Source organism: Triticum urartu, chromosome 6 (assembly GCF_003073215.2).
Source record: "Triticum urartu cultivar G1812 chromosome 6, Tu2.1, whole genome shotgun sequence".
NCBI lineage: Eukaryota > Viridiplantae > Streptophyta > Magnoliopsida > Poales > Poaceae > Triticum > Triticum urartu.
Window position 1 is genome coordinate 479,305,141 of NC_053027.1, and position 72,089 is coordinate 479,377,229.

The 72,089-nt window shown below is 44.6% G+C and overlaps 3 protein-coding genes and 1 long non-coding RNA gene across 10 annotated transcripts; 2 read left to right on the forward strand and 2 right to left on the reverse strand.

Moving 5' to 3' along the window:
• Window positions 1-25,383: 25,383 nt before the first annotated feature.
• LOC125514380 lies at window positions 25,384-26,475 on the forward strand. The gene has a single exon (XM_048679689.1). It carries the CDS (start codon window positions 25,476-25,478, stop codon window positions 26,139-26,141), a length of 666 nt encoding a protein of 221 aa, XP_048535646.1. The 5' UTR covers window positions 25,384-25,475; the 3' UTR covers window positions 26,142-26,475.
• Window positions 26,476-30,751: 4,276 nt separating this feature from the next.
• Window positions 30,752-31,437, reverse strand: LOC125514381 (arabinogalactan protein 23-like). The gene has a single exon (XM_048679690.1). It carries the CDS (start codon window positions 31,420-31,422, stop codon window positions 31,072-31,074), a length of 351 nt encoding a protein of 116 aa, XP_048535647.1. The 5' UTR covers window positions 31,423-31,437; the 3' UTR covers window positions 30,752-31,071.
• A 19,647-nt stretch (window positions 31,438-51,084) lies between these two features.
• Window positions 51,085-55,111, reverse strand: LOC125514382 (E3 ubiquitin-protein ligase makorin-like). 7 transcript variants are annotated; one of them, XR_007286380.1, is made up of 7 exons: window positions 54,890-55,111; window positions 53,882-53,969; window positions 52,997-53,775; window positions 52,679-52,748; window positions 51,915-52,029; window positions 51,754-51,787; window positions 51,085-51,600 (listed from the first exon to the last, which is right to left on the reverse strand). XR_007286380.1 is itself a non-coding variant. In XM_048679693.1 (7 exons), exons 1-6 carry the CDS (start codon window positions 54,898-54,900, stop codon window positions 51,754-51,756), a joined length of 1,080 nt encoding a protein of 359 aa, XP_048535650.1. In that variant the 5' UTR covers window positions 54,901-55,111; the 3' UTR covers window positions 51,085-51,600. The 7 variants fall into 7 exon arrangements, 4 of the variants coding, with proteins under 4 accessions (XP_048535650.1, XP_048535651.1, XP_048535649.1 ...); XR_007286382.1 differs by having other exon boundaries at window positions 51,085-51,607; XR_007286381.1 differs by having other exon boundaries at window positions 51,721-51,787.
• A 1,296-nt stretch (window positions 55,112-56,407) lies between these two features.
• Window positions 56,408-58,236, forward strand: LOC125512441. The gene is made up of 5 exons (XR_007285390.1): window positions 56,408-56,457; window positions 56,681-56,831; window positions 56,929-57,007; window positions 57,387-57,673; window positions 58,170-58,236. It is a non-coding gene; the product is annotated as an uncharacterized LOC125512441 (long non-coding RNA).
• The last annotated feature ends 13,853 nt before the right edge of the window (window positions 58,237-72,089 follow it).

The following is a 72,089-nucleotide window of genomic DNA, read 5'->3' on the forward strand; positions in this document are numbered from 1 at the left end:
TCCATAATCCATCAAAAGAATTCACCCAAAACTTGAAAACTTCACAACACAAAACTTGAAATAGAAAACTCGTGAGCTCCGTTAGCGAAAGAAAACAAAAAACCACTTCAAGGTACTGTAATGACCTCACTATTTATTTATATTGGTGTCAAACCTACTGTATTCCAATTTCTCTATGGATTATAAACTATTTTACTAACCATGGATTCATCAAAATAAGCAAACAACACACGAAAAACAGAATCTGTCAAAAACAGAACAGTCTGTAGTAATCTGTAGCTAGCGCAATATCTGGAACCCCAAAAATTCTAAAATAAATTGATGTACGTGAGGAATTTATCTATTAATAATCTTCAAAAATAATTAACTAAATAGCACTCTTCAAATAAAAATGACAGCAGTTCTCGTGAGCGCTAAAGTTTCTGTTTTTTATAGCAAGTTCAACAAGACTTTCCCCAAGTCTTCCCAATGGTTCTACTTGGCACAAACACTAATTAAACACAAAAAACACAACCAAAACAGATGCTAAATAATTTATTTATTACTAAACAGGAGCAAAAAGCAAGGAATAAAAATAAAATTGGGTTGCCTCCCAACAAGCGCTATCGTTTAACGCCCCTAGCTAGGCATAAAAGCGAGGATAGATCTAGGTATTGCCATCTTTGGTAGGCAATTCATAAGTGGCTCTCATGATAGTTTCATATGGAAATTTTATTTTTTTTCTTGGAAAGTGTCCCATTCCCTTTTTAATGGAAATTGAAATCTAATATTCCCTTCCTTCGTATCAATAATCGCACCAACCATTCTAAGGAAAGGTCTACCAAGAATAATAGGGCAAGAAGGATTGCGATCTATATCAAGAACAATGAAATCTACGGGCACATAATTTTTATTTGCAACAATAAGAACATCATTAATCCTTCCCATAGGTTTCTTAATAGTAGAATTCGCAAGATGCAAGTTTAGAGAGCAATCATCAAAATTACGGAAATCTAGCAAATCACACAAAGTCTTGGGAATAGTAGAGACACTAGCACCCAAATCACACAAAGCATAAAACTCATGATCTTTAATTTTAATTTTAATAGTTGGTTCCCACTCATCATAGAGTTTTCCAGGGATAGAAACTTTCAACTCAAGTTTTTCTTCATAAGATTGCATCAAGGCATCAACAATATGTTCGGTAAAGGCTTTATTTTGACTATAAGCATGTGGAGAATTTAGCACGGATTGCAACAAGGAAATACAATCAATTAAAGAGCAACTTTCATAATTAAATTCCTTGAAATCCAATATAGTGGGTTTAGCAACATCTAGATTTTTATTTCTTTCAATCCCACTTTCATCAATTTCATCATAAAGATCTAAATACTCCGAATTTTTAGAACGCCTTCTAGGTAAAGGAAGATCATATTCAGTTTCATCAAGATTCATATTGCAAAACAAATATTTAATAGGAAACACATCAATAACTTTTAGATCTTCATCTTGATTTTTATAGGAATTAGAAGAACACGCTTTAATAAAGGCATCTTTCGAAGCACGCATCCTAGCGGTTCTTTCCTTGCACTCATCAATGGAAATTCTCATGGCTTTGAGAGACTCATTAATATCATGCTTAGGAGGAAAAGATCTAAGCTTTAAAGAATCAATCTCAAGAGAAATTATATCAACGTTCCTAGCCAAATCATCAACTTTAAGCAATTTCTCTTCAAGCAAAGCATTAAAATTCTTTTGTGAATTCATAAACTCTTTAACACTATTCTCAAATTCAGAGGGCATCTTATTATAATTTCCATAAGAGTTTTTGTAAGAATTCCCATAATTATTAGAAGGATTACTAGGATCTGGCCTAGGATTATAATTCCCTCTATAAGCGTTGTTACCAAAATTATTCCTACCAACAAAATTCACCTCCATAGATTCATTGTTATTCTCAATCAAAGTAGACAAAGGCATATCATTAGGATCAGAAGAAACACTCTTGGTAGCAAATAATTTCATAAGTTCATCCATCTTTCCACTCAAAACATTGATTTCTTCTATCGCATGCACTTTTTTATTAGAAGATCTTTCAGTATGCCATTGAGAATAATTAACCATAATATTATCTAGGAGTTTAGTAGCATCTCCTAAAGTGATTTCCATAAAAGTGCCTCCCGCGGCCGAATCTAAAAGATTTCTAGAAGCAAAATTCAATCCGGCATAAAAATTTTGTATAATCATCCACAAATTCAAACCATGAGTAGGGAAATTACGTATCATTAATTTCATTCTCTCCCAAGCTTGTGCAACATGTTCATGATCAAGTTGCTTAAAGTTCATAATATCGTTTCTAAGAGAGATGATCTTAGCGGGAGGGAAATACTTAGAGATAAAAGCATCTTTGCACTTGTTCCAAGAATCAATACTATTTTTAGGCAAAGACAAAAACCAAGCTTTAGCACGATCTCTAAGCGAAAAAGGGAATAACTTCAATTTAACGACATCATTATCGACATCTTTTTCTTTTGCATATCACATAAATCAACGAAGCTATTCAGATGAGTAGTGGCATCTTCACTAGGAAGGCCGGCGAATTGATCTTTCATAACAAGATTCAACAAAGCAGTATTGATTTCACAAGATTCAGTATTGGCAAGAGGAGCAATCGGAGTGCTAAGGAAATCATTATTATTGGTATTGGTGAAGTCACACAATTTGGTAGTATCTTGAGCCATCGCGACAAACAAGCAATCCAACACACGAGCAAACAAAAAGGCAAGCGGAAAAAAGAGAGGCAGGATAGAGAGAGAGGGCGAATAAAACGGCAAGGGTGAAGTGGGGGAGAGGAAAATGAGAGGCAAATGGCAAATAATGTAATGCGAGAGATAGGGATTGTGATGGGTACTTGGTATGTTGACTTTTTGCGTAGACTCCCCGGCAACGGCGCCAGAAATCCTTCTTGCTACCTCTTGAGCTTGCGTTGGATTTCCCCAGAGAGGAAGGGATGATGCAGCAGAGTAGCGTAAGTATTTCCCTCAGTTTTTGAGAACCAAGGTATCAATCCAGTAGGAGGCCACGCTCAAGTCCCTCCTACCTGCACAAAACAATAGCTACTCGCAACCAACACGATTAGGGGTTGTCAATCCCTTCACGGTCACTTACGAGAGTGAGATCTGATAGATATAATATTTTTTGGTATTTTGGTATAAAGATGCAAAGTGAAAAGTAAAAGTCAAAGTAAAAAGCAAAACAATATTAAAGTGATGGAGATTGATATGATGAGAATAGACCCGAGGGCCATAGGTTTCACTAGTGGCTTCTCTCAAGAGCATAAGTATTCTACGGTGGGTGAACAAATTAATGTTGAGCAATTGACAGAATTGAGCATAGTTATGAGAATATCTAGGCATGATCATGTATATAGGCATCACGTCCGTGACAAGTAGACCGAAACGATTCTGCATCTACTACTATTACTCCACTCATCGACCGCTATCCAGCATGCATCTAGAGTATTAAGTTAAAAATAGAGTAACGCCTTAAGCAAGATGACATGATGTAGAGACATAAATTCATGCAATATGAAATAAACCCCATCTTGTTATCCTCGATGGCAACGATGCAATACGTGCCTTGATACCCCTTCTGTCACTGGGAAAGGACACCGCAAGATCGAACCCAAAGCTAAGCACTTCTCCCATGGCAAGAACTACCAATCTAGTTGGCCAAACCAAACGGATAATTCGAAGAGACTTGCAAAGATAACCAATCATACATAAAAGAATTCAGAGAAGATTCAAATATTATTCATAGATAGACTTGATCATAAACCCACAATTCATCGGTCTCAACAAACGCACCGCAAAAAGAAGATTACATCGAATAGATCTCCACAAGAGAGGGGGAGAACTTTGTATTGAGATCCAAAAAAGAGAGAAGAAGCCATCTAGCTACTAACTATGGACCCGAAGGTCTGAGGTAAACTACTCACACTTCATCGGAGAGGCTATGATGATGTAGAAGCCCTCCGTGATGACGGCCCTCTCCGGCGGAGCTCCGGAACAGGTCCCAAGATGGGATCTCGTGGATACAGAAAGTTGCGGCGGTGGAATTAGGTTTTTGGCTCCTCATCCGATCGTTTGGGGGTACGTAGGTATATATAGGAGGAATGGGTACATCGGTGGAGCACCGAGGGGCCCACGAGGCAGGGGCGTGCCCTAGGGGGGCGCCCCCCACCCTCGTGACCGCCTCTCTGATGCCTTGGCGTAGGGTCCAAGTCTCCGGGATCACGTTCGGTGAGAAAATCACGTTCCTGAAGGTTTCATTCCGTTTGGACTCCGTTTGATATCCCGTTTCTTCAAAACACTGAAATAGGCAAAAAAACAGCAATTCTGGGTTGGGCCTCTGGTTAATAGGTTAGTCCCAAAAATAATATAAAAGTGGAAAATAAATCCCAATATAGTCCAAAACAGTAGATAATATAGCATGGAGCAATCAAAAATTATAGATACGTTGGAGACGTATCATGCCCATGGCTCACACTAGAGCTACCACATCAGTATCACAGCTTCAGTGCCACCTCCAGTTGCCACTCCACCAGCTCCAAAAACTTCTACAAATGCTTTCGTCCTTGGAGTCCTCTCAACACCACCTCCAGAAGAGTAAGCCTAGAGAGACGCATAGCACTATGCATTTCAAACTTTTTGGTAACTTGTTGCCAAAGGGGGAGAAATGTATAGATCATATGCTTCGAGAGAGAGTGTTTTTGCTTCTTTTGTCTCTTTTGTTATTTGGTTGATACTCTTGTGTGTGCTTGTTTGATACTTTATGTCTATGTGTGTAAGATACTTGTATGATCATGTGTTTGATCATATTCTACCTTAATGCTTACTTGGATGATGTTATCTTTTATATCTCTTGTATGATCATTCACTTTGCTTGGTGATGAGTGCATGTTTTTACTTTCTATCATTTTGAGCGCTCCACCAAGATGTATGTGACATGGAAGAGTAACCCATGATCCTAATTGATCATGCATTTGCATTCAAAAGCAAATTTTTAATAACGCACAAATTTAGGGGGAGCTCTTGCTTATCACATACTTCTCAAAGCGACGATGCATTTAAATCTTATTATCTTTTGTCAAAGCTTTGATCTATATGTTGTCATCAATTACCAAAAAGGGGGAGATTGAAAGTGCAACTATCCATGGGTGGTTTTGGTAATTCCTAACAACATATAGCTCATTGAACTAATGCTATTTCAAGATGATCATTTCAGAAAGTTTAATGATTGGCATGGCATGGACTAGGAATGTGGACCCCTCAAAATGCTAAGGACACATATTGGCTCAAGCTCAAGAATCTACATTTTCATTTTAGTGATCCAAGATCACATTAAGTCCATAGGAAAAGCCAATACTATTAAAAGGGGATGAGGTGTTGCTTAATGGCTTGTTTGCTCAAAATGCTTAGTGATATGCTCCAAAAGCTTTCAACCACTTTCTCATATCCACATATATCCCAAACCAAAATTCAAACTCGGCCCCATCGATTCTATCTATCCGGCGCCACCGAGTTCATTTGACATAGCCACTGCCAGAAACCTTAGTCATTTCGGTCTCACCGAGATGGGATTGCAAGCTCTCGGTTTCCCTTCGTAATGTTTCGGTCCAACCAAGATGAGTGATCGGTCCCACCGAGTTCGCAATGCAAACTCTCTGTTTCCCTTTCGTAACGTTTCGGCTAACCGAAATGAGCGATTCGGTCCCATCAAGTTTGCCTGACCAACTCTCTATTTTCCTATTACAGAAATCGGTCTCACCGAGTTTATGTGATCGGTCTCACCGAGATTACGTTATGCCCTAACCCTAATGAAATTGGTCCCACCGGGTTGACATGTCGATCCCACTGAAATTCCTAACGTTCACATTTTGAACTAAATCGGTCTAACCGAGTTTTATGATTCGGTCCCATCGAGTTTGGTAAATTGTGTGTAACGGTTAGATTTAATGTGGAGGCTATAAATACCCCTCCACCCACTCTTCATTCATGGAGAGAGCCATCAGAACGTGCCCACACTTCTAGCATACATTTTCTAAGAGAGAACCACCTACTCATGTGTTGAGACCAAGATATTCCATTCCAGGCACAAGAATCTTGATCTCTAGCCTTCCCCAAGTTGCTTTCCACTCAAATCATCTTTCTACCAAATCCAAATCTATGAAAGAGCAAGGAGTTCATTATCAACACACCATTTATTACGTTTTGGAGAGTGGTGTCTCCTAAATTGGTTAGGTGTCACTTGGGAGCCTCCGACAAGATTGTGGATTTGAACCAAGGAGTTTGCAAGGGCAAGGAGATCACCTACTTCGTGAAGATCTACCCTAGTGTAAGTGCATCTAGTACCCCTTAGTGATTTTGGTGTATTGAAGACTTATAGGTTAAGGGACTAATGCGTGTGTGAGTGTACACAGGTCTATAAGTCTATGAGGAGTTTGATATTTACAGGAAAAGTCGGCCCCTAAAAATGAATATCTTTGACTGAAGATTTTGGTATTTCTGAAGACTTTCATGAAGACTTTGAAAGTGAAGAAATTGGTGTGTCCGTGAAGACTTGATATTCATGCGAGAAATATGAAGCTTGAAGACTTTCGTTTTCATAGTTTTGTTTTTCTCTTTCTTGAGTCATAGGAAACACCGTACTGTTAAAGGGGGTCGAGGAAATACTAAGGAAAAATTTCCATGTGATGCTCAACTCAAAATCCTACACCTACCAATCCCTTCGAGTGAAGCCATTGGAAATCTCATACGGTTCACTCAATTTCTTCAGTGACAGAGACGAAGTTCTTCTGGTCTCTGAGGAATTTGTCCTGACTGAGGAGTTAGGAATTCGCCAGTGCGGATTGCCTACACAGTGAGGAATATGATAGCCCTGAGGATTTTGCTACTCAAAATTCCGACTGTTGCTGTGCTATGCGCCAGCTGTTCCAAAATATCTATCCACCTAACGGTCATATCATTGAAGGGCATTTATGTCTTATCATGTCGGGCTGCTCCCTAGGCTATAAATAGCCGCCCCCTACAACCACTAGCTGGTTGGCTGCTCCGAGAGAAACTGACACTTGTCATTTGAGAGCAACCCATCCTCCGAGGACTTTGAGCGAAAATCATCAAGTGAGGAAAAACCAAAAACCCAAACCCAAACACCTACAAACCCCAAGTGATTGAGCATCACTGAAGAGATTGATCCTGAGTGGATCCGACGCTTGTTACCTTTGAAGACTGTGCTTCTTCCAGACAGTTAGGCGTCATGGTCTAGAGCATCCAAGAGGAATTGTGGATCACCGAGTGACCAAGTTTGTGAAGGTTTGGAAGTCGCCTGGAGACTTACCACGAGTGATTGGACGAGGTCTATGTGACCTTAGTTCAAGGAGAATACGGTGAGGACTGGGTGTCTTGGACTAAGTGTCCTTGACTGGGTGTCCGGGATTGTGTGTCCTCGAGTTTAAATACTCAGCCGCTCCAACCAGACGTACAACTGAGACAGCAGTTGGAACTGGTCTACCAAATCATTGTATTCACCGAGCTTACTGGTTCTATTTCCTCAACTCTTTCATTTCCTCATAACTATGTTGTATGTTTGTTCATATCTGTGTTTGAAGACTCTGACTGAAGACTTTCTCAATTTCCTCAGTTCAGTTTCTTCAGTCTGTTTGTCTTCATCCTATGTTATCATGTGATTACGCTTTCTGTACTCTGTGCCTGTCTTCATTTCATCATGATGAATATGCTTGTATTCTGTTATGTTTATCTTTGAGTACTTATTCCGCTGCTAGTAGTTCTTCGCTAAGGAATTTCCTCACCGGCAAATTCCTCAGTGAAGAATTTCATAAAAATTGCCTATTCACCCCCCCTCTAGTCGATATAACGCACTTTCAATTGGTATCAGAGCAAGGTACTCCCTTGTTCTGTGTGATTTTGGTTTAACCGCCTGGAGTTTTAGTTATGTCGACCGCAGGTATGATCAAGGTCTCTGCTGGGTGTCCTACCTTCGATGGGACGGACTACCCCTACTGGAAGAATAAGATGCGGATGCATCTTGAAGCAATTGATAACGATCTCTGGTATGTTGTGGAAAATGGTGTTCCCTCAGTCACACTTTCTCTGAATGTTGCCGATGTGAAGAGATTCAAGCAACTCGACTCTCAAGCGAAGAATATCATATGTGGCCATCTGAGCAAAGGACAGTATGGCAGAGTGAGTGCTTTGGAAACAGCGAAGCTTATCTGGGACAGGTTGTCCAAAGTGAATGAAGGAGTCTCGACTCAGACTCTCGAGTTGATGTTCTTCGCAATCTCTTCAACCGCTTAAAAGACTCAACAATGAAAATGTTCAACAAACCTTTGATCGCCTCACTGACATCTCAAATGAGCTTCAAGCACTTGGTGCCACTGACATCACCGACCATGAGGTGGTGAAGAAATTGCTGAGATCGCTTGATTCCTTATTTGACACTCTGGCATTGATGATACAAGAACGTGATGATTACAAGTCACTTGATCCCGCTGATATTCTCGAGAGGCTAAATACTCATGACTTCCAACTTGCTGAAAAGAGAGATCTCTATGGTTCAAGCTATGGCAGAACACGTGCACTGAAGGCCAAGGCAGTATCTGAGTCCGAAGATGAAGACTCTAGTAGCAGACTTGGTGATCCTGAAGAAGTGAGCCATGATCTGGCTCTGCTCGTGAAGAAGTTCCAAAAGTTCTCAAGACGTGGTCGCCTTGGAAGATCCTCAAGGAGCAATGATTCCTCATCCAGTGACTACAAGAAGAGACTCTATCACAAGTGCAAGAAACCTGGACATTTCATTCAAGATTGTCCTTAGTGGGAAAAGGAATCAAAGAAGAAGAAATACAAGGATTACAGTTCTGATGATGCAAAGAAAAAGAAGAAATCCACAAAATCCTCAAAGCCTTCATATCACAAAAAGAGCAGCTCCAAGAAGGCCAGGGCATTCATTGGCAAGGAAATGGACTCTGAGGCTGAATCTGAAGAAAATGAGGAAGAGGAGTCATCTGAGGAGTCTGAATCCGGAGTGGCAAGCCTAGCTCTCGCTACTGCATTCGTCAGCAAGTCTATCTTCAACACTGAAGAAAATGACCTCACCAACAAGGCTGACAAAGGCGATGATGACTACGCTCCCACCTATTGCTTCATGGCAAAGGGTGCCAAGGTACTCAAATATACCTCCTCTGAATCAAGTGAGAATGAATCTGATGAAAACCTTAAGCCCAACTATTCTAAACTTGCTAAGATAGCTATAAAACAACAAAGGGCTTTAGAAAAGGTTCAAAACATGCTAAATAAAAGTGATGATATGTTGGGTGAAGAAATGGATTGCACTGAAACTTTGACTGAAAATCTTCAGAGACTTCAGTCAAGCTTGACAAACTTCAAAGTCATCATAACACTCTCTTATCGGATCATGAGAAGCTTTCTTATGAATTTCTTCAAAGAAAGCAAGACCTTGAGAAGCTAAGAGTGAGTTATGAAGATCTTCAGAAGGATCGCGATTCATTACTTGCTCAACAAATCAGCGCATCTTAGGAAGAATTTGTTCCTCCATGCTTGAAGTGCATTGAACGTGAATCTGCTAATTCTTCACCTGAATGTTCAAATGCTGCTAATGTTTCAAATTCTTCACATGCCTCTGCTATCACTAATTCCTCATCTGAGGACATTGCTAGTATCACTGACGATGTAGGGCTGAAGGAATTGTACACGACAGGCATGTACACAAGCCTCAAAGGGCATCAGGCTCTTTGTGATGTGCTTAAAAAGCAGATCCTCAACAGGAACCCTGGGAAAGAGGGTATCTCCTTTGAGAGGAAACTCAATGCTGATGGTACATATTGGAAGGCTGAGCAGTACCCCAAAACTACATGGGTTGCTGCAAAGGGACCTCTAGTTGATCCATCTAACTTATCTGGATTTGCATGTGAATCTCCTCATTCTGATGATGAGTCAATTGACTCCAACTATAAGCTATTCAAAAATCAGAATGGTGAAGTATTTGCTAGATATATTGGCACTAACTGCAGGAACGGCTCCCCTATGAAGAAAATCTGGGTTCCCAAAAGATGTCTTGATAATCTTCAGGTGAATGTCATCATGACGCCACCTGTGAAGAATAGGAACCCCAGATCAAATTCCTCATATGGATCAAAGTCCTCATATGAACATCATCGTGCTAACCCGTCTGTTTCACAGGGAAGATCTAAGGATTATGGATATGTGCATTATTCTTCAAATCATTATGTCCATAAGTCCTCGAAGAATTTCTCTGCATACTCTTATGCTTACTCTAACCCCTCTTATGTGAAACGAAATGGGCTGGCTTCTATGCCATCCTTTTCGTATGGAGCTCGCAGAATGATGAACTCTTTGCCACCCCTTCAGATGTGGGTGGTGAAGAAAAAGAACTAATCTCTTCTGCAGGGTCAGGTCTCCAGACGCACATAATCGTCTGAAGAATTTGCTGGAGACCTGAGCATGCCTGATAGGACTCAGGCTAACCATGAAGAAATGAACTTTCATTTCTCACGTCCTCATATTGCTTTATCAGTTCTTTTACTTGATGAAATTGATCTGATGAATTGATGTCATATTCTTCACTGATGAAGTATATGAGTTTGTAAGCTGCACTAATTCATCTGCAGGATGATCAACCCAAAGCCACTGAGTGGGTCCTCGATAATGGATGTACAAACCACATGACTGGTGACAAGAATATATTGATGGATGCTCCATTATCTTTGTCGCATCTGAAGCATATCATCTTTGCTGACAAGGCAAAAGTCAGGTATTGGGTCTAGGTAAGGTTGCGATTACAAAGGATCGACACATGGACAAAGTCATGCTTGTTGAGTCCTTAGGATACAACCTTATGTCTGTCTCAATGCTTTGTGATCTTGATATGGTTGTTGTCTTCGGCAAGTACCGTTGTGTTGTGGTTATGGAAGCTGACAATTCCAAAGTCTTCGAAGGCTTTAGGAGAGGAGACCTGTATATTGTTGATTTCTCTACAGGACCACAACCAGCCATGTGCTTACTTGCAAAAGCTTCAGAAGGCTGGCTCTGGCATCGACGACTTGGTCATGCAGGCATGAGGAATTTGCACACGCTTGCAAAGAAGAAGCATGTCATTGGCATCGAGAATGTCAAATTCCTCAAGGATCACCTATGCGGAGCCTGTGAAGCTGGGAAGATGACCAAGGCCAAGCATCCAGCAAAGACTATCATGACCACCACTCGCCCATTTGAATTGCTTCACATGGATCTCTTTGGTCCTAATCATTATTCTGCTATTTCAAATGAAGCATCTCAATATGGCTTTGTTATTGTTGATGATTATTCTCGTTACACATGGGCACACCTTGTTACTTACAAACATGAAGTGCAGGAAGTCTTCAAATGATTTTCCTCGAGGGCTTCAACCAACTTTGGTGTGAAGATCAAGCACATCAGAAGTGACAATGGCACTGAGTTCAAGAATTCTGGTCTCGATGACTATCTTGATGAACTTGGTATCACTCATGAGTTATCTGCTCCTTACACTCCTCAGCAGAATGGCGTCGTGGAGCGCAAGAACAGGACTCTTGCTGAGATGGCTCGCACTATGCTTGATGAATACAAAATGCCTCGTCGTTTCTGGACTGAGGCAATTGATACTGTGTGCCACATCATCAACAGAGTATATCTTCACAAATTCTTCAAAAAGACTGCCTATGAACTCCTCACTGATAAGAAACCCAATGTAAGTTATTTCAAAGTCTTCGGTGCTAAATGTTGGATTAGAGATCCTCGTCACAACTCAAAATTTGCACCGAAAGCACATGAAGGGTTTATGCTTGGTTACGGAAAGGACCCGGACACCTACAGAGTCTTCAACAACGTTCTTCACAAAGTTGTTAAAACTGTAGATGTGCGGTTTGATGAAACTAATGTCTTGCAAAGAGAGCACCTACCTACTGTGATAGATGAACCATCACCCGAGGAAACTATCAAGTTCAAGGCTACTGAGGATGTCATTCCTACTGAAGAATCTGCTGAAGAATTCATTCCAGAACATGAAGAACGTCGAGCTAATGCACCTGAAGAAAATGCTGAAGAAAATGGTGCTGAAGAAAATGCTGATCAAACTCTTCAATGACAACCAGCCCATCCTCGCATTGCAAAAGAAGTGCAAGTTGAAAAGATCATCAATGACATCAAAGTGCCAGGTCCTCTCACACGCTCAAAAGCTTCACATTTGGCTAAGTTTTGTGGGCAGTATGCTTTTGTCTCTATTACAGAGCCCACTAAGATAGATGAAGCATTTCTAGAGCCTGAGTGGATTCAGGCTATGCAAGAAGAATTACATCAGTTCAAGCTCAACAATGTCTGGGAACTGGTCAAATGTCCAGATCCTCGCAAGCACAATATCATCGGCACAAAGTGGATCTACCGCAACAAGCAAGATGAAAATGGCCTTGTGGTGAGGAATAAGGCACGGCTTGTAGCTCAAGGCTACACACAGGTTGAAGGAATTGATTTCAATGAAACTTTTGCACCTGTTGCTAGACTTGAGGCTATTCGCATATTACTTGCTTATGCTAACCATCATGATATCACTCTATATCAAATGGATGTGAAAAGTGCATTCCTCAATGGTAAGCTTGAGGAAGAAGTATATGTTGCTCAACCCCCAGGTTTTGAAGATCCAAAGAATCCTGACAAAGTCTTCAGACTCAACAAGGCCCTCTATGGCCTCAAGCAGGCCCCACGGGCTTGGTATGATACCTTGAAGGAACTCTTCATGAAGAAAGGCTTCAAACCCGGTTCACTCGACCCTACTCTTTTCACTAAATCTTATGATGGTGAATTGTTTGTGTGCCAAGTATATGTTGATGATATTATCTTTGGCTGTACTGACCAACGTTATAGTGATGAATTTGCCTATATGATGAGTGAATAATATCAAATGTCTAGTATGGGAGAGTTGAAATTCTTCTTAGGTCTTCAAATTCATCAACAACACAATGGCATATTCATATCTCAGGAGAAATACCTCAAGGATGTACTGAGGAAATGCGGCATGCAAGATTGCAAAGGCGTCAAAATTCCTATGCCCACAAATGGCCATTTGTGCACTGATGAAAATGGTATTGACTTTGATCATAAGGTATACCACTCCATGATAGGTTCCTTATTATACTTATGTGCATCTAGGCCAGATATAATGCTTAGTGTTTGCATGTGTGCCCGATTTCAAGCTGCACCGAAGGAATCACACCATAAGGCTATGAAGCATATTCTTCGATATCTAGCTCACACACCAACACTTGGATTATGGTACCCCAAGGGCTCGGCTTTTGATTTTGTTGGATATTCTGACTCTGACTATGCTGGTGATCGTGTGGATTACAAGTCAACATCTGGTACATGTCATTTCCTCGGACAATCTTTGGTCTGTTGGTCCTCGAAGAAACGGAACTACGTATCACTATCTACTGCTGAAGCTGAGTACATTGCCGCTGGTTCTTGCTGTGCCCAATTGCTATGGATGGAGCAAACTCTCAAGGACTACGGCGTCAACATGAAGAATGTACCTATCTTATGTGACAATGAGAGTGCCATCAAGATTGCTCACAACCCAGTTCAGCACTCGAAGACAAAGCACATTCAGATTCGTCATCATTTTCTTCGTGATCATGTGTTGAAGGGCGACATTTCTATTGAGCATGTGAAGACTGAAGAACAACTAGTTGATATCTTCACAAAGCCCTTAGATGAGAAGAGATTTAGCAAGTTGCGGTGTGAGCTAAATATCCTAGAATCTTCGAATGTTCTGTGAAAAGGACACTCATCCTAACACTTATGCAAAATTGATGACTTAGATGTGCAACACATGAAGAAACGTTTTACTTCAATCAATGAAGAATAACACTCTTAGTGTGAAGAAATTAATGAAGAATTTGATTATCAGAACCCTACGATAATTGTACGCAGTGTCTGAAATCATCATTCTTATACGGTGGGTCACGCCACCACCCAAAGTTGAAATTCCTTAAATTATTCATACTCTTCAACTTTGCATAGTCTTCACTGGTTCCGTCGTTTTTCTTCATTGGCTATATATATATATATATATATATATATGAGTTTATGTCTTCTACAGCATTCACTTATTGCTATTTCTTCAAGTTGGTTTTCTGCTAAGTGAATGTGATCGGACCCTTCCGCTCTATGCTATACTCAACCCAATCTATTCACAAATTCTTCATGTGCGTTCTATTTGAAACTCGTTCAAAATCTTCACTGTGTCCTTGTCAGCTGAAGAAATTGCGAACGGAATTTTAAAATCTATCTTATCTAAATTTTCGGCTTTGCCGCTCAAACCGTTCCGCATCCCACGATACACTTATCCACTCACCCACGATCTAACACGATCTCCACCTCTCACTATGTGGGTGACACATGTCATGCGAATGAGAAGGGTCAGGGGCACGTTCGTCCAATTTCTTTGGGCGAGCAGTTTTTCACTGTGGCTATAAATACCCCTCCTTCCCTTCCTCACTTCTTTTACTCCGCTCGACCTCTCTCTCCAGCTCGAGCTTCTCAAACCCTAGAGCCGCCGCTACTTCATCACCGCCGGTGAGGAAGAGCTTCACTGCCTCGACCTCGTCGCCGACGTACTCGCGCCGACCGCGGACATCTTCACTCCGCTGCCGCCGTAGCCGTCTTCCTCCACCAAGTTAGGGCGTGGAAGATCTGTACAGACAAACTTCACATCTCCTCACTCCAGTTCGTCGTGTTCTTTGTCCAGGGTAAATAAAAGTTACTTTTACTACCCTCGTTGATTCGAATGATTATCTACAAAATCTTCAAAAGTGTTTTTTCTTCATATCTTCACACACTGAACACCTCACAAAAGTCATATGTTCTTGATTCGTTTCTCTAAGCATCATTTTTCTTTAAGATTCCTCAATTGTGTGGATCTTTGATCTATACAACTCTGGAACCTAAGACAAAGAACGCTTAGTGAAAATCTTCAAGACTCATCTGGTCAAATTCCTCAAACTTGTTCTTTTTGAAAAACCTTCTGAGAACGCATATGACCTCTCCAAATTCCTCGCAACTATACTCTGTTCATAGGTACACATGACAGCTGCTGAATCACTAGGTTCTCATCAACTTAACTCATTTGCAGCGTTCCTCGAAGAAAAGTTGCATACTTCTTCAGAGAATTCAATTGTTCAAATTCCTCAACTGGAGAAAATGGCTGATGGTAAAAGGCCACAGAAGGGAGGAAAGAGGCCTGAGGTAAATATAGCGTTTGAAATCCCTGATGACATATATGCTGGGTACTGCACACCTACTGAGGAAACCAAGAATGAGCGCAAAGTGCGCATTCAGAAGATAGAGAGGAGATGGGCAAGAGAATGGAGGGAGTACAGATATGTCACTCCTAAGTACATGAAGAAATTCGCACTCAATCCTCCATGCCCAAGACCTCCATTGGCACCTGGCCAAATCACTGATCCCACCAGCCTCAAGCGTGGTGAGGACTATCCTGATGAATGGGCCAAGCGCCAAGCCAAGTTGGCTAAGCAAGCCAAAGAAGCAGTGAGGAAATTCAGTGAAGACTCTGCTGCTGCTGCCTCTGCTGAGGCCTTTGCTGTCAAGCCAAAGAAGGCTATGTCAAATAAGCCTGCACGCAAGCCAAGTGCTTCACCAACAATGCCCTCAAGGCCAAGTTCCTCAGCAATGCCCTCACGGCCAGAATCCTCAAAGCTCTCACGGCCAATTCCTCATGTTGCTCCTATTCCTCCAAAGTCCTCGGCTCCTCCGCCAAAGCCTTCAGTTGTTCCGACCAAATCCTCGACACCTGTGCATCTCGCTTCATGCCAAAGGACTACCGGCATCTCCATTACCTCAGGTGTCTCAGCTAGTTCCTCAGCTGCACCAAGTTCCTCAGCTGGCCCCTCACTACTGAAGAAAAAGGCCACTGCTGGACGAGGTCCACGCCTAAGTCCTCAAAAGAAGCAAGTCGCTTTTCAAGTGCCGTCTGATGAAGACGAAGCTGATGATGATGAACTTGCAGAAATCATCAGAGACAGGCAAGTCAGGGCCGCTAGAGCCAAAGGATCAGAGGTGCCACTGCTTTTGGATCCCAAGCTGATCCTCGACTACATTGATGATTGGCACAAGGACCCCAACACTCCCTTGCCTGACTTCAAGCTGACTCCTGGCCAAATTCACATGCTGACCCACTTCATTCAAGAAGAAAAGTGGAAATTTGAGAAGGCCAGGCAGATCAAGAAAGCGCAATACAAGAAGGAGAAATTTCTGAAGAACAACGTTGTCACTATGACAACTGATGAACTTGTAAAAATCCAATCTAAAATCAAAACCCTCAGCGATGACTTCAAAGCCTACTATGCTGATTGGCAAGGAGCCAAAGTTAGATTTGTAAAGATAACTGAACAGTTCACTTCAAATGTTACTGCCCCAACGCAACAAGAAATTCCTCAGGCTGAAGCATCTGCTCAGCCTACTGAAGAAAATGCCAGCACCGCTGATGACAATCAGGCTGCTGAAGAAAATGTGAGTTCCAGGGCTGATGACTGCATTCCAGCCACTGAAGAAATTGCCAGGGCACCCACTAGTGGTCCGCCTGAAGAAACTGAAGAAATCAGGGCAACTGCATTAATTGTGCCTGAAGAAAATCAACCAGATTCCTCAGCTGCTCCTGCACCAACTTCAACTCCAATCCTTCATCTGCATCAGATGTGAAGAAGACCAAGGCTGCAGAGCGTGCTGCAGTAAAGAAAAGGAAAGCATCAGCTGCTTCAGATTCTTCAGCTCCGAAGAAAATGAAGCCTGTGACAAGTTCTTTTGCACATCCGATTGATGTTGTTCCCATATCAACCAGGCCATCAAAGGACCTTGTTCCTTTTGATGAAGAATATGTGATCCCCAGCGGATCTGATGAAGAAACTCATTCGGCTGCTTCGTCTGAACCGTTGGATGAAGAAATTGAAGTGGATGCGATCCCTTCAACACTTATCATCTCCTCGCCTATGCCTCAGTTCACAGCTGAAGAGGCTGGCGTTGAAGAAATGGAAGATGAAGATGTGGACATTGGCTGCTCCACACCCGTAATCAGTGATGAATTCTGGGAAATTCAGCATCCAAACTCTCCAATGTTCACCCCTCTACAGCAAATTCCTCAGTCCCCCACACAAACTGTTCACATGGGCTCTGAAGAAACTCATCCCACTGCATCTGTCCATGAGGAAATTCCAGCCACTAGCGCTGAAGAAACTGCTGCTGCTGAACAACCAACTACGCAGACTGCCACTGAGGAAGAACCAGAAATTCCTCAGCCTGAAGAACCTGCGATTGAGATTCCTGAGGTCGTGATGCAACTCACTGACACTCCACTGCCGAAGCCAAAGGATCCATTCTCACGCAAGCAAAAGTTCAAAGCTGATGATTTCTTTGGCGAGCACGTATTCTTCGAAGATTACAACCCATATGACTCTGCTCGCATTAGGAAGAGGCGTTTCTGGACTACTAGTCAAGCCAATTTCTATTCCTCGGTGCTGTTCAACAAGGAGAAGATTTTCTACCATGAGCATATTCCTCACGTGAATATGGAATCTCTGCCGTGCTTCGCACCAGTCCTCAGTGTTCTTCACGATGCTGGGCTGCTCAACTTTTGCTCTGACATCTGCGATTGGAATGAAGAACTGATTCTTCAATTCTATGCAACGCTGCACATCACCGGAGATGCTGAAGATGTGAATTCATGGGTGCTGGACTGGATGTCTGAAAACACTCACTGCACTGCACCAGCCTCTGAATTGCTTCGTGCTCTACCACTCAGTCCTCCCCTTGAAGAAGCTCGCTGCATCTACAGTGAACCTGATCTCACACATCATTACATGCAGGTGCTGATGAAGCCTTTGAAACCAGGTCAGGCACCACGAACCAAATTCCTTGTGAAGGAATTGTTGTACGTGCCCAGAACTGTCTATAGTATTCTTACGAGGACAATCAGTCCTATCAAAGGTCACGACTCATCTGATGAGGAAATTATTGGCATCATGAAGAATCTGGTATTCAACATCGTTCATGGCATTCCTGTCAATTATCATGATTTCTTCATGAGGACTATGGCCAATGTTGCACTGTCTCTGTTTGAGCTGAAGCCTTATGCACCTTGGATCATGAGATTCCTCAGGACAAGGTCTTCACTCAACTACAAAGCTGATTTCCAGAATCATCTCAGCTACTTGCCCCCAATTGAAGTCCTCAAGCAGACATATTCCTCAGTTGATGGAAAGGGCAAGGCACCAGCTGTAATTGATGAAGGCATTAGTCCATTGGATGGTCAGTTTCGCAAAGCTGCATCTTATTCCACCAATGATGACTCTGCCAATGCACCCAAGTCCACTCCTCAAGCCACTGCTCCACGCGTGATGACAGACCGTGAACTTCTGCTTAGTCTTCACCAGAAGGTGGATCGAAATCACAAATGGGTTAAGCGTCAGTTTGGTTCACTTCTTCACAACATGACTGCCACACACAATGCAGTGAAAAAAAACCACTACTACCTCCATCAAGTCTTCGGTCACACCTGGGCAATCCTGTCACATATGTATGGTGAAGAAGATCTGAAGAACATGGGTCTCAATGAAGATTTTGACTGGTCTGCACCTCCACCGAAGAAATTCAAGAAGGTCAAGGTTCCTTCTCTGGTGGCCAGCTCATATTCTTCATCGCGCGACACTGATGAACATGAAGATTTGGACGACACTGCAGCAGGCCCTACATCAACCAACGACCCCAACAACGCTGGCGCTCCTTCATCAACATGATTATCTTCAGGGGCGTTAGTCCTCATTTTCGATCCTTTTGGTCATTCGATGACAAAGGGGGAGAAATATGAGTTAGTCTTCAAGCGGGTCTACTATATGGGCGGTTTTTTTGCTAAGTTACAACTCTCGTTCTTCTGAAACTTTATTGGATCGAGTTGTAATCTTAAACCCGATGGTGCTCTGATACTTTTGATGCACTGTGCTCTGATACTCTTGATGCACTATTCTGCATGCTTATTCCTCGTTAATATTATCGCACACATGCTGAATTTCATCAGGCACCATATTTCATCATGCATTTCAAATTCTTCATATTATATGTTAAATGCGTGTATGAATTACAAGATATAGGGGGAGATCTCCATGATTCAACTCTTCAAGTGTGCATTGTTTCAAAAGCAAATTCCTCACTATGCACATCTTCAGGGGGAGTTCTTCTATATCTTGCAATCAAATTCCTCAATATCAGTATTTACACTTCATATGTATATCCTCGTTGAAAACTTAACCTATATTGTCATCAATCACCAAAAAGGGGGAGATTGTAAGTGCATCTAGTGCCCCTTAGTGATTTTGGTGTATTGAAGACTTATAGGTTAAGGGACTAATGCGTGTGTGAGTGTACACAGGTCTATAAGTCTATGAGGAGTTTGATATTTACAGGAAAAGTCGACCCCTAAAGATGAATATCTTTGACTGAAGATTTTGGTATTTCTGAAGACTTCCATGAAGACTTTGAAAGTGAAGAAATTGGTGTGTCCGTGAAGACTTGATATTCATGCGAGAAATATGAAGCTTCAAGACTTTCGTTTTCATAGTTTTGTTTTTCTCTTTCTTGAGTCATAGGAAACACCGTACTGTTAAAGGGGGTCGAGGAAATACTAAGGAAAAATTTCCATGTGATGCTCAACTCAAAATCCTACACCTACCAATCCCTTCGAGTGAAGCCATTGGAAATCTCATACGGTTCAGTCAATTTCTTCAGTGACAGAGACGAAGTTCTTCTGGTCTCTGAGGAATTTGTCCTGACTGAGGAGTTAGGAATTCGCCAGTGCGGATTGCCTACACAGTGAGGAACATGATAGCCCTGAGGATTTTGCTACTCAAAATTCCGATTGTTGTTGTGCTATGCGCCAGCTGTTCCAAAATATCTATCCACCTAACGGTCATATCATTGAAGGGCATTTATGTTTTATCATGTCGGGCTGACACTTGTCATTTGAGAGCAATCCGAGAGAAACTGACACTTGTCATTTGAGAGCAACCCATCCTCCGAGGACTTTGAGTGAAAATCATCAAGTGAGGAAAAACCAAAAAACCAAACCCAAACACCTACAAACCCCAAGTGATTGAGCATCACTGATGAAGGAAATATGCCCTAGAGGCAATAATAAAGTTATTATTTATTTCCTTATAATCATGATAAATGTTTATTATTCATGCTAGAATTGTATTAACCGGAAACATAATACATGTGTGAATACATAGACAAACAAAGTGTCACTAGTATGCCTCTACTTGACTAGCTCGTTAATCAAAGATGGTTATGTTTCCTAACCATAAACAATAAGTTGTTATTTGATTAACGAGGTCACATCATTAGTTGAATGATCTGATTGACATGACCCATTCCATTAGCTTAGCACCCGATCGTTTAGTATGTTGCTATTGCTTTCTTCATGACTTATACATGTTCCTATAACTATGAGATTATGCAACTCCCGTTTACCGGAGGAACACTTTGGGTACTACCAAACTTCACAACGTAACTGGGTGATTATAAAGGAGTACTACAGGTGTCTCCAAAGGTACATGTTGGGTTGGTGTATTTCGAGATTAGGTTTTGTCACTCCGATTGTCGGAGAGGTATCTCTGGGCCCTCTCGGTAATGCACATCACATAAGCCTTGCAAGCATTGCAACTAATGAGTTAGTTGCGGGATGATGTATTACAGAACGAGTAAAGAGACTTGCCGGTAACGAGATTGAACTAGGTATTGGATACCGACGATCGAATCTCGGGCAAGTAACATACCGATGACAAAGGGAACAACGTATGTTGTTATGCGGTCTGACCGATAAAGATCTTCGTAGAATATGTAGGAGCCAATATGGGCATCCAGGTCCCGCTATTGGTTATTGACCGGAGACGTGTCTCGGTCATGTCTACATTGTTCTCGAACCCGTAGGGTCCGCACGCTTAAGGTTACGATGACAGTTGTATTATGAGTTTATGCATTTTGATGTACCGAAGGTTGTTCGGAGTCCCGGATGTGATCACGGACATGACGAGGAGTCTCGAAATGGTCGAGACATAAAGATTGATATATTGCAAGCCTATATTTGGACATCGGAAGTGTTCCGGGTAAAATCGGGATTTTACCGGAGTACCGGGAGGTTACCGGAACCCCCCGGGAGCCATATGGGCCTTAATGGGCTTTAGTGGAAAGGAGAAAGGGGCAGCCCAAGGTGGCCGTGCGCCTCCCCCCTCCCCTAGTCCTATTAGGACTAGGAGAGGTGGCCGGCCCCCCTCTCTCTCTTTCCCCCTCGGGGAATCCTAGTCCAACTAGGATTGGGGGGGGAGTCCTACTCCCGGGAGGAGTAGGACTCCTCCTGCGCCCTCCTCCTGGCCGGCGGCCCCCTCCCCCTTGGCTCCTTTATATACTGAGGCAGAGGCACCCCAGAAACACACAAGTTGATCCACGTGATCTATTCCTTAGCCGTGTGCGGTGCCCCCAGCCACCATATTCCTCGATAATACTGTAGCGGAGTTTAGGCGAAGCCCTGCTGCTGTAGTGCATCAAGATCGTCACCACGCCGTCGTGCTGACGGAACTCTTCCCCGACACTTTGCTGGATCGGAGTCCGGGGATCGTCATCGTGCTGTACGTGTGCTCGAACTCGGAGGTGCCGTAGTTTCGGTGCTTGATCGGTTGGATCGTGAAGACGTACGACTACTTCCTCTACGTTGTGTCAACGCTTCTGCAGTCGGTCTGCGTGGGTACGTAGACAACACTCCCCCCTCTCGTTGCTATGCATCACCATGATCTTGCGTGTGCGTAGGATTTTTTTTGAAATTACTACGAAACCCAACAACTGAAGAGATTGATCCTGAGTGGATCCGACGCTTGTTACCTTTGAAGACTGTGCTTCTTCCAAATGGTTAGGCGTCATGGTCTAGAGCATCCAAGAGGAATTGTGGATCGCCGAGTGACCAAGTTTGTGAAGGTTTGGAAGTCGCCTAAAGACTTACCACGAGTGATTGGACGAGGTATGTGTGACCTTAGTTCAAGGAGAATACGGTGGGGACTGGGTGTCTTGGACTAAGTGTCCTTGACTGGGTGTCCGGGACTGTGTGTCCTCGAGTTTAAATACTCAGCCGCTCCAACCAGACATACAACTGAGACAGTAGTTGGAACTGGTCTACCAAATCATTGTCTTCACCGAGCTTACTGGTTCTATTTCCTCAACTCTTTCATTTCCTCATAACTGTGATGTATGTTTGTTCATATCTGTGTTTGAAGACTCTGACTGAAGACTTTTTGAATTTCCTCAGTTCAATTTCTTCAGTCTGTTTGTCTTCATCCTGTGTTATCCTGTGATTACGCTTCCTATACTCTGTGCCTGTCTTCATTTCATCATGATGACTATGCTTGTATTCTGTTATGTTTATCTTTGAGTACTTATTCTGCTGCTAGTAGTTCTTTGCTAAGGAATTTCCTCACCGGCAAATTCCTCAGTGAAGAATTTCATAAAAATCGCCTATTCACCCCCCTCTAGTCGATATAACGCACTTTCACCTAGTGAGGCAAGTCCTTCGTGGGCGATGGCCATGGTGGGATAGATAAGGTTGCTTCTTCGTGGACCCTTCGTGGGTGGAGCCCTTAGTGGACTCGTGCAATCGTTACCCTTCGTGCGTTGAAGTCTCCATCAACGTAGATGTATGATAACACCACCTATCAGAACCACGCCAAAAATCTCCGTGTCTACATTGTGTTTGCGCCCTCCAAACTCCTCCTTTTACCTTCATGTGCAATGATTTACATTCCGCTGCTACACTCTTAGAATTGCATGTGTAGGTTGATTGCTTGACTTGTGCTAAGTTGCTAAAATCTGCCAAGACTTAAAATTGGGAAAATGCTAGATTTTTATTTGGTCAACTAGTCTAATCACTCCCCCTCTAGACATACTTTTGATCCTACACCAAGTAAAAGTAGTGCTAGCTTGTGCAATTCTTCACAATTGGGTACTCCAGTATGGTGAGGATGAGTATTTCCCACCCGAGGAAACATGGGATCCGGAACCCAACGATGAAGATCACAATGATATTGTCCATGACAATATTTTTTAAGCTCGTAAGAGAGATGAATTTGCAAATCAGATGTGGGCGAATAGAGGGCTAGCAAACATTTGATGTATCACGTGTCTTGGTGTTGTAAAACAATTGATGTGTCCCTTGGTGTTGTAAAACTATTGTTGTACCGTTATATTTATGTGTTGAAACATGATTTTGAGCTGTTGAAATATGCTTTTTCTGTGCTGAAATGTGTGTTTGTGTGTTGGAATTCATTTTTATGAGCTGAAACATGATTTTGAGCTGCTGAAATATGCTTTTTATGTGTTGAATTATGCTTATTTATGTGCTGAAATATGTTATTAACTTCTGGATTGTTTATGTTGTAGATGGATGATGAGGTGCAGGAGGTTCCAAGTGTTGGTGCTCTTCCCAAGAAGGCCCCAAGGTCATGAATTGGACTCTGCCTATGTCGGCGTTGATGTTGAAAGGCCTTTCAGAGGTGGCGGCAAGAGGTGCCAAGACTGACAAAGGATTCAAAGAGGTTGAAAAATTGAAAGTTGCAAAGTGTATATCTTCTTTCGTTGGTTATGACGTGTCTATTACCCAAGTGCACAATCGTATTCGCAAGTGAAGGAATAGGTGGACAAGGCTTGTCTATTTCAAGGGTTTAAGTGGGGCACTTTGGGATGATGACAAGAAGATGGTAGTGCTAGAAGAACAACACTATTTGGGCCACACTTAGGTATGCATGTACATGTACCAGCCCTTTTTGAATGCTGAAATGAGTTATCTTAGTGCTCAAATGGTGTTAAAATGATATTGTTTTGCCGAAAATGATGGTGTTTCATAGCTAAAATGATGTCTCAGTTAATTATTTTTGTTCAAATGGTGTTGCAGGATCATCCAACAGATGCGGAATTGCTCAATTCTCCATTGGAGAACTACGACTATATGGAACTTTGCTTTGCTAATAAGCATGCCACTGGGAAGTATGCAATGGGCTCCGGTGTGCCCCTAGGATCGCCTATTGTTGTGGAAGACAAGGATAAACCGAATGTCATGGAGGGGGAAGGAACAACAAATGAGGGATTGCAACATCTTCTTGGGTCTAACTTTGTATTTCCTATTGCTAGTGCCACTCAGGACCCTTCTCCTACTTCAAATAAGAAGAGAAATAGGGCATCTGGCTTGACTGAGGAGGACTCAATTCAGTGTAGCAACATGACTGATGCTATGTGTGAGATTGCAAGTGCTATCAACAACACTTGCCATGCTGAAACACACCCTAACTTGTACAACGCTGTCATGGACCTTCTTGTGTTTGATTAAGATGAACGCTTGGCTATTTTAGATTATCTCACACAACATAAGGCAAAGGCCTTAACTTTGTGAAGATAAATGATGAAGTTTGAAAAGCATCATTCAAAGCGAATCTTGAAAGCCAATCTCGGTCTTCTTTGAGTTGTTGTTAGTTGGTACTTGATGAGACTATCCTTTTTGTAATGCCTATTATAAAATGTACTTCAAATGAGTCTATGTAATATGAATCTAGTGATACATTGCTACCAATTATGGTTATTATGTCTTATGTAATATGAATCTAGTGATGCACTGCTTCAAATTAAGGTTATCGTGTGTTATGTTAATTGTTGAATATTGTATTTATATTATCATTGTTCAGATTATGTTGGCATGGTAACATTTTATTGCTCGAATTATTTTATGAATTGTCGAAATGTTATTTCAATATTTGTCTTGGCGAAAAAAATCGTTCATGCAGCATACCTCAGATACAGGCTACCAAACACAGTCTCAGTGCAACATGTCTCGTATGATGCAGCCTACCAAACACAATCTCAGTTCAGCATGCATCAGTACATACATTGCTACAAACAACTGCAGTTGCATGTACTGAGCATGTACAGACTAAGCATGTGTTAAATGGAAACAACTATACTAGGATGGGAACAGCTATCAAACACGCCCTTAGTGGTTGCTGAGGGTTGAGCACCACTCGCATGTTACTCTTCGCTCGCTGTCATGCCAACTCGTGTACATGTTTCACTTTCTATACTTAATGAAAAGATACCAATCTCGCGTATTCGTGAAAAAAAGAAGACAAGCAAATAATAATTGGGAAGGTGCTAGGTGAAAATCGCCATACAATCAAGGAAAGCGGGCTATTTACGCTTTTGCCCTTGATAGGAAAAAAAGGTAGCCGCCGCCGCGCCGTCGCAGCACAGCGTCTCTCCTCCCACGCTCCGATGACGATCTCCCACCTCACCCGCCGCCTCCTGAGCCCCTCGACCGCCACCGCCACCGCCAAGCTCTTCCCCGGCACGAGCTTCTCGAATCCCCACGCTTATGCGCGAAACCCCCTCCTCCTCCTCGACCCCCACCGCCGCTTCTCCACGAGCCCAAACACCAGCTCCAACCCCGATGCCGCCGCCGCCCCCGCCCCCGCTCCAGAACCCACTCCCCTGGAGTCGATGAAGCACCAGGAGATCGAGGGCCCCACGGTGGAGCGCGACATGTCGCCGCTCGCCGACGAGGCGCGGGCGGAGCTCGACGCCCTCCGCCGCGCCGCGCAGCGCCTCAGCGCCTCCCTCGCGATCCTCGGCGGGACGCACCTCGCTGCAGGAGCGTGGATCGCCTCCGGGGCCGCGCCCGTCGGGGTCGAGTCGGCCGCGTTGGTGCAGGGCGTGGCGGCGTTCGCGTTCCCCTTCACGGCCGCCCTGGTGCTTCGCCGTGTCATCAAGCCCGTCGCCTTCTTCCAGAAGATGGAGGCCAACGGGAGGCTGCAGGTGCTCACGCTTTGCCTCCAGGCCACGAAGAACGTTAACCTCATGATGCTCCGGACGCGGGTGGTCGCCATCTCTTGCGCCCTCGGAGTGTCGGTCGGATCGGTAGCTACGATCTTGATGCGGTAAGCTTGTGCTAGGCTCTGCTCAGGAAGGATGATTAGTGTCAGTATTCGAGGAATAAGACTGAAACGAGATATGAGATTAGACCTTGGAACTCTGAAAACTTGGTGCTTTTGGATGTTGAAGTGTGCTTAGTTTTGGTATCTGTATGGTATTACATGGGTACCAAAGGAATCTTTATAGTGGCCGTTCAAACTGTTGCTATTACAGTGATATTCGTCTTCTCTTAGATGGATCAACCAGTTGCTGAATCTTATTATCTTGTATGCTGAACCAGCTCCATTTCTCAGTTGATAACTTGTTTATGAACTAGGTGATTATACCTGCATTTTAGATTCCAGCTGCCTAGTGAGTTGCTCTCGTATTGCTAAACTAAGTTTTGGGATCTTCATGATATGGCAAATTGGATAAGATCATCTGACATCAAACAGTTATTTCTTTATGCTGGGGTATGTAGGTGTGAGTGTACTTGCAAGTTGGTTGTCTAGTTATAGCTTTGCAGTTCGCGCCATCTGAAAAATCATGCCTTCAGAGTTCAATTTAAACTTCAAAGCTCAGTTTTGAAAATTAACCGGTTAAGTGTGGTTTGTGAGATGTCGAGGGAGGTGTTATAAGATCTCAAGGAATTTGGGAATAAGAGTGCATCGATAAAACATGGTGAAATTGGAGATGTTTTAGGATAATGCCATGCCCACATATATATTAAGTATACATATTTCTCAGTAACATTTGTTGTCTCTGTACTAGTAGTTACTCCCTCCGTCCCATAATATAAGAGCGTTTTTGACACTACTAGTGTCAAAAACGCTCTTATATTATGGGACGAAGGGAGTACATGACAATCTACATTCGTTTCTAGCAGTACCACATTTTTCTTGTTGTTTTCACTTTTGTCATATTTACTCTGTTTCCAAGGATAGTACAATTTGTTTTGCCTTCCTCGTTGACAAGTAAATTTTCAGAAAACTTAGATAGATCAGCTTTGACCATATATCTTACTTCTTTAGGTTTAGCTTGCCTTACTGCATGCTCTTAGTGACAAGGTCTGTTGGGGAATTTTAATAATTTCGTTGGTTAGATCCAGCCACACCACACTGAATTGATCTTTGTTGTTTATGAGGTGGTTATTAGAGATGAACTGTGAAGTTCCTGTCTTGTCCAGTATGACCTGGGCAATGAAATGCAGGGCTTGACTTATTCCTAATGTTCCCTATAAGCGCTATTGTAGGTGGAACAGCTTGAATTGATTGATAAGTTGTTAATTATTCTTGGCTGTCCACAGCATGAAACTTTGCTGAAATCAATGATTAAGTGTAGGTTATTGACCTGTAGTGGGATTTAATTGTTGCAGCTTTAGTTATTTTTAGTATCTCCTAATAAGTACAGTCCAGAGTTGAGGCTTCCCATTCCCCAGTCTTGACCGGATGCATTATGAGGCATGTTTAGCTTATGTGCTTCAATAATACTCCCTCTGTCCCAAAATAACTGTCTCAAGCTTAGTACAACTTTGTACTAGAGCTAGTACAAAGTTGAGACACTTATTTTGGGACGGAGGGAGTACATCACAGTCTGACCTAATGGTTATCATTTTATCAAGTAAACCGTGTATTTGTTAACACTTCTGAAGAGTGTCATTTCTTTTTGGCCTTGAAGAGCTATAGTTCAAATAGACGCAAAGAACACAGTATAGACTACAGATGCCTGAGCAAAGATACTGACTCGGCTACAGTTTGATAAAAATATATTGTACAGACCTGTTGGTACCTGACTACCTGAGAAGTTAAGATTTAATTCAGATATGTGCTCTAATATCTAAAGAAATAAAAAAAACTCGGTAAATGTATAACAAGCCATTATAAACAATATCTTTGGGAAAATAAAGCTGATAAAGCGATGGAGATACCTGGTCTTTCATGAAAGTCTATGTGTACACTATGTTGCCCTCTAATTAAGTTGTAGTGTTCCTTTGGAAAGATAAATATTCACTGGCATTATTGCCACTGATAGATAGGACTTGACAGATTCCAGAAGGCCTAGCCAAATTAGCTCTGCTCTTATCAGTTAGACAAGCACCGCCATCGCCGCTGTTCTTTCTGTCATTATTAATAGGGATTTGGAATAAACGGAGGCTGAACATCACTCACCTTCAGCATCCAAGCCCACATAGTTTTTAGATGTTACTCCCTCTGTAAAGAAATACTCCTATAAGATTGTTTAGATCACTAATATGGTGATCTAAATGATCTTATATTGCTTTACAAAGGAATTATTGTTTAATCTTTCATTCTGTCAGGGCGCTTCTGGAAACCACTGAACCAGAACCCCGAGTTATCAGCAACCCATGTAACCCTTGGGATCTAGAGTAGTTTGTTGCTATGCCAGTTGAGCTTAGGATCAAGCATATGGAAGCACTGCCATTTTCTTCTTGCATTGCGATGGGGAAATGCTCATCTTACTGGTTATCATATTTTTTAAGTTATCTTATCATATTCTTGACCTTGTAAGGCATGCCTTGGGCACTGCTTGACTAAAATTTGGCTGACTGCATTTTACCTTAGGCCGCACTTGGCATCGGTGTATTCAATATAGGAATGTATCTAGTTTACAGGTGTAACTTACCGGACGAGACTTGCCTGCTCCCCTGGCGTGTGCCCATCCGTGCTCCCGCGTACGTGGCTTGATTTGATTGAAACAAAATAAAACCCGGCCCCACCCCTTTAAAATCAGGGGGGGGGGGGATGATTATATTAGAAAGAAAAGAGGAAAAAAGACAACCGTAGGATGAGGTGGGAGCACGGATGGGAGCAGGCAAGCCGGATCCTAACTTACCGGGCTAGGAGTGATTTCCGGCCGGAATCAAAACGACTTACAGGGGTATTTAAAAAGAAAAACGACAATCCAAACATGGCCTTATGTAAAGGCCACTAGGATGATTCTCTTATCTAAAAAAAGGCAGGTTACTCCTGGCTAGATGCCAGGTGGTGGTGGCTGAGTCCATGAATTGTACTGTATCTCTTTTGCCGAACCTTGCTCTGATCTGCCATATCTGCTCAAGATGTAGATGAGCCTAGTCCATGAATCCTAGCTAGATCCCACATTTAGGTTAATCACATCATGGTACATAATGTGTTGGTTATCAGTGGTTCCGGTTCTATTCCAGCTGGTAAATCACATCATGGTAGACCTGAGACTGTATTAGCATGTATTCCTAAATGCTCTTATATTTCTTTACGGATGGAGTACTATATTTATTTCTGAATCTTGTTGGCTTTACATGGTAGCCTTCAGCTGTTCTCTTAAAGTGAGTTCCATAGATAATTCCTGTGGCCAATCCTCAGTCACATGGTGCGTGCACTCACACTAACCAGTGGAGATGACCTGGAGATATGTTTCTTATTGTCTTTGGCCCGGGACAGTATCTCATCTGCCAGAGTGGAGATGGCCTGGACTCTGGAACCATGTATCCTGATGCTTCTTCTTGTCTTCGGCTTCAGACAGTATCTCTCTCATTGTTTTCTCTCTCATTGTTTTATAATGTGGTTGGATACTGACAGCATCTCATCTTCATGTTCTTTTTTTAAAAAAAAATTGGTGTGCACCGCTTGTCTTTTATAGACTGGCACGGTCGTTTTACGACTCGTACTACTGTGTGAATCTACAGGTCACAATGTTTGTGCAGTTGGAGAATCAAAAGTGCAGGTTTTCATTCCCTCGCCTTGTTTGGAGGACTTTGAAATGTAGGAACAGGGCAAGAATTTCAAAGAGAAACTTCTATTTCCTCCACATTTTAGAGGATTTTAAGCACAAGTCAAACGCCAATACCCTATGCAGTTTTTATTTTTTTGCAATGTGGCATAAATGAGTTGCTCTAAATATGGTACTCCCCCCAATCCAACATAAGCAGCTTTGGACTAAGATTGGTTTAGGGAGTACCAACCAATAGGAATATAATCTTTATTGTTTTCTTCTTACAGAAGAAACATATGTTTTCTTGAACATAGTACAATCGAAGTCGCTCACATACACGAGCATAGGGGTGAGCGTAGAAACATATGTTTTCTGGAGAGACGCTTTCCTCCAGAAATTTATCTGTAGTTTTCCTGTGTGAAGCGTCAAACATATGTTTTTATTCAGTGAATCTGAGCTCCCCTCGGGTTATAATGTGCTTAATATTTCATTTCACCATTTTTTTCCTTCCATGTGTTCCAAGTAGACCTTGAATCCCTCTGTATAGTCCACGACGATATTACTCTCATTGATGAGAAACATTCATAAAAGAATCCACGAACCTAAAGGGCTTACAATTGCTCAGTTGAGAAATGTGGTGACCCGCATGTTCCTCTTCCTTGCAGGATTTTTGACTCAGATTTCCTAGGAGGTTCTCAGAATGCTGAACAATCCAATATGGCAGACTGACGAGCTGCGCATATTTGAATTTTTCTCTCGAAATAATACAAGTGAGGTTACAGTTTAATCTTTTTTCGATGAAAAATGTGCTTGCTCCGCAGATTTCATCACTCTATCATACACCCACGCGAAGCGCTCGGACAGGTACCGAACTCCCCCGATCGAGGTCAAGACATGTAGAAATCATTAGACCTAACAAATTCACGATGTGATTGAATCCAATCTTTAAATTAATTTAGGCCAAAGAAATGGCAAATAATAATACAATATCCATCGAGCCCTCTCTCAAAAGGAAGAACAGAACAATAATAAAGCACCAGATGAATCGGACCGGTGCAAATGGATTCGCCAAAAGGAGGAGAAACAAAATAAAATCAAGACATATAAATCAAAGCACGCGCATGCATCGATCAAAACGCACGCGCGCGCCTTGAATCAGCGTAGCGTAGAGCCATACATAGCGGATTAGTGATCTTCTTCTTCCTGCCTTCCTCCTCCTCGCAGCGAACTGACTCGGGCCGGGGCGCGCTTACTGCAGGTAGTAGGCGAAGAAGGAGAGCACGGTGGCCCCGAGCACGGCGCCGACGGCCGGGACGGCTGCGGCGGCGGAGCCAGCGACGGCGGCGCCGGGGGCCGGGGCCATGGCCGGGGCGTCGGCGGCGAGGGCCACGGTGGCGGAGGCGGCGACAAGGACGGCGCAGGCGATCTTCTTCATCTCCATCTCTTCTTGGTCGACGAGGTGGTGGTCTCGGACGAACGCGCGTACGAGAGCACCGGAGCCGGAGAAGAACGGAGGGGAGGAAGAAGTGCTCCGGCTGATGCTCTGTGGGTTGTCCTTGTTGCTTTGCCTGAGGAAGGACGGGAGGGCGGGGGCCGCCATTTATAGGGCTCATCTTGGGGAGTAGTGGCCGCCATGTGGAGGTGCCTACGTGCGTTCACGTGCATGCGAGGGCGAGGCGGGCGGGCGGCCGGGCGGTAATCTCTCGCCCGGAGGGAACGCGTCGTCGCGAGCATGGTTCGTTAAATTTGAACGAGAACGCGTCGTCCTTCTGGCTTGGTATAAGCACGCGCGCGTTTGCCCGTTCTGTACAGACAGAGAGAGAAAAAGGCGAACGCTCCGCTAGGTCCGGTCGACCGGCCCAATTTTCGGCTGGTCGCCGCGCAAGCGTTGGATCCAGCCGCATGCGCCGTCAGATCCAGGAAAAAAAATAAAGATGTCCTCAAAAAAAAGGAGAAAGGAAGAAAAAAAACCTTTCCTGCCCCTCACATCGCTCGCGCACGGCCCCACGACCTCCCACCACCTACAGCTTGCAGCACGGTGGCGTGCTCGCAGTTGCCGCTCGCATGCGCCGCTTCCCGGATGCAACACCGGTGCCCGCTGGTCCGCCCTACGCAACAAAATGTGGTATCGATCCTAACTAATTGGGCCCTGTTACAACTTTTGCTGTAAGCCATTGCTATGGTAGCACCCGGTGGCAACCGGTCCAACACGTGATGTCATTGATGCAGCATCCGAGAGACGCCGTTGTAGCATCTAGTGACCACGGTTCCAACACGTGGTGGTCGCAGACCTAGCATTCTGGGAACCGCCCGTGGTAGCATCGGGTAGTCGTCGTTGTAGCATCTGCTGACCATGGTTGTAGCAACCCACCTCGCTGCTTCCAGCAAAAATAACCTTACTGCTTCCGACACCTCTGGCGACGTCACCCCCTGGATTGCAAATCACCGTGGCTGGTTGTACCATTTGTTTTCACCAGTCGCAGTTGTCAACAACCACGTTTGTAGCATTCGGCTAGTGGTGGGTGTCGCCGCCGCGAGCTAAACGTAGCACGGCCGTGTGACGATTATAGCATCTCCACGCACCGGTCCTAGCTCCACACATATGCGGTTGCAACACCCCCTCCCTCACGTCCCAGCCCCGACGAAGCCGATTCCAGCACAAGTGCGTGCTGGTTCCAGCATGGCTGGTCGCAGCACTGCCTCACCATGCTTATAGCACGCAACATCAACGCCGGTGACGGGGTCGTGATTGCAGCGAGCGCCCATAAATCTAGTGAGGGGATGGCCCGACGAGATGGAGAAACACGAGGAGAAAGGGGGGTGCAACTTGTTCTGCAGGGGACGGGTGGGAGTGACAGATCTTCGCTAGTGGAACTGCGATATCGATGAGAAAGGATGAGATCCATGGGAGGTATATTTTCTCTGTGAAAGAGAGAGGGGCGTGAGGGGGGTGAGTAGCGAGAGAGACAAGGATATAAGGTTAGCATAGTGAGCGGTGCGTGGGGCCAAAAAAGTAGTGGATTGCGTGACGTGGCCATCGCAACATTGGGTCGGGCGGCCGTAGGGAAATGTTTCCCCAAAAAACAATATAGCTTCAAAAGGTAAAGATCAAATAGATGCAGAGAAAAAAACTTAATATAGATTCAAAAAGAAAAACTTAAAACCACCTGCGGACATCCGACACCACAAATATTTTTTGAAGCTATATTGAGTTTTTTTTATCTCTATAGACTAACCAACTGCACTTGCAAGCGTTCCATGGTCGATCACACATGTTGCACTGACGGGTGGCTTCGCCCTACTATGTTATGATACACGATAAATTATCGATTGCCTCACCAATGATCGTATTTACCACAGTGATCGTCAATGCAGAAGCCCAGCCTTAGCTCTATGAACGAGGTTCTCTGCTTTTCTCATCGGCATTTTTAATATGGGAGTTGGCGAGTACTCATTTATGGACGCACAACAAGAGGTGGCTACAGAGCAACACATGGTGAAGGTTCAAGTAAAGGACATAGTAGTTGTTGTGCTAGCCCATCCGATCAGCATCGTCCTCCCGCTTAACTACAACACCGTTGATATTTCAAGGCGGTCTAAAATGCCTCTAAAGGAGTGAAATCTGCCTTCAAATGCTTCTCACAATGTTTCTTCAAAACGCTAGAAATGGTAGCGAAGCGGATGGCCAACCGAGGCGTTTTCCAATAATGCTTCGAAAATCTTTCAAAGGGTGGTGTTTTAGCATCGCCTTAAGTACTGAAATCGCGTCGCCATCAAGCTGTCCAGGTCTTTTGCGTGCCTTCGGCGTTGCAACAGCCCCACAGGCAACCTACCTCTGCAAGCTGGAGTCGAATCTTTAATTTTGAGAAACGCATCAATCAATTAGGAGGTGCTTTCGAAAATAGCCTCAAAAGCTTTGAGGCACTCCTAAAAAATGCCCCCAAAGTTCCATACAGTCCGAGGCATTTTCTGAAAGTACCTATGAAGCTCATACACTTTGGGGTGTTTTCCAATAATGCCTCGAAAATCTTTCAAACGTTGGCGTTTTAGCATCGCCTTAAGTACTCAAACCGCGGTGCCGCCAAGCTGTCCAGGTCCTCTGTGTGCCTTCGGCGTTGCAACAACCCCACGGGCAACCTACCTCTGCAAGTTGGAGTCGAAGCTCTAATTTTGAGGTGATTTTGAGAAACGCATCAATCAATTAGGAGGTGCTTTTGAAAATAGCCTCAAAAGCTCTATCAATTTGAGGCACTCCTCGAAAATGCCCCCAAAGCTTCATGCAGTCCGAGGCATTTTCTGAAAGTACCTCTGAAACTCATACAGTCCGAGACGTTTCCCAAAAATGCCTCAAGTTAAAGATGATTTTAAGGCAAACTGTTCAAAACGCCTCCTTAAACACGAATTTGAGGCACTTAGACAAAATGCCTTACCAAAATGCCTTCGATCAGCGACTGTGTTGTTGTGCTTGGACCAATTTCGAATATGTTTTCAAGGGAAGGGCTTAGATTTGAGTCCTTTTTCTTACTTTTGCACCCTTGAAACAGTCATATTTTATGTTTTCCCGCCACTGTTGGTAGTCGTTACAAGCCATAATCTTTTCTTCTACATAGTTAGTGCAATGAGAGGTGATAAGGCAATCACGCGGGAACCAAAACGGGTTGATAAGGCAAGACAAACTCTTTAGTGAAATTTCCTGAGATTTACTCCCTTCTGCGTTGGATAAGTAACATGAAGCCAAATTTCAATTCATTTGGATATCTGAGCAGCTCTTGGCAAAAAAGACAAATCGGGTCAAAACAGTTCGTGAACAATAAACTTTTTTACAGACCCTGATTTTGTCTTTTTTGCAGAGAGCTGCTCAAATGTCCAAACGAGTTGAAATTTACAGCGAACCTCATGCATCAAATTATCTACCACACAAAAAAATTGAATTTTTCTAGTATTTGTTTTGATTTTTTTCGTCGGAGCGGGTGCAGCTGAGCCCGGGAGCCAAATTGGCCTTCTCTTCCATTTCCCATCAGGTCTTATACAATGAGAGGTGCTTAGGGAGGTGCTTAAAGAAATAAATCGGACTTTTCTTAAGCACCAGTGCTTATTTGTACAGGATAGACGCTTAACTAAGCGTCTCTCCTGTAGAAATAGGCACCGGTGCTTCAGAAAAATCCGGTTTATTTTTCTAAACATCTCTCTAAGCACCTTCCGTTGTACAAGGCCTTGGCCGCAAGAAAAAAAGGACTTCCATTCCCCATGATCTGCTTATCCAGACATTTCACTGTACCTCTTATATACAAGAAAAAAGAAACAGGTATTCCGTTGTACTTGTGCTGGTCTGGATGGATGGAACTTCTAGCTTTTGTCGTGCGGACCTGCAACACCATGTTTCTAGCTGGCAAAAACAAGTCGACCACTTGCCGTTATAGTAACACAAAAAAAAACACAAGAACTTCTTTTTGGTTGCGCAAAGCGTGCAAAAAATAAGTACGCGGAGCCAATTCAAACCCGCGGTGCAACCAGGCAACCAGCGGCGCCATGGGCAGGGGGGCCTTGGCTGGCCGAGCGCCAATCGATGGTCCGTGCTGTCGTGGGTCCGCCGACGCCACGTTCTCGCCAACGCCAATGATCTCGCGTCTCCTGCGCCGCTGCCAAAAACACCTGGCAGAAGGACACCTGGCTGTGTGTTTCCCATCAGATGCTGGCTTCTTTCTCCCTCCATCTCTTGGAGAATTTCTTTTGGTTAGAGTTGTGGATAGTAGCTCATCCGATCATTGGAGTATCTGTCTGTTCATAATTGCGTTGGTTCCATCTCACCCTGTAACATATGCTGATATGCACTGATTCCAGCCGGGAACTCTCAGGATCATGTCATACAGTGCACGTAGTAGGTAGCCGGACCTCTTTGCCCTGCAATCTTGATTTTTCTTTTTCCGGGTGCAATCTTGATGGGCTTACCTTTGCTGAAACAAAGTCTGAATGGGCTTCTTGCTCTCAGTTATTCTTTGGCAGAAAACTGATGAGCTCCTTTTTTTTCTTCGAGCAGACGGCAAGAGGGGGGGGGGGGGGGGGGGGGGGGGGGGGGGGGGGGGGGCTTATCCGCGAGGATATATCGACCGGCCAACAGGGCCTCTCTTGATGAGCTGTGAATAATTCTTTTATATATATATATTTGACACCGAAGTAAAGAGTACATGTCTATCATAGACTAAGCTGCCTTTTCATCAAGAATAAAGTTTTATAATACATACAGAGTGGCCATGTTTTGACATGGGTATGTCGAAACCTTTAGACAAAAAGGCACAAGAACTACTCTTAAGTTTGGATAACATTTCGGGGTTCAGATGGATAGTCATGCTACTTTGGATGATGTCCTCGGCTGCGACGTGGCCTATGTCGATATACGTAATTATTTCGCTAGTGAAGATGCGGCGGTTGACTAAGATCCAATCGATCGAAATCCGTAGCAAGGGGAACGAAGTGTTTTCTCCTCCCTCCCTCTCCAGTGAAACCCTAGGAGCTAGGGCGACGGTGCCGCAAGATCATGACCCCCTCTCCCTCCGTCCGTCGCTTCAGCAGTGGTAGGGCGCCTGGAACCCGCTCTTTCAAACCGATGGTGTTAGCCTGGTAGGGTGAGATTAGTTTAGATTTGGTCCCCCGGTCGTTGGTGGCGAGGCGATGGCGCCACCGTCGGCATGAAGTAAGTCCTCTCAGCCTCATTCTCGTTGTGATGGTGCTTCATGGTATCGGTGGGAGGCATGTGGATAGTGGTGTGTCCCCAGATCTACTTATTCATATTGTTCTTTTTTCTTTTTCTGCAGGTTTGTCTCGGTGGCGTTGTCATGCAAAGCAGATGACGCTAATGTGCATATTGGTCCCCTGGTTCCAGTTTCGACCGATGAAGGTTCGTTAGTTTCAACCTCGCCGGGGAGCGTGTGAGAGTTGTGTTCACTGGTTGTCTTGTCGGACTTGGGGCGTTATGCGGGCCCTCTCTGCGTTTTCTTCTCCGAGGCAACAATTTTCTATATAGATTGTTGTCGCCAACATTATATGGTCTCATCGACGACTTCCCGACTTCTAAAAGCTCTTGGGTTAAACAAGTTTGCTTCGTTCAGAAGGAGGCCTAGAACGGCAACAAGCTTTGCTCACACATGGTTATGTTTGCTTTTGTGTGCGGGATAAGTCATAAGAATAATCTACATTTTGGTTTCGTGTGGGCTTTACAAGTCGTTTCCATGAAGAACTTATTAAATTGGGCCGCATAGGCGGAGTTGGAGGAGTATTTCCCACCAGTGTTCCAGTGCAAGGCTATGGTGCTCGGCCTCAATTGTCATAGAGTCACCGTGATGATAGACACCAAGTAAATCAAATAATGCACTTGCGCTAATCTGTTTAACTTTTTCACCAGCCAAATCTAGCTGTCCTTGTGCAACTCATTGAAGATTGACTTACTCTTACGTGTCGGAATATCGAAGAGTTGCAGGCAAAAATATCAAAGAGGGATGCTTCTGGACCAGGTGTCATGCCAAAACAATGACATTTTACTGTCTCCAATGATGATGGATGTGGATACTCTGAATAAGTTCCACTGCATTGCATGGGGGCTGAGACCCCACCACAGCCTGTCAGGTCGGTCCACAAAAGCCATGGCCATTGCAGCCCAAGAGCTCTCCCGAACCAGTGAAGGTCATTTATGCTAAGCCACCAATCACTTTTGCACGACGCACGTTCTTCTAGTTCGCAAGCAACTAGGCATCCCTGACGATCTCGCAGTCATCTCCATTCAAGATGAAGTGATGCATGATTTTGTCAATTTTGATGCTTGTAAAGTTAGGCATGGGGATGACCAACATATAATATGTACCAGACAAAGCGATGACCGATGCGAGTGTGTCTCTTCATTTAAACCACTTTAAATGAAAACCATGATTATGATGAAGTTTATTGCATAGGTAAAGTAACTCCACAGCATGTGAACTATTTTGTGATTGCATCGGCTTGACATGGTGCAAAAAGTAAATAAAGAATTGATGAAAGGCTTTTGCTTCCAAAATAATAATAAGCTAAATTGGGCATGGAGAGTCGAGTGACCAAAAATATGAAGGACCCTTAGAGGTGTTGGAAATATGCCCTAGAGGCAATAATAAAAGCATTATTATTATATTTCCTTGTTCATGATAATTGTCTTTATTCATGCTATAATTGTGTTATCCGGAAATCGTAATACATGTGTGAATAATAGACACCAACATGTCCCTAGTAAGCCTCTAGTTGACTGGCTCGTTGATCAACAGATAGTCATGGTTTCCTGACTATGGACATTGGATGTCATTGATAACGAGATCACATCATTAGGAGAATGATGTGATGGAAAAGACCCAATCCTAAACATAGCACAAGATCGTATAGTTCGTTTGCTAGAGTTTTCCAATGTCAAGTATCCTTTCCTTAGACCATGAGATCGTGTAACTCCCGGATACCGTAGGAGTGCTTTGGGTGTGCCAAACGTCACAACGTAACTGGGTGACTATAAAGGTATACTACGGGTATCTCCGAAAGTGTCTGTTTGGTTGACACGGATCAAGACTGGGATTTGTCACTCCGTATGACGGAGAGGTATCACTGGGCCCACTCGGTAATGCATCATCATAATGAGCTCAAAGTGACCAAGTGTCTGGTCACGGGATCATGCATTACGGTACGAGTAAAGTGACTTGCCGGTAACGAGATTGAACAAGGTATTGGGATACCGACGATCGAATCTCGGGCAAGTAGCATACCGATTGACAAAGGGAATTGTATACGGGGTTGCTTGAATCCTTGACATCGTGGTTCATCCGATGAAATCATCGAGGAGCATGTGGGAGCCAACATGGGTATCCAGATCCCGCTGTTGGTTATTGACCGGAGAGCGATCTCGGTCATGTCTACATGTCTCCCGAACCCGTAGGGTCTACACACTTAAGGTTCGGTGACGCTAGGGTTGTAGGGATATGTATATGCAGTAACCCGAATGTTGTTCGGAGTCCCGGATGAGATCTCGGACGTCACGAGGAGTTCCGGAATGGTCCGGAGGTAAAGAATTATATATAGGAAGTGCTATTTCGGGCATCGGGACAAGTTTCGGGGTCACCGGTATTGTACCGGGACCACCGGAAGGGTCCCGGGGTCCACCGGGTGGGGCCACCTGTCCCGGGGGGCCACATGGGCTGTAGGGGGTGCGCCTTGGCCTACATGGGCCAAGGGCACCAGCCCCAAGAGGCCCATGCGCCTAGGGTTTCAAGGAGGGAAGAGTCCTAGGAGGGGAAGGCACCTCCTAGGTGCCTTGGGGAGGAGGGATTCCTCCCCCTTGGCCGCACCCCCCTAGGAGATTAGATCTCCTAGGGCCGGCGCCCCCCCTTGGCCCTCCTATATATAGTGGGGGAGATGGAGGACTTCTTACCTTTGCCTTTGGTGCCTCCCTCTCCCTCTCCAACACCTCCTCCTCCATAGTGCTTGGCGAAGCCCTGCTGGAGTACTGCAGCTCCATCACCACCACGCCGTCGTGCTGTTGCTGGAGCCATCTCCCTCAACCTCTCCTTCCCCCTTGCTGGATCAAGAAGGAGGAGACGTGGCTGTTCCGTACGTGTGTTGAACGCGGAGGTGCCGTCCGTTCGGTGCTAGGATCTTCGGTGATTCGAATCACGTCGAGTACGACTCCCTCATCCCTGTTTTTTGAACGCTTCCGCTCGCGATCTACAAGGTACGTAGATGCATCTAATCACTCGTTGCTAGATGAACTCCTAGATGGATCTTGGTGAAACCGTAGGAAAATTTTTGTTTTCTGCAACGTTCCCCATCAGTGGTATCAGAGCCAGGTTTATGCGTAGTTCTTCTTGCGCGAGTAGAACACAATTTGTTGTGGGCGTAGATGTTGTCAACTTTCTTGCCGCTACTAGTCTTATCTTGCTTCAACGGTATTGTGGGATGAAGCGGCCCGGACCAACCTTACACGTACGCTTACGTGAGACCGGTTCCACCGACTGACATGCACAAGTTGCATAAGGTGGCTGGCGGGTGTCTGTCTCTCCCACTTTAGTTGGAGCGGATTCGATGAAAAGGGTCCTTATGAAGGGTAAATAGAAGTTGACAAATCACGTTGTGGCTTTCACGTAGGTAAGAAAACGTTCTTGCTAGAACCCTACTTCAGCCACGTAAAACTTGCAACAACAATTAGAGGACGTCTAACTTGTTTTTGCAGCAAGTGCTTTGTGATATGATATGGCCGAAGTTGTGATGAATGATGAATGATCTATATGTGATGTATGAGATGTTCATGCTATTGTAATAGGAATCACGACTTGCATGTCGATGAGTATGACAACCGGCAGGAGCCATAGGAGTTGTCTTTATTTTTTGTATGACCTGCGTGTCATTGAGAAACGCCATGTAAATTACTTTACTTTATTGCTAAACGCGTTAGCCATAGTAGTAGAAGTAATAGTTGGCGAGCAACTTCATGGAGACACAATGATGGAGATCATGATGATGGAGATCATGGTGTCATGCCGATGACAAGATGATCATGGAGCCCCAAGATGGAGATCAAAGGAGCTATGTGATATTGGCCATATCATGTCACTATTATTATTTGATTGCATGTGATGTTTATCATGTTTTTCATCTTGTTTGTTTAGAATGACGGTAGTAAATAAGATGATCCCTCATAATAATTTCAAGAAAGTGTTCCCCCTAGCTGTGCACCGTTGCGACAGTTCGTTGTTTCGAAGCACCACGTGATGATCGGGTGTGATAGATTCTAACGTTCACATACAACGGGTGTAAGACAGATTTACACATGCAAAACACTTAGGTTGACTTGACGAGCCTAGCATGTGTACAGACATGGCCTCGGAACACAGAAGACCGAAAGGTCGAGCATGAGTCGTATAGAAGATACGATCAACATGAAGATGTTCACCGACGTTGACTAGTCCGTCTCACGTGATGATCGGACACGGCCTAGTTAACTCGGATCATGTTATACTTAGATGACAGGAGGGATGTCTATCTAAGTGGGAGTTCATTGAATAATTTGATTAGATGAACTTAATTATCATGAACTTAGTCTAAAATATTTACAATATGTCTTGTAGATCAAATGGCCAACGTAGTCCTCAACTTCAACGCGTTCCTAGAGAAAACCAAGCTGAAAGACGATGGCAGCAACTATACGGACTGGGTCCGGAACCTGAGGATCATCCTCATAGCTGCCAAGAAAGATTATGTCCTACAAGCACCGCTGGGTGACGCACCTGTTCTCCCTGCAGAACAAGACGTTATGAACGCTTGGCAGGCACGTACCGATGACTACTCCCTCGTTCAGTGCGGCATGCTTTACAGCTTAGAGCTGGGGCTCCAAAAGCGTTTTGAGAGACATGGAGCATATGAGATGTTCAAAGAGCTGAAAATGGTTTTTCAAGCTCATGCCCGGGTCGAGAGATATGAAGTCTCCGACAAATTCTTCAGCTGTAAGATGGAGGAAAATAGTTCTGTCAGTGAGCACATACTCACTATGTTTGGGTTACATAACCGCTTGACTCAGTTGGGAGTTAATCTCCCGGATGACGCGGTCATTGACAGAATCCTTCAGTCGCTTCCACCGAGCTACAAGAGCTTTGTGATGAACTTCAATATGCAGGGGATGGAAAAGACCATTCCTGAAGTATTTGCTATGCTGAAATCAGCAGAGGTAGAAGTCAAGAAGGAACATCAAGTGTTGATGGTCAATAAAACCACTAAGTTCAAGAAGGGCAAGGGTAAAAAGAACTTCAAGAAGGACGGCAAGGGAGTTGCCGCGCCCGGTAAGCAAGCTGCCGGGAAGAAGCCTAAGAATGGACCCAAGCCCGAGACTGAGTGCTTTTATTGCAAGGAAAGTGGTCACTGGAAGCGGAACTGCCCCAAATACTTAGCGGACAAGAAGGCCGGCAAAACAAAAGGTATATGTGATATACATGTAATTGATGTGTACCTTACCAGTACTCGTAGTAGCTCCTGGGTATTTGATACCGGTGCAGTTGCTCACATTTGTAACTCAAAGCAGGAGCTGCGGAATAAGCGGAGACTGGCGAAGGACGAGGTGACGATGCGCGTCGGGAATGGTTCCAAGGTCGATGTGATCGCCGTCGGCACGCTACCTCTACATTTACCTACGGGATTAGTTTTGAACCTCAATAATTGTTATTTAGTGCCAAGTTTGAGCATGAACATTGTGTCAGGATCTCGTTTAATACGAGATGGCTACTCATTTAAATCCGAGAATAATGGTTGTTCTATTTATATGAGAGATATGTTTTATGGTCATGCTCCGATGGTGAATGGTTTATTCTTAATGAATCTCGAGCGTAATGCTACACATATTCATAGTGTGAGTACCAAAAGATGTAAGGTTGATAATGATTGTCTCACATACTTGTGGCACTGCCGCCTTGGTCACATAGGTGTCAAACGCATGAAGAAGCTCCATGCTGATGGACTTTTAGAGTCTCTTGATTACGAATCATTTGACACGTGCGAACCATGCCTCATGGGTAAAATGACCAAGACTCCGTTCTCAGGAACAATGGAGCGAGCAACCAACTTATTGGAAATCATACATACTGATGTGTGCGGTCCAATGAGTGTTGAGGCTCGCGGTGGCTATCGTTATGTTCTCACCCTCACTGATGACTTAAGTAGATATGGGTATGTCTACTTAATGAAACACAAGTCTGAGACCTTTGAAAAGTTCAAGGAATTTCAGAGTGAGGTTGAGAATCAACGTGACAGAAAAATCAAGTTTCTACGATCAGATGGTGGAGGAGAATACTTGAGTCACGAGTTTGGCACACACTTAAGAAAATGTGGAATAGTTTCACAACTCACGCCGCCTGGAACACCTCAGCGTAATGGTGTGTCCGAACGTCGTAATCGCACTCTATTGGATATGGTGCGATCTATGATGTCTCTTGCCGATTTACCGCTATCTTTTTGGGGCTATGCTTTAGAGACTGCCGCATTCACTTTAAATAGGGCTCCGTCGAAATCCGTTGAGACGACACCGTTTGAATTATGGTTTGGGAAGAAACCTAAGCTGTCGTTTCTAAAAGTTTGGGGATGCGATGCTTATGTCAGGAAACTTCAACCTGAAAAGCTCGAACCCAAGTCAGAAAAATGTGTCTTCATAGGATACCCAAAAGAAACTGTTGGGTATACCTTCTACCTCAGATCCGAAGGCAAGATCTTTGTTGCCAAGAATGGGTCCTTTCTAGAGAAAGAGTTTCTCTCGAAAGAAGTAAGTGGGAGGAAAGTAGAACTTGATGAAGTATTACCTCTTGAACCGGAAAATGGCGCAACTCAAGAAAATGTTCTTGAGGTGCCTACACCGACTAGAGAGGAAGATAATGATGATGATCAAGATACTTCTGATCAAGCTCCTACTGAAATTCGAAGGTCCACAAGGACACGTTCCGCACCAGAGTGGTACGGCAACCCTATCTTGGAAATCATGTTGTTAGACAACGGTGAACCTTCGAACTATGAAGAAGCGATGGCGGGCCCGGATTCTGACAAATGGCTAGAAGCCATGAAATCCGAGATAGGATCCATGTATGAAAACGAAGTATGGACTTTGACTGACTTGCCCGTTGAGCGGCGAGCCATAGAAAATAAATGGATCTTTAAGAAGAAGACAGACACGGATGGTAATGTGACCATCTATAAAGCTCGGCTTGTCGCTAAGGGTTATCGACAAGTTCAAGGGGTTGACTAAGATGAGACTTTCTCACCGGTAGCGAAGCTGAAGTCCGTCCGAATCATGTTAGCAATTGCCGCATTCTATGATTATGAAATATGGCAAATGGACGTCAAAACGGCATTCCTTAATGGTTTCCTTAAGGAAGAGTTGTATATGATGCAGCCAGAAGGTTTTGTCGATCCTAAGAATGCTGACAAGGTGTGCAAGCTCCAACGCTCGATTTATGGGCTGGTGCAAGCATCTCGGAGTTGGAACATTCGCTTTGATGAGATGATCAAAGCGTTTGGGTTTACGCAGACTTATGGAGAAGCCTGCGTTTACAAGAAAGTGAGTGGGAGCTCTGTAGCATTTCTCATATTATATGTAGATGACATACTTTTGATGGGAAATGATATAGAACTCTTGGACAGCATAAAGGCCTACTTGAATAAGAGTTTTTCAATGAAGGACCTTGGAGAAGCTGCTTATATATTAGGCATCAAGATCTACAGAGATAGATCAAGACGCCTCATAGGTCTTTCACAAAGCACATACCTTGATAAGATATTGAAGAAGTTCAATATGGATCAGTCTAAGAAGGGGTTCTTGCCCTGTGTTGCAAGGTGTGAAATTGAGCTTAGCTCAATGTCCGACCACGGCAGAAGATATAGAAGAGATGAGTGTCATCCCCTATGCCTCAGCCATAGGTTCTATTATGTATGCCATGCTGTGTACCAGACCTGATGTAAACCTTGACGTAAATTTGGTAGGAAGGTACCAAAGTAATCCCGGCAAGGAACACTGGACAGCGGTCAAGAATATCCTGAAGTACCTGAAAAGGACTAAGGAAATGTTTCTCGTTTATGGAGGTGACGAAGAGCTCGTCGTAGAGGGTTACGTCGACGCTAGCTTCGACACAGATCTGGATGACTCTAAGTCACAAACCGGATACGTGTATATTTTGAATGGTGGGGCAGTAAGCTGGTGCAGTTGCAAGCAGAGCGTCGTGGCGGGATCTACATGTGAAGCGGAGTACATGGCAGCCTCGGAGGCAGCGCATGAAGCAATTTGGGTGAAGGAGTTCATCACCGACCTAGGAGTCATACCCAATGCGTCGGGGCCGATCAAGCTCTTCTATGACAACACTGGAGCTATTGCTCTTGCCAAGGAGCCCAGATTTCACAAGAAGACAAGGCACATCAAGCGTCGCTTCAACTCCATTCGTGAAAATGTTCAAAATGGAGACATAGATATTTGTAAAGTACACACGGACCTGAATGTAGCAGATCCATTGACTAAACCTCTCCCTAGAGCAAAACATGATCAACACCAGAATTCCATGGGTGTTCGATTCATCACAATGTAACTAGATTATTGACTCTAGTGCAAGTGGGAGACTGTTGGAAATATGCCCTAGAGGCAATAATAAAAGCATTATTATTATTATATTTCCTTTTTCATGATAATTGTCTTTATTCATGCTATAATTTTGTTATTCGGAAATCGTAATACATGTGTGAATAATAGACACCAACATGTCCCTAGTAAGCCTCTAGTTGACTGGCTCGTTGATCAACAGATAGTCATGGTTTCCTGACTATGGACATTGGATGTCATTGATAACGAGATCACATTATTAGGAGAATGATGTGATGGACAAGACCCAATCCTAAACATAGCACAAGATCGTATAGTTCGTTTGCTAGAGTTTTCCAATGTCAACTATCCTTTCCTTAGACCATGAGATCGTGTAACTCCCGGATACCGTAGGAGTGCTTTGGGTGTGCCAAACGTCACAACGTAACTGGGTGACTATAAAGTTATACTACGGGTATCTCTGAAAGTGTCTGTTGGGTTGACACGGATCAAGACTGGGATTTGTCACTCCGTATGACGGAGAGGTATCACTGGGCCCACTCGGTAATGCATCATCATAATGAGCTCAAAGTGACCAAGTGTCTGGTCACGGGATCATGCATTACGGTACGAGTAAAGTGACTTGCCGGTAACGAGATTGAACGAGGTATTGGGATACCGACGATCGAATCTCGGGCAAGTAGCATACCGATTGACAAAGGGAATTGTATACGGGGTTGCTTGAATCCTTGACATCGTGGTTCATCCGATGAGATCATCGAGGAGCATGTGGGAGCCAACATGGGTATCCAGATCCCGCTGTTGGTTATTGACTGGAGAGCGATCTCGGTCATGTCTACATGTCTCCCGAACCCGTAGGGTCTACACACTTAAGGTTCGGTGACGCTAGGGTTGTAGGGATATGTATATGCAGTAACCCGAATGTTGTTCGGAGTCCCGGATGAGATCCCGGACGTCACGAGGAGTTCCGGAATGGTCCAGAGGTAAAGAATTATATATAGGAAGTGCTATTTCGGGCATCGGGACAAGTTTCGGGGTCACCGGTATTGTACCGGGACCACCGGAAGGGTCCCGGGGGTCCACCGGGTGGGGCCACCTGTCTCGGGGGGCCACATGGGCTGTAGGGGATGCGCCTTGGCCTACATGGGCCAAGGGCACCAGCCCCAAGAGGCCCATGCGCCTAGGGTTTCAAGGAGGGAAGAGTCCTAGGAGGGGAAGGCACCTCCTAGGTGCCTTGGGGAGGAGGGATTCCTCCCCCTTGGCCGCACCCCCCTAGGAGATTAGATCTCCTAGGGCCGGCGCCCCCCCTTGGCCCTCCTATATATAGTGGGGGAGATGGAGGACTTCTTACCTTTGCCTTTGGTGCCTCCCTCTCCCTCTCCAACACCTCCTCCTCCATAGTGCTTGGCGAAGCCCTGCCGGAGTACTGCAGCTCCATCACCACCACGCCGTCGTGCTGCTGCTGGAGCCATCTCCCTCAACCTCTCCTCCCCCCTTGCTGGATCAAGAAGGAGGAGACGTGGTTGTTCCGTACGTGTGTTGAACGCGGAGGTGCCGTCCGTTCGGTGTTAGGATCTTCGGTGATTCGAATCACGTCGAGTACGACTCCCTCATCCCCGTTCTTTGAACGCTTCCGCTCGCGATCTACAAGGTACGTAGATGCATCTAATCACTCGTTGCTAGATGAACTCCTAGATGGATCTTGGTGAAACCGTAGGAAAATTTTTGTTTTCTGCAACGTTCTCCATCAAGAGGTACGTACCACCAAGCATCCATGACCAAGTGGCATTCAAAGGGCTCTGAATCTTTTTTTAGGGGAACAAAGGGTTCTAAATCTACCAGGTCTTAACTCAACACTGGTAATGTGCGTCACATCTTCACCAAGAGAGTTCAATCAGATAATTACCCCTACAACAAAAAATGATTAGACACTATAAAGACCAAATGGAAGCACTCAAACCAGTTCCATTGGCCGAGCAAAAGGACACACAAAACCCTGTTTTGCATCATCACCTAAGAAATCCTCATAATGCGAGGAATGTGCACTTCCATGAGCAAACACAACTACACAAGGTCTATCATGACCCCCAAACAAGTGCTCACAATAGCCAAGTTCATTGAGTAGAGCATATGACATCTTAGAGAAGAATGTCCATCATGACCCCTGAACAAGTGTTCACAATAGCCAAGTTCATTAAGGAGAACAAATGACATCTTAGAGAAGAACGCCATACCAGTCTCTGAAAAGCCGTATCTTTACAGTTTACAATAGGCATCATCTCACTAAATCAGACAAAGTAGATACATCATAAAATAAAAAGCGGCACCGAATGGTTCAAATAGATATATCCATTACAGAAAAAAGTTCTCTATTGAAAAAGATAGCTCATGTCATTAATGTCACACCACGCCACGAACACGCGTCGTAAACCAATACACATGAGTGACGACCCATCTCGCCAAGGCAATGACACAAAATCAAGAAACATACCACTCGACACAACGGACGTTTCTGCATTGTTCACATTTATCCACGGCAAACTAAGATGTACTAATATGTATGTTTTTAACACAATATACATACACACATACACTCAGACATATGAACGCACACACGTACATCCCTCCTGCCCCTGTGAGCACCTCGAAGAGGCTGAGTCGGCACATCATCTTCAGATTGACAATTCCGTCACAGACGCCCTGCCCCTATGAGCACATGTGAGAGACTAAGCCGGCGCATCATTTTGAGATTGACGAAGTCATCACAGACGCCTTCCTAGTCGACTGGAACGTCTCCTCCCACTAAACACACATCGCCGGAAGGCCTGAAATAAATCCAGAAAATGTGGGCACCATTGTCAAATTTAAGACTTGAACTCTGATGGTTAGAGGATAACACTGTTCTTCTAATCATCCATTGTTGATGCTGCAATAATCGTGCCATGTTGCTGTAATAATCGTCACGTGGACGTGCCCGCCCACATCTCCGCCCCCAGTCATTGTCTCAAAATCTTTCTTTGTCCACCACCTCTGTTTAGCCCTTGTCGTTGCCGCCTGGGCGTCCACCGCCCACGTCGTCTGCGCTGGCCGTGATGTCGCACCACGGTGACCCGCAGCTCCAGGCCGCAATCGGCGATCATCCGCGGGGCACGGCCACCGCAAAATTACGTGACACTGTCACACGGAGCTTTGCTCTCCCCAGGGAAATAAAGCGAATGGAGAACGTACACGGAAATATCACTGAATAATAATAATAATAAACGGACCGATCTCTGTAATCTGTATGTAGCCGCCGAGGCGGCAGAACCGGTCGACCGACTAGTCCCTCGAAAAAATGGGAATGTGGCAGCTGCCATGTCGACGAACCGCCGAACTGACAGCATTCCTCCCTTCAGCTGAGCACTCCCTTTCGCCGCATCGTGTCCGTCCGTGCAATCAAACGATGGATAGCTGGATACCGCGTACTACATACGGCGGCGCCGATCGATCTGGCCCGTTCAGACGTCTCGGATCCTTGCGGCTCCCACCCAGATTCATCGAACGGTTCCGGCCTTGCGTGCGACGCGAGACGGCCAGAGCACAAAATCCCGAAGAAATATCGTCGCATATATTCTGCAGACCAACAACGTGAGCCGGATCATTTCAAAATCACATCTTCGTAGGAAGACACAACTATTCCGCCAGCGAACCGAGCGGCGGGCCGGCGGATGAGCTGCCGTTGGGACTAACCGTAGAACAAAACGAACGGGCCTGCCGGTCGGGCTTTAGGTGCACCTAGAAGATTCTTCCAGGGCGATGGCGATGGCTACCTCCCCTGGCTCTTCCAACTGAAGGTTCCAGTTCCACGAATTGAATACAGGTGACGGGCGTGCCTCAGGGTACTGCACGTTTGGTCGGCCCTCCTCGTCCTCGGTCTCCGTCGAAGAAGATGAAAAATACGTGAGCACGGCCGTGCCATGTTCTACTGGCGCCTACCTTGCTTGGAACCACTTGCAAACTGCATGCGACACACAAGTTGGCGGGAAAGTCCGTGGCGTGCGTGCCATCTCCGCCAGGACAAGCGTCTGTGCCGACCTCGCGTGGAAGAGCACTGCAAGTTGGCGGATCGGTCCGTCGGAACGTTCGCCCCGGCCTTGGTCCGGTCGTCGTCGTCCATGCGTTCGTTCGGTATATAATACTCCGTTTCGAATTACTTGTCACAAATATGGATGTATCTAAGATGTATTTTAGTTCTAGATACATTCATTTCTGCGACGAGTAATTTGAAACAGAGGAAGTACACGGAGCGGATGCAGGGCGCTTACGCCAAGACTTCCGAGCGTTCCACACGGCGCATGTGGCCGTGGCACGTTTCGTAGCGGAGCCGGTACATCTGCACGACCGCACATCGTGCCACACCGTGATCGCAACGTTCCAGCGTAGGCGTAACGTATCGCGGAAAGTCTCACCATACCGAGTGGTCGCCGCAATTATTTTGACGAGAAAAATAACAGTTCAACGGCCACCGATGATAATCACGTGAATTACGGCGACCTGCCATTGCCATGCGCGAGAGGCAACCCAGCGTACGCAGCTACGCCTCACCACGCGCGCACGCCGACCGACCGGTACGATGTCGGCCTTGGCCTAGCTGGCCCGGGAGGCGTGCAGGAAACGCGCGCGCCGCGGTTGGTTGCGGCGCCAGCGTCACGCCGGTTGGGCCGTGGGCGTCAGCCCCGAAGGAATCGCGTGCGCGCGCCGAGACTTCGACCGGCCCGCCTCGCGCTCGCGCCACCTCCGCCATCGGCGCGCCCGACGTGTCGCGCGGCGATACCCACGCGTCGCGCGCGCCGGGACCGCGGCCTCCCACCCCATACCGCCGCGCCAAGCCTCCATATATACCCCTCCCGGTGCCTCCCCCACTCTCACCACCGCTAAGCGATAAGCAGCACTGCACCGCACTCCCCACCTCTCTGATTGACATACCACCTTAGCAGCTAAGCCAAGCCAGCCTCGCCGTCTCGCATCCCAGCAGCAATGGCGTCTCGCGCAGCCGTGGTGGTCGTGGCCGTGACCGCGCTGCTGTTCGCGGCGGCGTCCGCGCAGGAGATGGACGCGAGCATGCCGCCGGCGCCGGCCCCGGTCACGGGCGCGGCCGCCGGGGCCGCCGCGTCGGCGCTGGCCGTGGCCTGCTCCGCCGTGCTGTCCCTGCTCGTCGCACAGTAGGCGGTGAGCTGGTGGTGGTGGTGGTGGCGGTGGCGGTGCGTCGTCGCTCGTCCGGCGGCGACGGTCACTTCGCTTCTGAGTTTAGGGGGAGCAGTAGTAACGAGTAGTGATGGGTTGTGTTGTGTTCGTCTGAGTGGGGCGTGGGCGTTACTCCGTTGCTTAATATTCTTTTGTATCATACATTGCTGCGTGTATTATTTCTGTCTCGTGTGTCGTTGGTTCTATGAATAAAGATTGGATGGTGGTTCTATTTCTGTATCTCCGGTGCCGCGTAATCGATCTCTCGTGTGTTTGTGTGTGTTGTGTTAAATCTTCTCTTCATTGTTTGCATTTCAGTTCTTGTTTTCTTTGCTCGACTTGCCCCCATCTGCCTATGTTCATAGGCAACGAACCTGAAGACAGTGACCTGTTACCAGTAGTACCATCTAGGACCAGGAGCCTAGGAGTTCCTCATCTTATTGCCCCTCAATGTTCTGTTGCTCGTTTATTTCCGCGCTTATAAATTTGTCTCCGCGAGAATCAAGCTGGGCTGTCTAGCTGCTACGAACCTGAATCAAGCACATTCTTCCGCACGATCGATCGATTGCACACGTAGAAAGATACATAGTCCGGTTATAGCCTTGGCATGGAAGAAGGTAGGTGGTGAGATACAGACGAAAGCGGTACGTGTGAGTTACAAGACGCTTTCAGTGTTTTCCCTGTTAGATTTAGACAATTCACATTGATTGATTTCCTCCCAGTAAACTCGCCCACACAAGGCAGCAACGGGGAAATGAAGCTACGGTCTAACTACTTGATATCTCGAACAACTTACAATGAAAATTAGGAACGAGGAAATGAACTGAGAAGGACAACGAAGTTCAGGTCAAATTCGTTTTGCACAATTCGTGTAAATATCTAGATGGGACCTGCACTGCAAGTACCACCGAGACCTTGCAGGTTTCAACCCGCGGGCCAAAGCATAAATTCACGTATGGAAGGATCTGCGTTGCACTGTTCTACCTGTATAGCCTGAACAAATTATTTACTCCATGGACGAGAAACGGACAGGATGTACCACTACGAGTATATACAGTGCCTTTCGTACACGGGCAAGGTAACGACGTGAAGTTCTGATGTTCGACAGGAGAACTCCTAGCCCAAAGACAACACAATGATTGTTCATGACAAGGAACCCGTGATGATCTGAGGCATGACATCTCCGCTGTCGTTAGGTTTACAGTTGTCTTGTAACTTTTTTGGAGATTTACGGCGGCAAACTGAAGTTTCTGCATTCAGCAGTGAAGAGTAAGAACCACGAAAGTCTTGAGAAGACATGATCCAACGGTCAGGAACCCTCTGCTTTTACAGCAGCTGACTACGTGTGGATTATAAGTTGGCAGCAACCACCAGCGGGAGAGAAAGTTATGGCTCCCTAAGTAAGTACGTACTTCTCTTCTCAACTGCTTCCTTCTGGATGTTTTGAATTGTTCAGCGCAAAACAAAATTCAGAAGTGCATGGTCAGATGATTGCAACCTCAGCTTAGTTATGGAAGAACGGTATTGGAAGAACTGCATCGAACCAAAACAGACCTTAATTTGAGATGCATGGTTTCATGTCTTTACCTATAGATGTAACCGGCTGAGCAAGTACGCCAATCTACATGTTGGAACAGAATTTTCCATCGGATATGCAAGCAGAGGTTATACATATTAGAATTTTCCATCAGAAAGCAAGCAGAGGTTATACATTATATTAGAGAAGACCACCAATAGAGAGTACCAACCCAATATTTCTTGCATGCTCTATACTTCCATTGTCGGCATGAAAATGAAGCACAGCCACCGTTGCCGGCTCCTCCAAGCGCCCATCGGTGTAGGCATGCTGGAGAACATACAGTACTGCACGAGTCAAACCGAAGAAGCAAAGAGCGTAGGAAAACAGACAATTGACTAATATAGAAAGGAAGGAGAAGAGAACCACTATGTATGTTACTCCCTCCGATCCAAATTAATTGATGCGGCCTCTATACAATGTCCTGCGTCAATTAATTCGGATCCAAATTAATTGACGCGGCCTCTATACAATGTCCTGCGTCAATTAATTCGGATCGGAGGGAGTATTATTTTGCACAGTTCATTACATGAGTCAAATTACAATGGTCATATTCCGAGGCCATCTGACAGTCACTATTTTACAAAGCATGGCTTTGATGAACACACCATTTAGCTTATCTTCTCAACGTTCCACGTCACCTAAGCTGATTGCAGAACACTTAATATTGCCGGTCTTATGTAGAGGCGCTAGTTCAAAGTTCAAACTATGGTAAATTATTTGCACAACTTATCATCAGCAGTTATGAAGTTACTGCCATTAGAATTTTAGTTAGGCTTCATTCGGAACTGCTGCTGCACATTAAGTATGAGAAGGTAACAACGGGCAAAATATCACTCTGGGGCACTAGTCAAGTTTCAGTTGATAATTCACACATTATATAAGATGTATACGGGATGATAGATTTAAATCGGAAACAAGATAGCATATGTATACCTTGTAGAAACATCGACCACCAAAGGGGCAAGTGTCCCTTCCAAAGTCAAAGTACCTACAATCAATCGACCTGCAATAACATATTTGTGGCTTAGACAAATGTAACATGAATCGACATCTACTCTGAAGAACATACAAATGAAATTTTCTCTGAGGTACTATTAACTTAAAGATTATATAGTGAGATGCATGCAACCATTCGATCTGTTGTTACTAACTTAAGAATTTCCTTATTTCCATCTCAAAAAGTAAAAATCCATACTGACCACATAAGGACGGGCATCATGGTAAGACTAAATGAAGAAAAAGGAATCTTACTTGAGCTTGGCCTTGTAACCGTCAATTATATCCTGTTTTTCCTCCTTCGAGGAGTACCATGTAGCACTAGGAATGACATAGTACGAGACTTTGCGGCATATTGGACAAGCCTTGACTGTAGAGTCGATATCCATAGAAGATGTAAGAGAGCTGCTGCGCCACTTCCTAATGCATGTGATACAGAAGGCATGGTCACATTCAGGTAGAAGCCCAAACCTCTTTTCCGCTGCTGTGGGCTTTGAAAGCACACGGTCCAAACACACACTACATTCCATCTCTTCACTTTTTTTCAAGGTCTCAAGACGTTTGTTGTTTCTCTTGCAGAGCTTGATATGAGCCCCACCTTCGCTGGGCCGGTAGGGATGCAAGCACTGTTTTCCACAGGTTGTGCATGGATCCCCATGCATCTGAGGGCACTCTTTCCCATAGGGACAAGTTCCAGCTGCGGCAAAAGAGCATATGGGCAGATGAGCAAGTGGGTGGAGCGCTTGGTTTTGTGCAGTTAGCGCTGATGACAAGCTGTTCCCATCCTCTGGAATGCAATCTTCATCATCAAATCTCCAGGTAGACTGATGCACAGAGCATACCGATAAACTTTTGTGCGTCTGGTTGCTCACATCTATTTCCCCCTCACAAAGAGGACACCATGACAGATAAGAGTTGGATGGTGCAAGTGCTGCAGTAGTTGATGGTTGGGTGTATTCAGAAGAAACTTCAACATGTTCATATCTGCAACGGCTGCCATAAGAGCACACACCATTCTGGTAAAATGTGCAGACCTGCGTGAATAAGCATTACGGTGATGAACACTAGACTGTTATGAATATGCAGGCTATGAATGCAAATTGACCAGAAGATTACTAAATATGTAAGTTAATATGTTACATCATTTGGTTGATCATTCCAGTCATGGGAGAATTGGCAGTAGTCTCCTTTAAAGCAAGCACCATTCACAAAGAACTTGCAAATGGACCTGATGGACACAGAAAGCAACAAACAAATCTGTAAGTGATTCCACCGATATTAAAAGATTCTCATCTAAGTAGAAAAAAAATCAACAAATTAGAAAGGGAACTGCGAAAATGCTAGTTGAAAGCTACACTTTCATAAGCCGCGCAGTGCTGATACGCGACTCCTAAGCCAAATAAGAACATATCACTATACTAGGAATCATGGTGATCAGTTCCTCGCGGATCATCATCCAGACAAGTGCCTCCTCATGTATTCAGAACTTGCATTTGTCGTCTATTTTTTCGCTAATACATCATTGTTACCTTGTAATTTTGCTCTCACTTACTTATAAGGAATTCAGATATTAATTGCCAACACCATCATTCCCTTCTGTCAATTGTACGTACCGTGACCACTGTCCTATTTCTACAGAAGTCACCATCCCCTTCATTTTCGCCAACTGAATTGCAACCAGGTGCTAAATTGTAGGCGTGGTACCATTGCATTTGTACCAGCCCCTGATCGGCAATAAAAACCTGGGCGGCTCGATAGAAAACCCAATCAACACATAGTGATTCACAGTATACCACAACCACAGCCACAACCATACGAGATTAGCGATGACCCCTCGGAGTTCAAATCGGCCACATCAGCGGCCAGAGGCTTACTGAAATCTGAAATTGCATGCTCTGTCACGCCAGCGCCAGCTCGATTACCTCAGATCACACCCCCCAAAAAAAGCAGCAACCTCACTCAAATCATAGTCTCCTCCAGGCCGCGCGCACCACGAAGGTAGCACAGTAAGCTAAATCCAACCCAAAACCGCTACGCTCGTTACAGGCACCGATTCCACCTCCAAGCTCAACGACGCCGTCTAAACCAGCTCGAATCATCGGCCGCGGGGCCCCGGAGCGAGCTAGGGGAGCGGAGAAATCGCGGTACCTGTTCGACATGGCCGCCTGGCCGGGCCACGCCCGACGGAATCGAGCCGAGCCGCGCTGCCGAGCCGTGCGGAGCCCGCCCGCCGGGGGGCTGTGGCGCCCGCCGTACGCCTAGGGTTTGCCCGCTGACGCGCCGCGCTTCGCTCCCTTGCGTCCCCTTCGCGCTTCCGCAGCTCCGCTTTGCTTTGGGTGGTGGTGCCGCTGCGGCCCAGCGGGGGATGTTTTTTCTTTTCCTATAAACGGGAGGGGGAGAGGGACGGGCGGGGCGGGCGGTGCCGGTTCTACCCCTGGAGCGTGGCGGGGAAGGGGGCCGACGGTTGGGGGCAGGACGGTCAAAAGCAAGGACGCGGGGAAGCGAGGAGGGCGTGGCGCTACGCTCCCGCCGGATTGCGTGGGCAACCGCTTTTTTCCCGGAGGCAGCGGCGAACGTGACGTCGTGGGCTGCCCGCGATAAGGAAGCGTGATTATTATAGTGGGATGGAAGGAAACGCGCGCCGTTCTCTCTTTTGGTGTTTTATCTACTATCTACTGTCTACTATCTACTATCCCTATAAAAGCACGAGAAGGCGGAGAACCAAATCATACTATCCATCGAAACTTGCAATCCGATGGTCTACATCCCTCCAGCCTACTAAACGTGTTTTATGTTTTAATTACTCATCATGCCATCGTTAATAAAATTGGCCACTTACGAAACGTAATCCCCTCACTAATGAAACGACTTAAGCCACACGCTCGCAAAACAGACTCCCCGACATGCTCGGGAACTGCTCGCCCCCATGCTCGAGCCCACCACGCTCGGGAACCGCTGCGCCCCTGCCTCCCCATTCTCACCGTCGGTCGCCCCACCCCGCCCGCACCGGTCGCCTCCCGCCGCTCAGCGCCGCCGGTCGACAGGCTCCGCACCCGCCGCTAGCCCCCGCCCCGCCCGCACCAGCCGCCTCCCGCTGCTCAGCGCCGCTACTCGAGGATGCTTTGCCGGCTTCCCGCGGTTGCCATCGGCATCAAGCTTGAAGGGAACGAGCTCCTCTTGGCTCCCATTTGCCTCGCCTTCGCGACCACGGTCCTTCGCTCCGCTCGCCCTCCGTCGCCGGCCGCCGATCCTCTCCTCGGACGCCGCCCCGCCGTTCCTCTTCTGCTTCCCCGCGAGTGTGAGCAGCCCCCCGCCAGTTCTCCTCTTCTGCCCCAAGAAGGCGGGAGAGCGTGAGCATCCCGCCGGCCTTCATCTGCTGCCCCACAGAAGGACATGAGCGCGGGGTGGCGGCGTCCTTTGAAATCCTTTAATTGGGTTACTGAGATTTAGTATTTCTGATCTTCTTCAGTCTTTCGAATAATCGATTGCTGAGATCTTGATCTTGATGTTGCATTTTTCTTATTTTATTTAAGATTGGTTTTAGATGTAGAGTTGGGTTCATTTTGGATGTGAATGTTGGTTTTTAGATTACTCAATGGTTCATTGCAGAATGTTTTTGGTTGTTGGTGCAGGGAAGCTTTGCATCAATGTTAGACCCCCATTCATGGTCATGTTCATCCCGGAAGAGCGGAGGCAGATTGTGTTATTTGCACAAGGTATACACAGTATACGTCTCTAACATCATGTCAGTTGATTAAACAAGAGAAGAACTTCTGTTGTTTTGTGAAAGTACAGTTGTATGTCTTATAACATTGTCTTCCGCTGTAATCCTTGGTGCAGAATGCCAATTTTATGCCATCGAGATCATCAACCTTCCGATGGATCTGAGAAAGACACCACCTATTGCTTGTCTGAACTTGTGTTGTTCATTGTTTGTAGGTTTCCCAATCTCTCCTGAAGCTTATCCTTTTTGATAGAATCGATCAATTAGCCCGTCTCAAGGTCTTCCCAGATATGCGGCCTTGTTGGAACAAATGGAGTTGGAAAATCCACATCACTTAAAGTCTTAGCTGGCAAGCTGAAACCTCATGTGGGATGATTCAAATTATATCTTCTAAAAAAGATATTCCCTATATTGTGACCTGCTCAAGATAGTCTTATTTAGCTTTGCATTATTTTTTGTGCAGAATCCGGCAAGAGATCATCACATACTTCTAGGGTTCTGAGCTTCAGAATTATTTTACATGTATATTGGAGGACCTGAAGGTAATGCACCGCTACCTTACATACTTCTTTGGACAATTTTCTAATTTGGCAGGTTTAATTCAAGACTACAATTTTCTAATTTTCTAATTTGGACAATGTATGTGCCCCTTAGAAGACGACTTTATAAAATTCATATGCAGTACTATTTTGTGTGTGTGATGCATAGCCAGGACAACCTAACTATCTGATCTTTGGGATGCTACTTTTGTGCACACAGGCAACAAAAACAGGTAGCAACGACAATGTTTGCTATGTAGATCAATACCTGCTACATATGCATTGTTTCCTGTTATGATCAATTCCTGCTACACCTACATTGGAACCTATGATGCATTGCGAGACCTGGAACGGCTTCAATTTTGACTTTTTTTTGTTTCAGAGCTGTTTAATCCAGCAATGAAACGCAGGTCATCGCCCATTCTACTCGCAACATCGGCACAAACTGCCGCTGCTGACCATCATTATTCGGTCGTAATCCCGGCGTCCTCCTCCTGTTGTGCCCTTGGCTTATTGCCTCGAGGTGCCACCCAAATGCGCGTGGCTGCAAAAGTGTTTCATCATGGTCAGCCGCAGGTAGATGACAACAAGCTGCAGAACAATGAGCAGCTCGACAGAGGAGTACCGACGCAACGCTCGCCATAGGGAATTGGGAAGGTACAGAGTTGGGTACGTAATCTTCCTCGGTCGTCACTTTTTTTTAAACTATCTTCGCCACAGAATGATTCTTGATGTCACTACCTCTCATTTATGTTTCCTTTTCAGCATAATCATATCCCAGTGTGTTGTATATTCTTTTCTCCAATGAGGGTCTGTTGCATGACCAATTCATTTCGACCTTCTATCTGATTGCCAGTCTGGTGACGATTTTCTGATAATTTGTATGTCTTTTGGACTGGTTATTAGTTTCTGAAATTAAGGTACTGTGATTTGGGAGGAATAGATGCGTATGGACTGTTGTTACATTGCAGAGAGTGAATTGTGATCATTTTCCTATTGTGTATACTCTGTTCTATGTAATCAGATTTTCCTTTAGCCTCTTAAAGATATTTCTCCACTTCTTTCTCATTGGTTTGTTTGCAGCCTGATTATATGTTGTATGTGCTCTCCCATTAATGTCTCAGGCCTATTAATCCATATATTAATTGTTCCTGAATTTCTGCAGGCTCCCCTGATCACTATATTTATTGGGAAGCTTGGTACAAGACAATCTTAGTTTGGGCTATGATGCATCACCATGATATTGCGTGCGCGTAGTAAATTGGGTGTTCATTTTTAAGTGCAGTACAAATGTCATGTTTCATATTTCTCCAACAGCGTAATAATCTTTAGAGGTTCGGTAGTTAATCTTGCATATAGGTACTCTCATATACATGTTTCTATCCTTTTACCTATTTTTGTTTGCCATTTGTTTACGCGGGCGCTTGCTAATTTTACAAGTTATCTATTGTATATTGCCATGATGCTTTTGATGCCAAAATCATGTTTTTTGCTGCTCATGTTGGCACTGTCCTCCCCATTCTCCAGGTAAAGTTTTAGGTCTAAGCTCCGATGTTCTATACAAATGGCAGATTTCAAAAATGATAAAGTATGATGTGCATGTTTCATGGATTATAAACATATTGGTTCTTTATTTTAGGTTCAAGCTGAGTGAACATTATTTGTGATCCAAGTGACTGGTTTTAGCTTGTCAACTTGACATATGTATGAATGAATCCCAATTTTTCACCTTTGATTCTTTGGGTCATTTTAGAACCTCCGATGTGTTTTTATTTGCAGTACACAGCGTCGACGATGCTCTAACAGGAAAACACTTTTGCGTTGCACAAGGTATCTTATCTCTGAAGCTAAAAATAAAGAACCAAGATGTTGTTGCTGCCTTTGTCCTCCTTAACATCCGTACAACAACAAGCACGACAACCTAACTTGCCTCTCTTTGTTTGTACTCCCTCCATCCAGAATACTTGTCGGAGAAATGGATGTATCTAGAACTATTTTAGTTTTAGATACATCCATTTTTATCAATTCTAGGACAAGTATTTTCGGACGGAGGAGCTCTCTCCAAAAAAGATAAAATTACAAAATCTGCTCAAACAGTGCACTTACATTTTGACTAATTTTCAATGAATTTGTTTTTTTATAGAGAGCTCCTTGAATGTTATTTGAGCACCAAATTTTGCAAGCGCCCATAACATTTGTTGATAATCATTCACACAAAGTTTCAGAATTTTTTGAAATGTTTTGGTACGTTTTCTTGTGTGGGTGCACCAAGCCTGGGTGTAGAAAAACTACTCTCTATTTCATAGTGACATGCCAAACTGTAATTGTTGGAGATGCTACAAGCACTCCAGGTGTTGGGTTTCGTAGTAATTTCAAAATTTTCCTACGCACACGCAAGATCATGGTGATGCATAGCAATGAGAGGGGGAGAGTGTGATCTACGTACCCTTGTAGATCGACAACGGAAGCGTTAACTTGGTTGATGTAGTCGCACGTCTTCACGGCCCGACCGATCAAGCACCGAAACTACGACACCTCCGAGTTCTAGCACACATTCAGCTCGATGACGATCCCCGGACTCCGATCCAGCAAAGTGTCGGGGAAGAGTTCCGTCAGCACGACGGCGTGGTGACGATCTTGATGTACTACTGTCGCAGGGCTTCGCCTAAGCACCGCTACAATATTATCGAGGACTATGGTGGAAGGGGGCACCGCACACGGCTAAGAATATGATCACGTGGATCAACTTGTGTGTCTAGGGGTGCCCCCTACCCCCGTATATAAAGGAGCAAGGGGGAGGAGGCCGACCGGCCCCTATGGCGCGCCAAGGAGGAGTCCTCCTCCTAGTAGGACTCCTACTAGGAGGGGGAAAGAAGTGGGGAGGGAAAAGGAAAGGGGGGCGCCGCCCCCCCTCTCCTAGTCCAATTCGGACCAGGGGGGAGGAGGCGCGCGGCCCACCTTTGGCTGCCCCTCTCTCTCTCCACTAAGGCCCATATGGCCCATTACTTCTCCCGGGGGGGGGGGTTCCGGTAACCCTCCGACTCTCCGGTTTTCTCCGAAATCACCCGGAACACTTCCGGTGTCCGAATATAGCCGTCCAATATATCAATCTTTATGTCTCGACCATTTCGAGACTCCTCGTCATGTCCGTGATCACATCCGGGACTCCGAACAACCTTCGGTACATCAAAAATGCATAAACTCATAATATAATTGTCATCGTAACCTTAAGCGTGCGGACCCTACGGGTTCGAGAACAATGTAGACATGACCGAGACACGTCTCCGGTCAATAACCAATAGTGGAACCTGGATGCTCATATTGGCTCCTACATATTCTACGAAGATCTTTTATTGGTCAGACCGCATAACAACATACGTTGTTCGCTTTGTCATCGGTATGTTACTTGCCCGAGATTCGATCGTCGGTATCCTATACCTAGTTCAATCTCGTTACCGGCAAGTCTCTTTACTCGTTCTATAATACATCTTCCCGCAACTAACTCATTAGTTGCAATGCTTGCAAGGCTTAAGTGATGTGCATGACCGAGAGGGCCCAGAGATACCTCTCCGACAATCGGAGTGACAAATCCTAATCTCGAAATACGCCAACTCAACATGTACCTTTGGAGACACCTGTAGAGCTCCTTTATAATCACCCAGTTACGTTGTGACGTTTGGTAGCACACAAAGTGTTCCTCTGGCAAACGGGAGTTGCATAATCTCATAGTCATAGGAACATGTATAAGTCATGAAGAAAGCAATAGCAACATACTAAACGATCGGGTGCTAAGCTAATGGAATGGGTCATGTCAATCAGATCATTCAACTAATGATGTGATCCCGTTAATCAAATAACAACTCTTTGTCCATGGTTAGGAAACATAACCATCTTTGATTAACGAGCTAGTCAAGTAGAGGCATACTAGTGACACTCTGTTTGTCTATGTATTCGCACATGTATTATGTTTCCGGTTAATACAATTCTAGCATGAATAATAAACTTTTATCATGATATAAGGAAATAAATAATAACTTTATTATTGCCTCTAGGGCATATTTCCTTCAGTCTCCCACTTGCACTAGAGTCAATAATCTCGATCACATCACCATGTGATTAACATCGATAGTTCACATCATCATGTGATTAACACCCATAGTTAACATCGCCATGTGACCAACACCCAAAGGGTTTACTAGATTCAGTAATCTAGTTCACATCGCTATGTGATTAATACCCAAAGAGTACTAAGGTGTGATCATGTTTTGCTTGTGAGATAATTTTAGCCAATGGGTCTGCCACATTCAGATCCATATGTATTTTGCAAATTTCTATGTCAACAATACTCTGCTCAGAGCTACTGTAGCTAACTGCTCCCACTTTCAATATGTATCTAGATTGAGACTTAGAGTCATCTAGATTAGTGTCAAAACTTGCATCGACGTAACCCTTTACGATGAACCTTTTTGTCACCTCCATAATCGAGAAACATATCCTTATTCCACTAATGATAATTTTGACCGCTGTCCAGTGATCTACTCCTAGATCACTATTGTACTCCCTTGCTAAAATCAGTGTAGGGTATACAATAGATCTGGTACACAGCATGGCATACTTTATAGAACCTATGGCTAAGGCATAGGGAATGACTTTCATTCTCTTTCTATCTTCTGCCGTGGTCGGGTTTTGAGTCTTAATCAATTTCACACCTTGTAACACAGGCAAGAACTCTTTCTTTGACCGTTCCATTTTGAACTACTTCAAAATCTTGTCAAGGTATGTACTCATTGAAAAAAAAACTTATCAAGCGTCTTGATCTATCTCTATAGATCTTGATACTCAATATGTAAGCAGCTTCACCGAGCTCTTTCTTTGAAAAACTCCTTTCAAACACTCCTTTATGCTTTGCAGAATAATTCTACATTATTTCCGATCAACATTATGTCATTCACATATACTTATCAGAAATGCTGTAGTGCTCCCACTCACTTTCTAGTAAATACAGGCTTTACCGCAAGTCTGTATAAAACTATATGCTTTGATCAACTTATCAAAGCATATATTCCGACTCCGAGATGCTTGCACCAGTCCATAGATGGATCGCTGGAGCTTGCATATTTTGTTAGCACCTTTAGGATTGACAAAACCTTCTGGTTGCATCATATACAACTCTTCTTTAATAAATCCATTAAGGAATGCAGTTTTGTTTATCCATTTGCCAGATTTCATAAAATGCGGCAATTGCTAACATGATTCGGACAAACTTAAGCATAGATACGAGTGAGAAACTCTCATCGTAGTCAACACTTTGAACTTTGCCAAAAACCTTTTTCGACAAGTTTAGCTTTGTAGATAGTAACACTACTATCAACGTCCGTCTTCCTCTTGAAGATCCATTTATTGCCGATCATCGGGCAAATCCATCAAAGTCCATACTTTGTTCTCATACATGGATCATATCTCAGATTTTATGGCATCAAACCATTTCACGGAATCTGGGCTCACCATCGCTTCTTCATAGTTCGTAGGTTCGTCATGGTCAAGTAGCATGACCTCCAGAACAGGATTACCGTACCACTCTGTTGCGGATCTCACTCTGGTTTACCTACGAGATTCGATAGTAACTTGATCTGAAGTTACATGATCATCATCATTAGCTTCCTCATTAATTGGTGTAGTAGTCACAGGAACAGATTTTTGTGATGAACTACTTTCCAATAAGGGAGAAGGTACAATTACCTTATCAAGTTCTACTTTCCTCCCACTCACTTCTTTCGAGAGAACCTCCTTCTCTAGAAATGATCCATTCTTAGCAACGAATGTCTTGCCTTTGGATCTGTGATAGAAGGTGTACCCAACAGTAACTTTTTGGGTATCCTATGAAGACACACTTTTCCGATTTGGGTTTGAGCTTATCAGGATGAAACTTTTTCACATAAGCATTGCAACCCCAAACTTTAAGAAACGACAACTTTGGTTTCTTGCCAAACCACAGCTCATACGGTGTCGTCTCAACAGATTTAGATGGTGCCCTTTTAACGTGAATGTAGCTGTCTCTAATGCATAACCCCAAAACGATAGTGGTAGATCGGTAAGAGACATCATAGATTGCACTATATCCAATAAAGTACGGTATGACGTTCGGACACACCATTATGCTGTGGTGTTCCATGTGGCATGAGTTTGTGAAACTATTCCACATTGTTTTAATTGAAGACCAAACTCGTAACTCAAATATTTGTCTCCGCGATCAGATCGTAGAAACTTTATTTTCTTGTCACGATGTTTTTCCACTTCACTCTGAAATTCTTTGAACTTTTCAAATGTTTCAGACTTATGTTTCATCAAGTAGATATACCCATATCTGCTCAAATCATCTGTGAAGATCAGAAAATAATGATACCTGCCACGAGCCTCAATATTCATTGGACCACATACATCAGTATGTATGATTTCGAACAAATCTGTTGCTCGCTCCATTGTTCCGGAGAACGGAGTCTTAGTCATCTTGCCCATGAGGCATGGTTCGCAAGCATCAACTGATTCATAATCAAGTGATTCCAAAAACACATCAGCATGGATTTTCTTCATGCGCTTTACACCAATATGACCTAAACGGCAGTGCTACAAATAAGTTGCACTATCATTATTAACTTTGCATCTTTTGGTTTCAAATTTATGATTATGTGTATCACTACGATCGAGATCCAACGAACTATTTTCATTGGGTGTGTAACCATATAAGGTTTTATTCATGTAAACAGAACAACAATTTATTCTCTTACTTAAATGAATAACCATATTACAATAAACATGATTAAATCATATTCATTCTCAACGCAAACACCAAATAACACTTATTCAGGTTCAGCACTAATCCTGAAAGTATAGGGAGTGTGCGATGATGATCATATCAATCTTGGAACCACTTCCAACACACATCGTCACTTCACCCTTAACTAGTCTCTGTTTATTCTGCAACTCCCGTTTCGAGTTACTAATCTTAGCAACTGAACTAGTATCAAATACTGAGGGGTTGCTATAAACACTAGTAAAGTACACATCAATAACATGTATATCAAATATACTTATGTTCACTTTGCCATCCTTCTTATCCGCCAATCACTTGGGGTAGTTCCGCTTCTAGTGACCAGTCCCTTTGCAGTAGAAGCACTTAGTCTCAGGCTTAGGACCAGACTTGGGCTTCTTCACTTGAGCAGCAACTTGCTTGATGTTCTTCTTGAAGTTCCCCTTCTTCCCTCTGCCCTTTTCTTGAAACTAGTGGTCTTGTCTACCATCAACACTTGATGTTTTTCTCGATTTCTACCTTCGTCAATTTCCGCATTACGAAGAGCTTGGGAATCGTTTCCGTTATCCCTTGCATATCATAGTTCATCACGAAGTTCTACTAACTTGGTGATGGTGACTAGAGAATTTTGTCAATCACTATCTTATCTGGAAGATTAACTCCCACTTGATTCAATCGATTGTAGTACTCAGACAATCTGGGCACATGCTCACTAGTTGAGCGATTCTCCTCCATCTTTTAGCTATAGAACTTGTTGGAGACTTCATATCTCTCAACTCGGGTATTTGCTTGAAATATTAACTTCAACTCCTGGAACATCTCATATGCTCCATGACGTTCAAAACGTCTTTGAAGTCCCGATTCTAAGCCATTAAGCATGGTGCACTAAACTATCAAGTAGTCATCATATTGAGCTAGTCAAACGTTCATAACGTCTGCATCTGCTCCTGCAATAGGTCCGTCACCTAGCGGTGCATCAAGGACATAATTCTTCTATGCAGCAATGAGGATAAACCTCAGATCACGGATCCAATCCGCATCATTGCTACTAACATCTTTCAACACAATTTTCTCTAGGAACATATCAAAATAAACACAGGGAAGCAACAACGCGAGCTATTGATCTACAACATAATTTGCAAAATACTACCAGGACTAAGTTCATGATAAATTTAAGTTCAATTAATCATATTACTTAAGAACTCCCACTTAGATAGACATCTCTCTAATCCTCTAAGTGATTACGTGATCCAAATCAACTAAACCATGTCCGATCATCACGTGAGATGGAGTAGTTTCATTGGTGAACATCGCTATGTTGATCATATCTGCTATATGATTCACGCTCGACCTTTCGGTCTCCGTGTTCCGAGGCCATATCTGTATATGCTTGGCTCGTCAAGTATAACCTGATTATTCCGCGTGTGCAACTGTTTTGCACCCGTTGTATTTGAACGTAGAGCCTATCACACCCGATCATCACGTGGTGTCTCAGCACGAAGAACTTTTGCAACGGTGCATACTCAGGGAGAACACTTCTTGATAATTTAGTGAGAGATCATCTTATAATGCTACCGTCAATCAAAGCAAGATAAGATGCATAAAAGATAAACATCACATGCAATCAATATAAGTGATATGATATGGCCATCATCATCTTGTGCTTGTGATCTCCATCTCCGAAGCACCATCATGATCACCATCGTCACCGGCGCGACACCTTGATCTCCATCGTAGCATCATTATCGTCTCGCCAATCTTATGCTTCCACGACTATCGCTACCGCTTAGTGATAAAGTAAAGCATTACAGCGCGATTGCATTGCATACAATAAAGCGACAACCATATGGCTCCTGCCAGTTGCCGATAACTCGGTTACAAAACATGATCATCTCATACAATAAAATTTAGCATCATGTCTTGACCATATCACATCACAACATGCCCTGCAAAAACAAGTTAGACGTCCTCTACTTTGTTGTTGCATGTTTTACGTGGCTGCTACGGACTTAAGCAAGAACCAATCTTACCTACGTATCAAAACCACAACGATAGTTTGTCAAGTTGGTGCTGTTTTAACCTTCACAAGGACCGGGCGTAGCCACACTCGGTTCAACTAAAGTTGGAGAAACTGTCACCCGCAAGCCACCTATGTGCAAAGCACGTCGGGAGAACCGGTCTCGCGTAAGCGTACGCGTAATGTCGGTCCAGGCCGCTTCGTCCAACAATACCGCCGAACCAAAGTATGACATGCTGGTAAGCAGTATGACTTATATCGCCCACAACTCACTTGTGTTCTACTCGTGCATATAACATCAACATATAAAACCTAAGCTCGGATGCCACTGTTGGGTTTCGTAGTAATTTCAAAATTTTCCTACGCACACGCAAGATCATGGTGATGCATAGCAACGAGAGGGGGAGAGTGTGATCTACGTACCCTTGTAGATCGACAACGGAAGCGTTAACTTGGTTGATGTAGTCGTACGTCTTCACGGCCTGACCGATCAAGCACTGAAACTACGGCACCTCCGAGTTCTAGCACACGTTCAGCTCGATGACGATCCCCGGACTCCGATCCAGCAAAGTGTCGGGGAAGAGTTCCGTCAGCACGACGGCGTGGTGACGATCTTGATGTACTACTGTCGCAGGGCTTCGCCTAAGCACCGCTACAATATTATCGAGGACTATGGTGGAAGGGGGCACCGCACACGGCTAAGAATATGATCACCTGGATCAACTTGTGTGTCTAGGGGTGCCCCCTGCCCCCGTATATAAAGGAGCAAGGGGGAGGAGGCCGGCCGGCCCCTATGGCGCGCCAAGGAGGAGTCCTCCTCCTAGTAGGACTCCTACTAGGAGGGGGAAAGAAGTGGGGAGGGAGAAGGAAAGGGGGGCGTCGCCCCCCTCTCCTGGTCCAATTCAGACCAGGGGGGAGGAGGCGCGCGGCCCACCTTTGGCTGCCCCTCTCTCTCTCTCCACTAAGGCCCATATGGCCCATTACTTCTCCCGGGGGGGGGGGGGTTCCGGTAACCCTCCGACTCTCCGGTTTTCTCCGAAATCACCCGGAACACTTCCGGTGTCTGAATATAGCCGTCCAATATATCAATCTTTATGTCTCGACCATTTCGAGACTCCTCGTCATGTTCGTGATCACATCCGGGACTCCGAACAACCTTCGGTACATCAAAAATGCATAAACTCATAATATAATTGTCATCGTAACCTTAAGCGTGCGGACCCTACGGGTTCGAGAACAATGTAGACATGACCGAGACACGTCTCCGGTCAATAACCAATAGCGGAACCTGGATGCTCATATTGGCTCCTACATATTCTACGAAGATCTTTTATCGGCACATAACAACATACGTTGTTCCCTTTGTCATCGGTATGTTACTTGCCCGAGATTCGATCGTCGGTATCCTATACCTAGTTCAATCTCGTTACCGGCAAGTCTCTTTACTCGTTCTGTAATACATCTTCCCGCAACTAACTCATTAGTTGCAATGCTTGCAAGGCTTAAGTGATGTGCATTACCGAGAGGGCCCAGAGATACCTCTCCGACAATCGGAGTGACAAATCCTAATCTCGAAATACGCCAACTCAACATGTACCTTTGGAGACACCTGTAGAGCTCCTTTATAATCACCCAGTTACGTTGTGACGTTTGGTAGCACACAAAGTGTTCCTCTGGCAAACGGGAGTTGCATAATCTCATAGTCATAGGAACATGTATAAGTCATGAAGAAAGCAATAGCAACATACTAAACGATCGGGTCCTAAGCTAATGGAATGGGTCATGTCAATCAGATCATTCAACTAATGATGTGATCCTGTTAATCAAATAACAACTCTTTGTCCATGGTTAGGAAACATAACCATCTTTGATTAACGAGCTAGTCAAGTAGAGGCATACTAGTGACACTCTGTTTGTCTATGTATTCACACATGTATTATGTTTCCGGTTAATACAATTCTAGCATGAATAATAAACTTTTATCATGATATAAGGAAATAAATAATAACTTTATTATTGCCTCTAGGGCATATTTCCTTCACCAGGTCCAACAACCCACATCGTATCTGAAATTGAATATTAAAAGTGGTTAACTTATGGCCTTGCTATTTGGAATCTTGAACAACTTCATTTGTTGCCGACTATAGAAATATACAATCTACTAATTGAGCCACATTTGCAGATCTTATGTTATTACTGCTAACATTCTTTTGATAAATAGGTTTTGATTGCCAAAGCTGGACTTGGCTGAGCAGATACATTGACGATGTTCATCAAGGGGTTGTTGGATATCTTGACCGGTTTGCAGTACTTGGAAGAAAACTTCCTAGGTAACGTTCAGGAGATAAATGATTTTAATGTTACATAGCACACTCCTCTCTGCATGTTCCATGCCAAGTGGAGCAAACCCTGTTTTACTGCTTTTGTGTGACTGTAGTTTGGAACAAGATTCCTTCAGTGGGTTCTACATTTTAAGTTTAATATGAGAAATGCTGTCAAATTATCAATATGCACTTATTATTGTAACTCAATGTGAATCGAGTTCTTTGTATTTCTTTGTGCTTGTTACTGGGTATTATTTGTTAAGACCACTCTAAGCAGAGAGAATCAAAACAAAGGATGGTAAGCTGAAACTTACTGCATTTGTTTTTGAAAAACTACCATTGTTTCCAGAACACACATGAACTATAGCTTTTTAGTGGCAACATCCATTCTTATTATTAGATTCTCAAATGCAGTGGTGCATGAAAATAGATTCCTATCCATAGGGAAAACTATGTTGTGAAGCCCAATAAAACTTGAGAAAATGGGTTAATGATGTGGTCCAAGCAAGCTTAAATAAGAGGTAAAGATGCCCAGATCCTGGGATTACCAAAGTTATCATTTACGTGGCATTCTCATGTGCCAATGCTCGTGCGACCATGGAGTTAATTGTAAGACGTACTAGAGGTGAGTTCATTATAGCAGCGTCTCAGAGGTATGCAAATATTCCAAACTCTCTGGTTGCTGAAACACTTCTCTCCAGGATGTGGTACGTACGACCTGTGAAGGAGGAAGAGTGGCCTGATGTTACCTTTCAATATGATTGTCAGGTACTTGTGGAGATGTGGAACTAATGAAAAGAGAACATATCAGACATTATGGGCCTCCTGTGTGAAATTGAGGAGCCGAGCCAAGCCTTTTGTCCCTTACGGTGTCTTCTATTCTTAGAGGTTGATTTTTGTGTGCAAAGCTGCCCCTGCAGGTTAGTGACCGGAGACTGTGGCATAATGCTGCTCCGGATCAACTTGCTTTTTGATGCAAACTGACAGTAATCATGAGGAAGAGAGCTGAGCTCCTTTGATTGTGAAAAATTCCCTTTGATCTTTTGGTGTTAAGAGGATTGTACTTCACAATATTGGTTCAATGCCATTGATATTTTTATGTGAGATATCTGCTTTCCATTTTAGTGCTCATTCGGGTGTGTTTTGAGTATTTGCAACATGTGATGGAGTGTCAGGATTTTCATAATACACTATCAATGCCTATGCCATTTGCAACTTTACATAAGCATTTGGTTAGCAACCTCATCTAAGAAGTATGTGTTGATCTACTATCCCTTGTTCTTTTCCTCAAATTTTAGTTATGAATTGCTTACACCATAATATTCAAGACCAAATGTAGGATTATGTCTCCATGTACTAAGCATAATGCAAGGCTTTTTTCAATCATAACTAGATTTCTTATTCTCTTTCAACATATAGAATATTCAATATATTAAATATATTATTTTCTCTATGCAGAAGGAGGACCGCAATGATGTCCCACTTTTGAAAAAAACAACTTGAGTGACATCACAATATAGTGTATCCATTTAACTCATACTTTCTCCGACCCATAATACAAGATTTTGCAAGCTATTTTTTTATTGCATATATGTGTGAATCTTATTTGGTCAACGTTCGAGACGTGTGTTGCACGTGCAAGCTTACTAGTAAAGGAAAAAAGACAAAGGTAAAAGATTTCCATTAATTAAGAAGAAGAGGAGAGTTGTGAGTTAATTAAGGGAAAATCAAGTGAAAACTACCGAAACCGTTGAGCGGCACATATAATAATGCCCACACACTGTTGGGGAACGTAGCAGAAATTCAAAATTTTCTACGCATCACCAAGATCAATCTATGGAGTAATCTAGCAACGAGGGGAAGGAGAGTGCATCTACATACCCTTGTAGATCGCTAAGCGGAAGCGTTCAAGTGAACGGGGTTGATGGAGTCGTACTCGTCGTGATCCAAATCACCGATGATCCTAGTGCCGAATGGACGGCACCTCCGTGTTCAACACACGTACAGCCCGGTGACATCTCCCATGCCTTGATCCAGCAAGGAGAGAGGGAGAGGTTGAGGAAGACTCCATCCAGCAGCAGCACAACGGCGTGGTGGTGATGGAGGAGCGTGGTACTCCAGCAGGGCTTCGCCAAGCACCGCAAGAGACGAGGAGGGAGAGGGGTAGGGCTGCGCCAAGAAGGAGAGGAACTCGTGTGTCTTGGGCAGCCCAAACCTCAAGTATATATATAGGGGGAGGGGAGGGGCTGCGCCCCCACCTAGGGTTCCCTCCCTAGGGGTGGCGGCAGCCCCCAGATCCCATCTGGGTGGCGGCCAGGTGGAAGGGAGAGGGAGGCGCACCAGGCATGGGCCCTAAGGCCATCTGCCCTTAGGGTTTGCCCCCCCTCCTCCCCTTAGGCGCCTTGGGCCCTTGTGGGGGGGCGCACCAGCCCACCTGGGGCTGGTCCCCTCCCACACTTGGCCCATGCAGCCCTCCGGGGCTTGTGGCCCCACTTGGTGGACCCCCGGGACCCTCCCGGTGGTCCCGGTACGTTACGGATAAACCCCAAAACTTTTCCGGTGACCAAAACAGGACTTCCCATATATAAATCTTTACCTCCGGACCATTCCGGAACTCCTCGTGATGTCCGGGATCTCATCCGGGACTCCGAACAACATTCGGTAACCACGTATAACTATTCCCTATAACCCTAGCGTCATCGAACCTTAAGTGTGTAGATCCTATGGGTTCGGGAACCATGCAGACATGACCGAGATAACTCTATGGTCAATAACCAACAGCGGGATCTGGATACCCATGTTGGCTCCCACATGTTCCACGATGATCTCATCGGATGAACCACGATGTCAAGGACTTAATCAATCCCGTATACAATTCCCTTTGTCTAGCGGTACGATACTTGCCCGAGATTCGATCGTCGGTATCCCGATACCTTGTTCAATCTCGTTACCGGCAAGTCTCTTTACTCGTTCCGTAACACATCATCCCGTGATCAACTACTTGATCACATTGTGCACATTATGATGATGTCCTACCGAGTGGGCCCAGAGATACCTCTCCATTTACAGGAGTGACAAATCCCAGTCTCGATTCGTGCCAACCCAACAGACACTTTCGGAGATACCTGTAGTGTACCTTTATAGCCACCTAGTTACGTTGTGACGTTTGGCACACCCAAAGCACTCCTACGGTATCCGGGAGTTGCACAATCTCCTGGTCTAAGGAAATGATACTTGACATTAGAAAAGCTTTAGCATACGAACTACATGATCTTGTGCTAGGCTTAGGATTGGGTCTTGTCCATCACATCATTCTCCTAATGATGTGATCCCGTTATCAATGACATCCAATGTCCATGGTCAGGAAACAGTAACCATCTATTGATCAACGAGCTAGTCAACTAGAGGCTTACTAGGGACATGGTGTTGTCTATGTATCCACACATGTATCTGAGTTTCCTATCAATACAATTCTAGCATGGATAATAAAGATTATCATGAACAATTAAATATAATAATAAATAATTTATTATTGCCTCTAGGGCATATTTCCAACAGTCTCCCACTTGCACTAGAGTCAATAATCCAGTTCACGTCGCTATGTGATTAACACTCAAGGTCACATCCCCATGTGACTAACACCCAAAGAGTTTACTAGAGTCAATAATCTAGTTCACATTACCATGTGATTAACACTTGATGAGTTCTGGGTTTGATCATGTTATGCTTGTGAGAGATGTTATAGTCAACGGGTCTGAATCTTTCAGATCCGTGTGTGCTTTACAAATCTCTATGTCATCTCCTAGATGCAGCTACCACGTTCTATTTGGAGCTATTCCAAATAACTGTTCTACTATACGAATCCAGTTTACTACTCAGAATAATCTGGATTAGTGTCAAAGTTTGCATCGGCGTAACCCTTTACGACGATCTCTT

Coding starts and splice junctions, on each gene's coding strand:
- LOC125514380 (XM_048679689.1), top strand. CDS start 25,476: ATGACGATCTCCCACCTCACCCGCCGCCTCCTGAGCCCCTCGACCGCC.
- LOC125514381 (XM_048679690.1), bottom strand. CDS start 31,422: ATGGCGGCCCCCGCCCTCCCGTCCTTCCTCAGGCAAAGCAACAAGGAC.
- LOC125514382 (XM_048679693.1), bottom strand. Junction 52,013..52,678: donor GTGGTCGATGTTTCTACAAG/GTATACATATGC, acceptor TATGTTCTCCAG/CATGCCTACACCGATGGGCG. Junction 51,788..51,914: donor GAGCATGCAAGAAATATTGG/GTTGGTACTCTC, acceptor TCCAACATGTAG/ATTGGCGTACTTGCTCAGCC.